Consider the following 71,949-nt stretch of genomic DNA (forward strand, 5'->3'; position numbering starts at 1 on the left):
TGAATTGCTTCCAATGGCACTGTGTCTCTCAAGGGTATGTCAGCCATCTCCGCGTGGCACTTCTTTAGCTGGGAAACGTGGAACACGTCATGAACTCCTGACAATCCTTCGGGCAATTCCAACTTGTAGGCCACTTCTCTCATACGTTCCAATACTCGGTATGGTCCTACAAATCGTGGTGCTAACTCTCCCTTAACACCAAAGCGCTTTATTCCCCGAAGTGGGGATACTTGAAGATAAACTCTGTCTCCGACTTCGTAAACTGTCTCCTTGCGTTTTGAATCTGCATAACTCTTTTGCCTGGATTGAGCTACCTTGAGCCTATCACGAATCAATTTCACCTTCTGTTCAGACTCTTTAATCAAATCAGGCCCAAACAACTGGCGGTCTCCAACTTCATCCCATGACAACGGTGTCCTGCACCTTCTTCCGTACAAGGCTTCGAAAGGGGCCATCTTTAAACTGGATTGATAGCTGTTGTTGTAAGAGAATTCTGCATATGGCAAATTGTCGTCCCAGCTAGATCTGTAATCTAGCGCACAAGCTCTTAGCATATCCTCCAAAATCTAATTGACTCTCTCGGTCTGTCCATCTGTCTATGGATGAAAAGCTGTGCTGAACTCTAGCCTGGTACCCAAAGTTTCGTGCAACTGATTCCAGAACTTTGAGGTAAACTGGGTTCCTCTATCTGATACTATACTCCTCGGAACTCCATGAAAGTATACAATCCTGGTCATGTATATCTTTGCCAACTTAGAACTGGTGTAAGTGGTCTTTATCGGGATGAAATGAGCTACTTTCATCAATCGATCAACTACAACCCAAATCGAGTCATAGCCTGAACGAGTCCTGGGTAATCCCGTGATAAAATCCATGCCTAACTTATCCCACTTCCATCCGGGTATCGGCAATGGCTGTAGCAATCCTGTTGGCTTCTGATGCTCTGCCTTTACTCTCTGACATACGTCACAAACTGCTACATACTCCGCAATATCTTTCTTCATTCCGGTCCACCAGAAGGTATCCTTCAAATCCAAATACATCTTGGTATTTCCTGGGTGAATCGAATATGGTGAATCGTGTGCCTCTTGCAGAATCAACTTCCTGATCTCCGGGTCATTGGGCACATAAACACGGTCTTCAAACCATAGGGTGTTGTGCTCATCCTCACGAAATCCTTTAGCCTTTCCTTCGCTCATTTTCTCCTTTATATAGGCAATCTCCTTGTCAGTCTTTTGAGCTTCTCTGATGATATCCATCAAAGTTGACTAAATCTCCAATGCTGCTACAAAGCCTCTCGGAACTATTTCCAAACATAGCTCACGAAGATCCTCGGCTAACACCTTTGGTATTTCTCCCGTCATTAGTGTATTGACATGGCTCTTACGGCTCAATGCGTCAGCTACTACAATAGCCTTTCCGGGATGGTAATGCAGTCTCATATCATAATCCTTGATGAGCTCCAACCATCTCCTTTGTCTGAGGTTTGACTCCTTCTGCGTGAAAATGTATTTCAAACTCTTGTGATCCGTGTACACTTCACAATGATTTCCAATGAGGAAATGTCTCCATGTTTTCAATGCATGCACTACGGCTGCTAACTCCAAATCATGCGTGGCATAATTCAATTCGTGGGGTTTCAGTTGTCGTGAGGCATATGAAACAACTCTCCCTTCCTGCATAAGCACTGCTCCAAGTCCTCGACGTGAAGCGTCGCAATACACCTCATAATCCTTGGTCTGGTCTCGTCTGGCAAAATCAACACTGGTGTAGTAACCAAGCGTTTCTTCAGCTCCTGGAAACTAGCCTCACACTCCTTAGTCCATATGAACTTGGTATCCTTCTTTAACAACTCCGTCATAGGTTTTGCAATTTTGGAGAAATTCTCAATAAATCTCTGGTAGTATCCTGTGAGTCCAAGGAAACTCCGGATCTCTCCAACCGTTGTTGGTGCCTCCCACTTGGTCACGATATCAAATTTAGTGGGATCAACTGCTATTCCTTCTCCGGATATAACATGTCCGAGGAATCCTACTTCCTTCAACCAAAACTCACATTTGCTAAACTTGGCATATAGTTGATGTTCCCTGAGCTTTCCAAGAACCAAATGCAAATGTTCCTTATGCTCCTGTTCATTCTTCGAGTAAACCAAAATATCATCAATGAACACCACGACGAACTTATCCAAGAACTCCATAAACACTTTGTTCATCATGTTCATAAAATAGGCAGGTGCGTTAGTCAGACCAAATGACATAACGGTATACTCATACAGCCCATACCTGGTGGTAAAAGCTGTCTTAGGTATATCATGTTCTCGAATCTTCAACTGGTGGTATCCTGATCGTAGATCGTTCTTGGAAAATACCTTAGCTCCTTGCAATCGATCAAACAGATCATTGATCATTGGTAGTGGGTACTTGTTCTTGATCGTTACTTCATTCAACCCACGATAGTCAATAACCATCCTTAATGACCCATCCTTTTTCTCCACTAGAAGTACTGGTGATCCCCAAGGCGACGAACTTGGGCGAATGTAACCTTTATCCAGTAACTCCTTAATCTGCTTCTTAATCTCCACCAAATCCTTTGCGGGCATCCTGTATGGTCTCTTTGATATTGGCCCTGTGCCTGGTAATAGCTCAATCAAAAACTCAATATCTCTATCTGGTGGCATGCCTGGCAACTCTTCGGGAAATACATCAGGGAAATCCCTTACCACTGGTACTTCCTCCTGCACAACTCCTGATAAGGAATTTACTTGTGTCCTATTTGGCGCATGCCGAGATACATACTTGATCCTTCTTCCTTCTGGCGTCGTAAGCAAAATTGTCTTATTGGCGCAATCGATGTTTCCCCCATACATCGACAGCCAATCCATACCGAGAATTACATCCAAACCTTGGGATTCTAGAATAATTAAATCCGTTGGGAAAATATGCCTTCCTATACTTAATGGCACTTGGAAACATCCTTGACTGGCCATATACTCCGCTCCTGGTGAGCTTACTAGCATAGGTGTTCTAAGAACCTTAGTGGGCAAGTTATACTTATCCACAAATCCCCTTGATATGTATGAATGCGATGCACCAGTATCAAAAAGAACGAGTGCAGTAAATGACTTAACCAAAAACTTACCGATTACTTGTAACATCCCAAAATTCTAAATTTTGGAATGTTATAATAAATAGATAGATTTGATTGATTGTTTGATTGATTGACTGAAAGTGAGTGAATTCGAAACTCTTTGAAAGTTAAATGAGAGGGAATAAAAGGACTTTCCCAAACTTTCATATTTGCTTTCTGATCTCCATGAATTCAAATTCTTTTCAAACACAAAACCCCGGAGAGAAGATGACATGACTTCTTCCATTTATTTAAATGACAAGGGTTGTTGAAAATATTTGAATTTCATTTGAAAATATTTTCAATTCAGAAACTTTATGCAACTCAATGATTTTCACGAGAGAAGATAAAATGACTTCTTCAAATTATGAAATATGAGTTGGGAGTTTCAAAGGATCAATTTCAATTCCTTTTGGAATTTATTTTCAGTTTGGATTTATTTGAGTTTTATTCAAATTATTTTTCTCCAAAAATAAAATATATGGAAATTAGGGTAACATGATTCCCTACATTAGAAAATTGGAGAAAAAAATTAATTTGAAATCATTTTGGTATTTTTAAAATGATTTTGTTGGATTTTAATAGACCAGTAGCACTCTTTGAATTATTAGAATTTGTGTGTATTTTATTTAATGCTAGAAAAATGTTCATGTCGTAGAAAATCTTTTTCTGAAAATTTTGATATATTATATGCCTATATAATATTTTTAGTTTTTATTATTTTTAAGTTCTCTAAAAAAGGTTTAAAAAAGAGCTCTCCGCCGAACTGGGCCGGCCCAGCGCCGCGCCGGCCCACACCGGGTCATCCCCGATCTCCAGCGGGAGACCGAACCCCGCACGACCACCGACCGCCGCCGTCTCATTCCCGGAGTCCGCCTCCGCGCCGCCTTGCCTTGCCCCCTCCCCCATGCCTTCGCCTCCCCTCCCCTCCTATAAATCCGCTCCGGGCCCCGCCTCCTCTCCTCTTTTCCCCGTCGCGCTGCAGCCGGAGATCGCCGCCACCAACCACTGCCGCCGCCGCCCTTTGCTGCTGTTTCCGCGCCGCAGCCGCTGCTGCTGTCCGCGCCACCGCCCCGCGCCGCATCTCCTAGCGCCGCCGACGTCGCCGCCTCACGTAGCCGTCGTCGCCTGCACATCGCCGGAGCCGCGCCGCCCTCGCCGGAGATCCGTCGCCGGTTCCTCACCGAAGAACCGCCCCGAACCGGTATAAAACCGCCCCGGTCCGGTTTATTTTCCTTATTCCGGTTTTCGTTTAAAAAAACGGTTTAGTTTTTTTTCTATTTAGAGAACGTTCGCTGGTTAGGTATAGAAAACGAACATTCACCTTTTAGTTTTTTTTCTGTAATTTCGGCCAGGGACCTATCTGTGATGATTTTATTTGCAGAATAGCCCCTGATCTTCAAAACACCGTAACTTTTTACGCGTTAGTCCAAATCCAACGGAACCAACGCCCACTTCTTCGTTATGATCCCCTCTATCCATTAATCCAACTCAAACATGTTTTTGAAAATTTTAAAATTTGAATTAGATCAGATTTGAATTCAAACTTCTTTTGATCATATCTTTTTATCCGTAACTCCGTTTGAGTTGATTCTTTTTGCAAATCGAAGCTCTTGACCTAAACATTCTAATAAGGCCAAATTCACATAATTTTGGTACTGTTAGAAATTGTTTTATGTTGCAAGAGTTATTTGCATGGTTTTGTTGTTTCCGAATCGTCTTCTTCGATCTTTCTGATCTTTTGAGTGATTGCTTATGTGTGGTTACTATTGCTTGCTTACGATAGATTGACCGGAGTGTGACAAGTAGATCTATCAAGAGTTTTGAGTGCAAATCATCTTCATCAACATTGCAGGCAAGTTCACACTTTGATCATACCTTTTTCTACAACCCAGTTTTATTGCATTAGATCAAATCCTCACACATTGCATGATTAGGATCTAATTAAATTGTGGGATGGGAAGTAGATGAGGTAGTACCTATTACCTGTTTATTATCAAACCTTTGGGAGTTACTTCTACGTTGCTTATTATGCCATGCTATGCTAGTAGACGTGGATTGGGTGAGTGATATCCATGACAGATGTGAGATTGATAATTAAGGGTTTATCTAAGGCAGCAACCTAACACACATCTGGGTGGATTGAGGCACCTGGTTATTCTAGGATTGCCTGTCTAGGCACCTGAGTAATCCAGGATTTGCCTGTTTTCTTTGGACCGCCACCCAGGCTCAAAGGGATCATGAGATTATTCATACTAGAAACTTCCGTGTGCAGCCACAAGCTATTATGGGCTCTGGCATAGTTGATTAAGTCGTGCGAACTCTTACGGGTAGACTAGCAGATGTAGGGGAAAGTAGGTGTACCGGTCTACCCACATGTAAGGTGCTAGCGCTTCTGAAAGACTGTGTCTCGGTCATCCGTCTTCTCAAACACCCTGCAGTGTGAGAAACCAAATGGAGGCGATCGAGTCTTGTGGGGAAAAGTGAGCAAACCTCTGCAGAGTGTATAAACTAATCATGATTAGCCGTGTCCCCGGTTATGGACATCTTGAGTATCTAGTACCTGGATTTTCATGTGAATCTCATCACGTTACTTTAAATAAATATTGTTGGGTTTAATGATGTTACTTAATTGGGATTGAGAATGCTGTCAACCATTCTCAATGTTCAACAACCACCAAGATAGTTAAATAAAATTTATTCCTTTGAAGTAGGGAAAAATTGGCTTTACGCAAAACTATAACCATAGAGCTTTTCCACCAGCCAAATATGCATGTAGTGATAGCCATTGTTCATCATTTTCTCTATGGTGTGAATTTGCCAGTACATTCAATGTACTGACCCGTTTCGGGCTGCAACGTCTCATGTTGCAGGTTTATCTTACGACGAGTAAGTGATACGTTAGGGTTACGATTTCTACACTCAACTTTGCCGTTGGTGTTTATGGGAATCCACAACCTTGTTGCTTCCGCTATTTTGGATTTGAGGTAATAGTATTTACGTTACTTTATACATGTGATTTACCTCTGTTATAAATCCTTTGAGTACTGTGTGTGTCAGCATACCGATCCAGGGATGACACTTAAGCACAAAGACTTGATCCCTTCGGGTCAGGTCGCTACAAGATGGTATCAGAGCACATGTTGACTGTAGGACGTGACCCTAGAAACTGGCAAGCCCATAGCAAAGATTTTTCTCTACAACTTTCCCTTTCAAAAAGATCTTTTACCTCTCTTCTCTTCTGAGCTTATTCAAAAATTCTCTTTAGTGAGACCATACCCCTTTCCCCGTTGACCACACAAAGATTCGACTGATGAGACCACTCCAAGAAGTACAGGATATCAGACCAGTAAGACCATTCGGAATGAAGAAGATTTTTCCATACATTATGATAATGGAAACTACGGCGGTTGAAGACTCTGAAGACTAGGAGAATTGGAGGCTCTAAAGAATCCCCAGATTTGTATGACCTAGGACTGCTACCGTGATGGAACTTGACAGACTATGGAAGTTGTCAATACCCGAGATCAAGGTGTGTTGGAGAAATACCGAAACATGGAGCATAGAACTCAAGGATTTGTCAAGGAAAACCCTAAGGCAGGAGATATCAACTATGGAGAGATAGCTCATGGAAATGACAAGAGAACAACCATGGCTATCCATAAGGTTATCGCCCGCTTATGCTGTGGTCACCAAGCTGAGCTAAGCATGCATTCCTTCGGAAGGATTGGATGGTAGAAGGCTAATGGAGCATCTATCAGCAAAGGATGCAGTTTTAAACTTAGTTGGTGTATCACCAGGATCTGGAGTAGTACATCAAGAATTTTAAAATGGAGCTCCAGGAAGTCGTATTAGACAAGGAAGTATTTCATGAGGAACTCAGGATCCTGAAGATGAGAGTAGCCAAGCTGGAGGAGCTACAACCTCAAGATACCGGAGAATTGTCAGGAACTGAAGGACAGTATGACCATGGTTCATGTGAAGGATGTTGAAACCCAGAAGTTTGGAATGCCACTCCAGAAATATTAAAGGACGTCACGAGAAACTTTTTGTCAATAGAGAGGATCTGGCAGAAGAAATTGAGAAGGACAAACACGATCGGAAGAAGCCATTGGAGGCATGAACAAGACTTGAAGAGTTTGGCGACGTTGACCTTAGAAGACCAAACCCCTGTTATACACCTACGTTAGATGCGACGATTGTGAGCTGTCATTTGTTTGTTGTTTTTCCGACAGCCACAATAAAATCTGCCTTTTCAAAACTTTTGTTTGCATTGTGTGTATCCCTCTCTATCTCTCTTATCTCACCCCAAAACCCATGGACCTAATAGAGGATGAATGGAGATGAGCTTGTATTTTCGGGACCGATGAGTCAATTGGAGACAGACCGATGGATTCAGAACATGGAGGATCATATGGAGAACAACCCTATAGTCGGAAAGGATATGGCCCAGCATGCTCTTCAATGCTTTGAAAGAGGTGTTGCTACTTGGTGGAGGATGTATCAAACCATCAATGGATGGCAAGGAGTAACCACTTGGAAAGAATTTAAGTTGACCTTGCTAAAGTCTCAGTTTGTGTCCCAGAAATTGAAGCCTTATGGAAAGGATATGAAGAAAACTTATGCATGCAAGCTTTGTGGAGAAATAGGACACAACCATAAAGAACACAAGGATGAATGCCCTAATTGTGAAGGAAGTCACCCAGCTGAAGAATGCCCAACTAGGCAGATCACTTGTTTCTTGGGTGAAGGGACTACCCACTACCCTGCACAGTGTCACATTTACACCATGGTACAAGGAACCATCCAGCAGAAAAAAAGAAGAAATGAAAGGAGCCCTAATGGGAATTTTAAAAGAACCTGCGATGAAGGACGAGGTGGAGGACACACCCAAAGAGGAACCAATTAAACCCTACACCAAGTCTTGCTATTCATGTGGAGAAGAAGGACACATCTCCCAGAATTGTATGAATGGGAATCTAGTAGAATTCCCGACAGAGGAAGTAGAATATGACCCACAGGAAATAGAAGCCATGAATGGCATGGAAAAGTCCAGAAAGAGAAGTAGATTGGATTCCAGGAAGGATCTGAGTCATGTCACCTGTTATGGGTGCAAGGAGTCAGGGCACTACCACAACAATTGCCCAAAAAGGAAGCCAAGGACCCAAGTAGGCTATATAATCACAAGGAAACCTCGAATCTTCCCAGAAGTAATATGTTTCCGTTGTAATGAAGCAGGGCACTTTGCCAGAGAATGCCCCAAGGAGAAGGAAACCTGTGCTAGATAGTTGAGTTTGCAACAGAAGAAGTGGAGTAGTAGAAGTGAGAACATTTTTCTTTTATATTGAGGTGGTGAGTTGAGACTTGTAATGGAAAAGCAAGAGATTGTAATCATTGGAGAATGGATAAAGTAGCAACGTTGGTACTGATTTGGATTTTATGAGTTGTTACTCTATGAGGAAAGATGTCGACCATTTTCGATATGAGAAATATGGTCTATGGAAAATTGGAGCCTTTTAAGGGTGGTAGTACCCTGTAAGAACCCTTGACTCTTGGAAAAGATAAGGATACTCCACTGAGTGGATTTCGGACAAAATGAATACGAGTTTTGTCTCGATATGTGTGATACCCCAAGAGTATGTGGGATGAAGTTGGAGACCGTCAGATGTTTGGACCAAATGTGATCAAGGAGTCGGAAGAGAATGTTAAGTTGATTCGAGATAGACTGAAGGTAGCTCAGTCCAGGTAGAAGAGTTATGCAGACTTAAAAAAACGCAAGGAGGTAGTCTATGAAATTGGAGGCAGAGCATGTCTTCATGTGTTCCCCCTGCGAGGAGTTAAATGAATTGGAGTTAAGGTAAAAGTTAGCCCCGAGATTTGTAGGACCATACCGAGTTTTGGAGCGTATGGGAGAAGTGGCCAACAAGCTGGAGTCACCCGAAGGACTTTCAGGAGTTCGTGATGTGTTTCACATTTCCCAGTTGAAGAAGTGCCATGCAGAGATGGCCAATATTCCCATGTAAGGACGCTTGACCCTCGAAAGGAAAATGATGTTCCACGAAGTGGAATATGGACGGCATAAGTATAAGTTTTTATCTCGGTATGAGGGATATCCCACGAGGATGAAGAGATGAAGTACTATTGGATATAAAGGAGGTATGATGTTGGTAATATGGAGCAATGGCAACCCCATGACAAGTCTTAGTACTCACGTCTTAGTTTGGTGTCAATAGAAGGAAGGAAGACAGTACAATTGGATGGATTTAAGAATACTAGGAATTTGGAAGATGGAATAATGATAAGTTGCCCAATGATAAGTTCAAGGATTTCAAGTGACGAGATGGGCCATAACCCACAGGCCCCAGGACCTGCCAAGAAGCAAGCACATTCTTGCTGAAGGAAAAACCCTGGAAATGGATATACCTTTGTCGACAGACGATTTTATAGGAGTTTACGCAAAACCTGAGAGTTTTGAAGGAACGATAGATGGTTGTTTGGCTTGCAGAATCTATGGATTTATCCGAACTTGGTTCGTCGACAAGAGAAATTCTGCAATGCTTGTGAGGATGACCGAGTGTTAGAATGCGAGATTCGCTAAACCATATACAAGGTAATGATTTGGGTGCGGGATGGATTGATCACCATACCGACTTACTCTTATTATTCGCCTTGCTATATGGGATGGTAAATCTGAGTGACTTGCCTATAGTAGAGAGACAACGATATTAAACCTTGTTAAACCTTAGAATGGTATAAGAATTTTTCCCTTGTACACGGCAGCTTTTGCCAACCGTAGGTTATACGGTGAGGATCAACCCAGACCCATTTCCTGCAGGAGAAACCATAAATTGTTGACCACCATGAGATATCGATAGTTGTTTAGTTTTGGCGCCAGACCCGTCAGCTACGAAGACCCAGTCGCGGAATAACCTTACCAAGATGAAAGGATAGAAGAATTGTGGTAAAGGTTATGCCACTACTGGAAGAGCCCAGAGAAGGAATTTGCCGAGAATCTGAGAAAACCGGCCCCGTCAAGAATAAGGATGGAGTATATGAGTATTGATGGGACCGAAACGATATTTTTAAGGGTGGTAGCACCCCAGACCCCGGAGACGATTGATGGATTTTGAGGAGACCCCCAAACCCTAACCTTTTTCTTTCTAGCCTCTCCGAATCTCGAGGACGAGATTCATTTTAAGGGTGGTAGGTTTGTAACATCCCAAAATTCTAAATTTTGGAATGTTATAATAAATAGATAGATTTGATTGATTGTTTGATTGATTGACTGAAAGTGAGTGAGTGAATTCGAAACTCTTTGAAAGTTAAATGAGAGGGAATAAAAGGACTTTCCCAAACTTTCATATTTGCTTTCTGATCTCCATGAATTCAAATTCTTTTCAAACACAAAACCCCGGAGAGAAGATGACATGACTTCTTCCATTTATTTAAATGACAAGGGTTGTTGAAAATATTTGAATTTCATTTGAAAATATTTTCAATTCAGAAACTTTATGCAACTCAATGATTTTCACGAGAGAAGATAAAATGACTTCTTCAAATTATGAAATATGAGTTGGGAGTTTCAAAGGATCAATTTCAAGTCCTTTTGGAATTTATTTTCAATTTGGATTTATTTGAGTTTTATTCAAATTATTTTTCTCCAAAAATAAAATATATGGAAATTAGGGTAACATGATTCCCTACATTAGAAAATTGGAGAAAAAAAATTAATTTGAAATCATTTTGGTATTTTTAAAATGATTTTGTTGGATTTTAATAGACCAGTAGCACTCTTTGAATTATTACAATTTGTGTGTATTTTATTTAATGCTAGAAAAATATTCATGTGGTAGAAAATCTTTTTCTGAAAATTTTGATATATTATATGCCTATATAATATTTTTAGTTTTTATTATTTTTAAGTTCTCTAAAAAAAGGTTTAAAAAAAGAGCTCTCCGCCAAACTGGGCCGGCCCAGCGCCGCGCCGGCCCACACCGGGTCATCCCCGATCTCCAGCGGGAGACCGAACCCCGCACGACCACCGACCGCCGCCGTCTCCTTCCCGGAGTCCGCCTCCGCGCCGCCTTGCCTTGCCCCCTCCCCCACGCCTTCGCCTCCCCTCCCCTCCTATAAATCCGCTCCGGGCCCCGCCTCCTCTCCTCTTTTCCCCGTCGCGCTGCAGCCGGAGATCGCCGCCACCAACCACTGCCGCCGCCGCCCTTTGCTGTTGTTGCCGCGCCGCCGCCGCTGCTGCTGTCCACGCCACCGCCCCGCGCCGCATCTCCTAGCGCCGCCGACGCCGCCGCCTCACGTAGCCGTCGTCGCCTGCACATCGCCGGAGCCGCGCCGCCCTCGCCGGAGATCCGTCGCCGGTTCCTCACCGAAGAACCGCCCCGAACCGGTATAAAACCGCCCCGGTCCGGTTTATTTTCCTTATTCCGGTTTTCGTTTAAAAAAACGGTTTAGTTTTTTTTCTATTTAGAGAACGTTCGCTGGTTAGGTATAGAAAACGAACATTCACCTTTTAGTTTTTTTTCTGTAATTTCGGCCAGGGACCTATCTGTGATGATTTTATTTGCAGAATAGCCCCTGATCTTCAAAACACCGTAACTTTTTTACTCGTTAGTCCAAATCCAACGAAACCAACGCCCACTTCTTCGTTATGATCTCCTCTATCCAGTAATCCAACTCAAACATGTTTTTGAAAATTTTAAAATTTGAATTAGATCAGATTTGAATTCAAACTTCTTTTGATCATAACTTGAGTTTCGTAGCTCCGTTTGAGTTGATTCTTTTTGCAAATCGAAGCTCTTGACCTAAACATTTCTGATAAGGCCAAATTCATATAATTTTGGTACTGTTAGAAATTGTTTTATGTTGCAAGAGTTATTTGCTTGGTTTTGATGTTTTCCGAATCGTCTTCTTTTCTTTCTGATCTTTTGAGTGATTGCTTATGTGTGGTTACTATTGCTTGCTTACGATAGATTGACCGGAGTGTGACGAGTAGATCTATCAAGAGTTTTGAGTGCGAATCATCTTCATCAACATTGCAGGCAAGTTCACACTTTGATCATACCTTTTTCTACAACCCAGTTTTATTGCATTAGATCAAATCCTCACACATTGCATGATTAGGATCTAATTAAATTGTGGGATGGGAAGTAGATGAGGTAGTACCTATTACCTGTTTATTATCAAACCTTTGGGAGTTACTTCTACGTTTGCTTATTATGCCATGCTATGCTAGTAGACGTGGATTGGGTGAGTGATATCCATGACAGATGTGAGATTGTATAATTTATAATGGTTTATACCTAAGGTGGCAACCTTGGGTATTCTGGAGGCACCTGTTTCCAGAGACTTGCCTGTTTTCTTTGGACCACCACCCAGGCCCAAAGGGACATGAATTATTCATACTAGAATCCGTGTGCCAACCATATGGCATTCTGCATGTTGAGTAAGTCTGCGAACTCTTACGGTGGTAGACTAGAGATGTAGATAGGTTACGGTCTACCCACGTAAGGTGCTCTGAAAGACTGTGTCTCGGTCATCCGTCTTCTCAAACCCTGTAGTGCGAGAAACCAAACGGAGGCGATCGAGTCTTGTGGGGAAAAGTGCGCAAACCTCTGCAGAGTGTATAAACTAATCATGATTAGCCGTGTCCCCGGTTATGGACATCTTGAGTATCTAGTACCTGGATTTTCATGTGAATCTCATCACGTTACTTTAAATAAATATTGTTGGGTTTAATGATGTTACTTAATTGGGATTGAGAATGCTGTCAACCATTCTCAATGTTCAACAACCACCAAGATAGTTAAATAAAATTTATTCCTTTGCAGTAGGGAAAAATTGGCTTTACGCAAAACTATAACCATAGAGCTTTTCCACCAGCCAAATATGCATGTAGTGATAGCCATTGTTCATCATTTTCTCTATGGTGTGAATTTGCCAGTACATTCAATGTACTGACCCGTTTCGGGCTGCAACGTCTCATGTTGCAGGTTTATCTTACGACGAGTAAGTGATACGTTAGGGTTACGATTTCTACACTCAACTTTGCCGTTGGTGTTGATGGGAATCCACAACCTTGTTGCTTCCGCTATTTTGGATTTGAGGTAATAGTATTTACGTTACTTTATACATGTGATTTACCTCTGTTATAAATCCTTCGAGTACTGTGTGTGTCAGCATACCGATCCAGGGATGACACTTAAGCACAGAAACTTGATCCCTTCGGGTCAGGTCGCTACATTACTGCATCCGGCTGCTCTTCAACCTCCTCCACATTAACGTGGTTCACCTGTCCCCTGTTGAAAGGGTTCGGCTTCTTCCCAGAGCTTCCATTGCCGTTCTGGCCTTCAGGACATTCATTGGCATAATGTCCGGTCTTCTGACACTTAAAGCAAGTGACTTGGCTCAGGTCTTTCTTGGCTGGGGTTGATGGGTTGGTACGGTTCTGGCCGTTGCTTCCTCCATTACCATTACCATTCTTGGTGCCGTTGTGATTGTGCGAGCTACCTCCTCCATGGATATGCTGAAAATGTCCTCCCGATCTAGGGGTAAATCGTGGCTTCTGTTGAGCTCCTGAATTGTACTTTCCTTGTGCATACTTCCTCTTGCGATTTTCAATTTGCTGCTGCTTCCCTTCAATCATAAGAGCACGATCTACCAACTCCTGGTAGTTGTTGAAGGTTGCTACCATCAACTGCATGCTCAACTCATCATTCAGTCCTTCCAGAAACTTCTCCTGCTTAGCTGCATCCGTAGCAACGTCATCTGGGGCAAAACGTGCTAATTTACTAAAGTCCTCCACATACTGGCCAACTGTCCGTCCTCCTTGGCGCAAGTTGCGAAACTCTCGCTTCTTCAAGGCCATAGCTCCTGCTGAAACATGGGCAGTTCGAAAAGCCTGCTGAAACTGGTCCCATGTGACAGTGTCGACAGGGAAAGTGGCTATGAAATTCTCCCACCATGATGTTGCGGGTCCTTCTAGCTGATGTGCGGTAAACTTCACCTTCTCCGCATCTGTGCATCCTGCTGTGGTCAACTCTCTAGCTGTCTTGCGGAGCCAATCATCTGCTACTATCGGCTCGATGCTACTAGAAAACACCGGCGGATTCAGCCTAAAAAAACGGGCTAAGTGATCAACAGGTGGTGGTGGTGGTGGTGGTGGGTTGTTGTTGTTGTTCCCCTGATTCTGATTCTGGACTAGCAACTGCATCAATGTGTTCTGCTGTTGGATCAACTGGGTGAGCTCCGGTGGGAAGGTAAATCCAGGGTCACGTCTCGGAGGCATCTGAGGGTTTAGAAAAGATGAGATTTAATAATAGAGGGGGTCTAAAGAGAAAACACTACCCATATGCACATGAGGCAAAAGCAAACAATTCACTTCATTCAATCAAACAAGGGCATACAATTGATCTAACTATCGCAAAAGTGCTCGGACTACTATATTTACATGGTGGACTACTACTACTGATGAGGTGGTCTACTAGAAATATTCTTCGGTTGCAGACTCCATGATATCTGCTTCGGCTTCATCAACATAGTCATCATCGCTCTCATCTGGGTCCGAGTCGGTGTCGTTGATGATGATGTAGTCTTCCGGGCGAATCTCCTTGGGTTCTTCGTCTTCATCTACTGGTGTAGGGCCTCCCATAAATATCCCGATTTTCATTGTTAGGTCAGCATTCTTATCCACTAATACTTCAATTTCTTCTTCATAATCTTCACGTGTAGCCTTGAGTTCTTCCTCCAGTTCCTTGATTCTTGTCCTTGCCTTCTTCAGGTCTATCATGTCGGCGCACATCTGGTTCTCCTGACGTCGAATGTGCTGGTTTAATTCCTGGATAAAAGCTGCAATTGATCTATCCTTTCTGGTGCTGATCATCTCCCAGTGCTCATCTCGGCGCCCACAAATCTGGTAGATAGTATCCTTGAGATCATTGCGGTAGACTTCTCCAATGCGTCCCATGGCGATGTGAGCTGCCATGCTCTTTCCTAGACTCCAAGTTGGTGCATCAAAAGAAAACTCTATGGGCTCAGTGACTGGCATGAACGTCCATTCCTGGAACTTGAACTTGAATCATCCAGCGCTCTTCTTCAGGTAAGGTGGCGTTGTAGGTTCCGGTGAAGCTTGGTACTCCTATGTTCAGGTATCTAGTGACTTCCTTCAGGTGACGTCCAAAGGGTGTATCTTCATCCAGTTGCGTGAACTTATTCCTTGCATCCGCCATCCTAAAGAGTAGAAAAGATGAGAGGTCAGAAGAGAAGAGAGTGAATAGTGATCTAGGTCTTTAGCTTAATGGTCGTGTCCTATAGTCAGCGTGTGCTCTGATACCATCTTTGTAGCGACCAGACCTCAAATAGTCTGATCTCTGTGCTCAGGTGTCATTCCTGGATCGGTAATGCTGACACCACACAGTACTTGAAGGATTTATAACAGAGTAGCAATCACACACTTATTACATCGAGTGTCTCAATAGAGAACTTATTATAATAAATATGGCTTAAGGCCATCTAGTAACGATAACAGCGGAAGGCTTGGAAGATAAGTGAGTCCATCAACTCCAACGGCATCACTGAGTATAGAACCACGACCTAAAACTCCTTAATCGTCGTCTGAAAAATCTGCAACATTAACGTTGCAGCCCGAAAATGGGTCAGCACATGGAATATGCTGGCAAGGTAACACATAGAGAGTAATGGAATGAAACAGCTATACTATATGCATATTTGGCTGGTGGAAAGCTCTATGGTTACTGTTTTGCGTAAAGCTAATTTTTCCCTACTGCAAAGGAATAAATTTTATTTAACTATCATGGTAGTTGTTAAACATTGAGAATGGTTGACATCATTCTCAATCCCAATTAAGCATCATCATTAAACAAAACCCATCAAAATTAAATTTTAGAGTAACATGATGAGATTCACATGATAATCCAAGTACTAGATACTCAAGATGTCCATAACCGAGGACACGGCTAACCATGATTAGTTTATACACTCTCCAGAGGTTTGCACACTTTTCCCCACAAGACTCGATCGCCTCCGTTTGGTTTCTTGCACTACACGGTGTTTGAGAAACGGATGACCGAGACATAGTCTTTCAGAAGCGCTAGCACCTTACGATGGATAGACCGTTACACCTACTTTCCCCTACATCTGCTAGTCTACCCTGTAAGAGTTCGCACGACTTAATCAACTATGCTAGAGCCCATAATAGCTTGTGGCTGCACACAGAAGTTTCTAGTATGAAAAATCTCATGATCCCTTTGGGCCTGGGTGGCGGTCCATAAAGAAAAACAGGCAATCCTGGAATACCCAGGTACCTCAATCCACCCAGATGTGTGTTTAAGTTTCCACCTTAGATAAACCATTAATTAACAAACTCACATCTGTCATGGATATCACTCACCAATCCACGTCTACTAGCATAGCATGGCATAATAGGCAAACATAGAAGTAACTCCCAAAGGTTTGATAATACAACAGGTAATAGGTACTACATCAACTACTTCCCGTCCCACAATTTAATTAGATCCTAATCATGCAATGTTTGAGGATTGATCTAATGCAATAAAACTGGGTAGTAGGAGGTATGATCAGAGTGTTACTTGCCTTACTGATGATCCGCGAAACCTAGAGATTCGAAGTAACAGGCGGCGCACTCCGGGTATTCTATCGCAGAAAAACAAACAAGCATACAATAAGTATTCATCTAATGCACAAGTAAAACTCAAATAAGAGATCTAACCAGAAAGTTCAACTTAAGAACTCCGGTTTGCAAAAAGAATCAAATCAAACGAAGCAACGAAAGTCAAACGGCAAAAGAAACAGGCTTCGTTTACTATTCTGGATCTAGGGCAATTTTTACAGTGGCAAAAACTTGTTTAAGTTGGTTAAACGGATAGAGGGTTTCGAGACGAAACTCCAGGCGCTTGAATCACCTGATTCTGATAAACGAGCGAAAAGTTATACTAAAACGAAAATCGGATCAGGAATCATGATCAGAAAAATCGCGGATTTAATCCGAGAAAAGAAAAACGACGAACGTTCGCTAGAACGAACGAACAAACGCTCGCTATTTAAATAAATCGGAAAAACCGATCTATTTAAAAAACCGAAACAAAAAAACGAACAAAACCGTCGGAAAAACCGAACGGTTTTTCAGAAAAAAAACGGCGTCTAAAAAAAACTACCCCGCAACTCCGGCGAGGCTCCGGCGGCGGCGGCGCTAGGGCGGCGGGGCGGCACGCTAGGGTTTGGGGAGGTCCCGGGCTGGGCTTCCCGACTTATAAAGCCTGGACGGGCCTAGTGTCCGGGTCGGACACGGCCCGTAGGTCGGTTGCATTTTTTTTAATTAATTCCGCGCAAAAAAACAAATAAAAGAAATACTAAATGGACTCCAAAAATCCCGAAATAAATTTTTCCCGGCTTCTAAAATCAAGACGCACAAGGTGGACATTTATTTGGGGCCTAAATGCAATTTTGGAAAATGCACATTTTTCCTAAATTCAAATAAAATATCGAAAAACTCCGAAATAAAATATTATTTGATTTTATTATTAAATCCTCAATATTTCTTTATTTTGGGAAAGTCATTTTATTCCCTCTCTCATATTTTTGTAATAGAAATAATTGATGATAAAATAATTAAAATCAAATGATCCTATTCTCAAAATTTGAGAAAACTCAAATATGAAAATAACGAAATCCCCAACTCTCTCCGTGGGTCCTTGAGTTGCGTAGAATTTCTAGGATCAAAACCAAAAGCAAATAAATTATGATATGCAATGATGATCTAATGTATAACATTCCAAATTGAAAATTTGGGATGTTACAGGTAGTCCCTAGAGGCATTGGTCAGTCCATTACAAAAGATATCAAGTATTTCATTTTTCTTAAGAGGGTGACCAGGAAAAGCATTAAGTAATTGGAGCAGGCTCCCCCAAGCTTGAGGGAGATTCTCTTCTTCAAATTGCACAAAATTAAATATTTCCTGTAAGGCAGCTTGTTTTTTATGAGCTGGAAAATATTTTTCAGAGAAGTAGTATATCATATACTAGGGACTACGCACAACAACCAGGAGTAAGAGTATTAAACCATGATTTAGCATCACCCTTTAATGAGAAAGGAAACAACTTAAGAATATAGTGGTAGCGAATCTTTTCCTCATGAGCAAATAGGGTGGCAATGTCATGCAATTTAGTAAGGTGTGCCACAATAGTTTCAGTTTTATAACCATGAAAATGATCGAATTCCACCAAAGTAATTAATTCAGGGTCCATGGGGAATTCATAATCCTTATCGGTAACAAAGATAGGAGAAGTAGCAAATTTAGGATTGTATTTCATTTTCTATATCATAGCTTTTTTTCTTTCAGCTTACTCGGCAATTTCTTAATGTCATCTCTATCACTACAAGCAAGAAATTCTCTAGTTATCTCCCTATCCATAACATAACCCTCGAGTATCTTAGGCATTTCAATTAACTCTAGTAGGAGAGCTAGGCATAATAGGTGAATCATAATTTTCATTAGTTTCAGCATTCTCAAGTTCTTTAGCTTTAGCAAGTTGTTCATCAAGAAATTCATCTAGTGGCACAGTTTTATCAAGTAGAATACTAGCATCATCATATGTTTCATTTATAGAAGAAGTAGCATCATGAATTACTTGCGACATATTAGATTGAATAACAGGTGGTGGTGTCGCAAGCCTACTTAAAATAGAAGGTGAATCAAGTGTAGAGTGTGATGGCAATTCCTTACCTCCCCTCATCTTAGAGGGTACGATTTTGGTCTTAGCGCCTTTCAGATTCTTAATAGTGATCAACAGATATAATTCCCAAGTGACTCAACAAATAGAGCTATGCTCCCGGCAACGGCGCTACAAAAAGGACTTGATAACCCACAAGTATAGGGAATCGTGACAGTCTTTGAGGGTAGTATTTCACCCAAATTTGTTGATTTGACATAAGGGGAGCCAAAGAATATTTATGAGCCTTAGCAGTTGAGTTGTCAATTCAACCACACCTAGGAAATTATATTTCTGCAGCAAATTCTTTAGTAGCATAGTAGTTTGATAGTTTTGATAGTAGCAGTAACAGGAACAGTAATAGAAGCAGTTTGTGATGATTGTAATAGCAGCAGCAACAGTAACTTAGCACAGATCAATATGAGAAAAACGTAGGAATTGGGTCAGTGATGGATATTTGTCTTGGATGATATTCATCATATAACAGTCACAACCTAGAGCGATACACAATAGCTCCAGTTCATCAATTCAACGTAGGCATGTATTCTGTATATAGTCATACGTGCTTATAATAAGAACTTGCATGACATCTTTTATCCAACCCTCTTGTGACAGGGGGTCCACAAGGAAACTAAGGGATATCAAGGCCTACTTTTAATAGAGAACCGGAACAAAGCATTAACACATGGTGAATACATGAACTCCTCAAATTACAGTCATCCCCGGAGAGTATCCCAATTATTGTCGTGGCCGGAGAATTAGAAGGGGGATATTAAAACCACACTGGGCTTCTAATTATCAGGATTAGAGAGGATCTAGATCTAGCTCAAATTGGGTCAACTAGAACTAAAACTAAAACTAGAGAACTAGAGGAGGCTCCAAAAACTTGTATATCCAAAGGTCAAAATCCTCTAGTATATACAGGTTGGAGGGAGGGGAGGGTGCGCCACAAGGGAGGAAGGTTTCCCTTCCCCCTTGCACCGGCCAAGGAGGGGGAACTCCGTCCAATTTAGCCTCGCCCCTTCCTTCTCCATGAAGAAAGGGGCCTCCTCCCTATTGGGCCCAATACTCTTTCCACCTCTTGGCCTTTTAAGGCCCGTTGATATTTAATTAAATGTAAAAGCCTCCTAACTATTATTAGAGCTTTTTATTATTAATTTAACATCTCCAAAAACATTTTCCACCTGTATATTATTTATCGGTAATACCCGGTATTACCCGATAAAGCCGAAAACTCTTCCAGTGACCCCGAAACGCTTCTGGTTCCTCTCGAAACTATTTTGAATATTAATGACACTATTTCATAAATATTTCCTCATTACTCATATCTCAGCAGATCATGATTACCTTAAGCTTGTGACCCTATAGGTTCGGTAAAACATAGACATGAACAAAACCCCTTTCGTCCAATGATCGATAGCGGAACCGTGGACGTCCATCGATCCCTATGAGTACACGAATGATATTCGAGTGAACCTTTGGTTATCATGTGTGTATTCCCTTTGCTTTGTGATAATTTACAAAACCCGAGGTGAGATATATCAGTATCCTCTTGAGTCATTCGCATGCTCATTATACTGGTCTCCTCGTTACCGGTTTCGTTCTTCTTTATCATTGAAATGTTCCGGCATCCCCGTGACCTAGTCGCCTGTGTCAGGATAGACGATGATGGATGTCGTCACGGCGAGCAGGCCCCAAAAATATCTCTCCATCATCGGAGGAGCAAATCCCACTCTTGAGCTATCTAGCCCCTTGTCAAACTTTTCGATGAACCTATCAGTTGTCATTATGATCACCGTGTTACAGATGATGTTTGGGCAACCCCAAAGTTCATCGTATAGTAAGAAGTGAGTACGATACTCTCATGGTCTAAGAAACTAAAGCATATGTTAACTTGTGACGAAAGCATCTCAAAGTATAACAATCGAGTTTGGGGCAATTCAATATGATCATTCTTCTAACTTCATATTCTCAAAGTTGTTTTGGGGCTATCGTTACACTTAAGATATCTCAATATCTAGAAAACATGATCACAAATAACCCTTGAGCTAGTCTTAGAGGAGAGACTAGGAATCAGATTTTACTGTTTATCATTCCACACGTGCATATGAGTTTTCCACTTAATTGCATATTCCAGGATCACAACAGCTATAGCATAGAATATAAACTCTTAATTATAAACATGGAAATATAATAATACAATATTGTTGCCTCTAGGGCATATTTTCAATAGTTCGTCACTGGGACAACTACTAAACTATCTTTTTATCCTTAGTGGTAGTCACGGGAGAATGGAGGCGCGAGAGGTGCTTGAAACAGAGCCCTGCGTCTTCCTTCCGAAGACGAGGAGGCTCTCTAAGGCCTAGCTGGCAGCACAGCCAGTCAAACCCTCATCCTTTCAGCATGAATGTGTGTCCAGCCATCTGCGGTGACTCAAGCCCATGGTATCCCATCCCTTCTCGTGCAGGGCACAACATGAGTAGAGCTCCCCTATTCAATGTTGCAGGTGACATCAATGTTGGCAAATGGGGTGGCGATGTCTGAGGAGAGGCGGGTTGGCTTTAAGCAGTGGTTGGGGGTCATGAATGCGGAGGCAAGCGAGTCAGCAACCTCGGTTTCAAGGGACGGCGCAGGGATGTACGGTGACAAAGTAGATGATGTGGCTTGGGTCTGGATCTGGCTTCCAGGCTCATGCAGAACTGTCACATTGATGAGGCTCGAAGAGGCAATAACATCGCGCTACGGAGTGAGAGGAACCAAGGGTGCATGGGGATAGGATGGTCGGCTAGAATGGTAGAGAAGGCAGATGACGTGGTGGAGGGAGAGGTCGCAGCGGTGGTGGGAGCTGGGGCGGGCGTCGCGAGAGTCATACTTGTCTCACATGCATTGGTCTTGATCTATCTTTAGGACATGTTATCTCCATGTCAGCACCCAGTCACGGTAAACCAGTCAGGGACGGTTTTTGGCTAGTATTGGATTGTTTAGGGGGTAAGGGATAGTAAAATGGAGTTTTTCTACCTCTAATTCATCGGGTATTGTTTATTCTAATATATGGAGCACAAAGAGTGGTGGCGTGTCACTATTGTCGGCCCACTGGGCCACAAGCCGGCAGACCAAGAGTGCACCGTTGACTTTGCGCACAAAACTAAGAATCCCACTCAGATTAGGCTATATCAGATTCCATTTTATATGCCTACAAGTTTCTGGTAATACTACCTTTCAGATATAGTTTTATATTATTTTTTGGCAAAGATATAGTTTGAGGGCATCTCCAAAGTGGACCCTCAAACCTTCATTATATATCTAGACCACAGTGTCCGGACCACTTTTGACATTCAACGAGGGCCCATATATGTTCGTTAGCAGTTCGGACGTACGGATTCTGGTATCCTAGCAACAAACGTGAGGGGCTTTGCGGGAGTCCGAACATGCACTTGACCAACACAAAGCCTCCCGCGTGGTCCTTGTCTTTTTTCTCTCTTCACATGCATGCTCCCCTCTCATCTCTCTTTCCTCTCATCTGGACACCACATCATAATATCTCATTACATCCATGGCCCCTATCTACTCTTTATCCCCCAACCGGACTATTTCGTGAATAGCCTTCAATGGCTCTCTCCCGTATCATGTATGTGGACCACGTCCGAACATAGAAACAGACATTTGCCATGCTCATTTGCGGGTCAGCAATGTAAATGCCCTTATATGTTTGCCCTCACATCTCGGCCAGTTTGGATTTTAAGCCATTGTGCATAACAGGGTCATCTAGTCGGCATAAGAAGAAAGAAGTTTTGAAGGCTTGTGGAGCACATCAGCGGTGGTCCATGAAGTTTTGGTTTGACTACAACGACAAAGTGGCAACTGCTTCCAACCTTCCCGTGGAATTTGTTTAAGTTGGTCACTTGGTATCACCTACACTGTCGAGTGCTAACTGGTCCCCGTCTTAGAAGAAAATTAAAAAACCAACAGGTCGGTAGCTCAAACCAGTCTCCGCCGTCGACCACAGTGAACCCCCGCGTTCAACGTCCGAGATTTATCGCCCTTCGAGGCTTCGACCGTAGCAAGTCTGTTGGCAGTAGAATTAAGTGACGTGCTGATCTGATCAGCCGCAATATACAAATCGCCACGCCGTGTTTGCTGGTCACTTGGATGCTTTGCCACGAATCCACGGTAAAAAAAATTAGGATGGACTACGGAGGTGGGGCACGCGTAGTTGCCATGAAACTCGACTGGCTGGAATCTTTGGCCGTACGGCATACATTACTGCCACTGCTGCAATATATAAGGCCAGCAAACGCGCGCTGCTCACCCATAAACCGCTCCTGGTCCATTGCTTAACACACAGTACTCAGCTGAGAATCGAGTCCGGCGACAATATGAGGGTACGGGTTCTGTTTACTTGCAATATCTTTCGAAATTTTGTGTGGATTCTGCTTCATTGGTCTATTTTTGATCGATTTCTGCTTGGTGTTGTTGCAGACGGAGATGGTGATCAGGATGCACGCGAGCTCCGACAAGGGCCAGCACTCCAAGGCCATGAAGATCGCGGCGGCAATCGACGGTACGCAGCAACCCCCGTATACAAATTCCTCTGTTCTTGACGAGACTCCTCTGCAATTGCTCAATGCGTCTGAGTTCTGACATATGTGGCGGATTCGACCAGGAGTGGAGTCGGTGACGCTGGCGGGGGAGGGGCGGAACCTGCTGCGGGTGGTCGGCGAGGGCGTCGACTCCAACCACCTCACCAGCAGGCTGCGGCGGAAGGTGGGCCACGCCGACATCGTCGAGCTGCGCACCCTGCAGGCGGGCCGCGGCTACGCGAGCGCCACCAACGCTGCCGCCGGAGCCGGCTACCACTCTTCGCAGGCCGCGGGCGCGGGCGAACGCGGGGACGCTGCCGCCTATGGGGGGTACAACAGTTACACTACGGCCGGCTACTTGCCGGTGGCCGCCGATCAGTACCACCGCCAGCAGCAGCAGCCGTCGTACGAGTACGAGTACTACCCGCCGGCGCCGTACCCTGCCACCGTCGTCCACCACGAGTACACGACCGGCGATCCGACCGGCTGCTCCATCATGTAGCGCCACCAGTGGTAGCTCTCGGTTCGGCGATTCTGTTTTTTTTTTTTGTCACTGCGTTCATTTTTCTTTGTTTTTCTTTTGTTGGGGAGTGCACTGTATCGTGTGTTCGTGTGTGTAGTGCGATCCATCGGGGCCAATTTTTGCCGGCCCTCGTTGGATCTGTAATTTCTTAGTCAAATGGGTGCCTGGACGATGTCAAAGCGAGACGTGGAGTGCGAATTGTTTTTTTTAGATGGAGGCAAAAGCTTTGCCTTATGCATTAATTAAGAAGAGAATAGAGTTTTTTCTTTACAACACACACCCTTTACGCGACATGGCAATTACTCTCGCAAAATAAAAGACCTTAACTTCTTTGCCCCGGCGGTGATCCAAAGGCTTGCTTCGGCCACAATGGAGTTGAGCAGAATTGGTGGAGGAGCGCTCTTGTGCCGAAATACTTTTGCGTTTCTCTCGTTCCAGATTACCCATGACACGAGCATGGTAATCGACGCCTTGGCCTTCCTGTCCATAGTGCCGACGTCGCATGTACTCACCCACCAGCTCTCAACTGAGTCCATCAAGTGCTATGAGGTTGTGTCCATGTCATCAATGCCAAATCTCTGAATGACCAACCTCCAGAGCCTCAGAGAGTAGCGGCACTTGAAGAGGAGATGTGGCCCACATTCCTGCACGCCCTTGCACAATGGACAAGGACCGCAATTTGGCCACCCTCGCTTGGCCAACCGGTCGGCAGTCCAAATTCTGTCCTGAATCGCAAGCCAAGCAAAAAACTTCATTTTCGGTGGCGCCCAGGCCTTCCAAACCATTTGGTCCATGGGGAAAGAACCAGGCCCAAAATGTTTTGGTTCTATGCATTGAATTGTCATATTTTATCACATAGGAGTATTTTTTTGTCAAGCTTGCATGCCTGCAGGTCGACTCTAGAGGATCCCCGGGTACCGAGCTCGAATTCGCCCTATAGTGAGTCGTATTACAATTCACTGGCCGTCGTTTTACAACGTCGTGACTGGGAAAACCAGAATGTTGTTGACGTTTTTCTATTTTTAAGAATTTTACTGTTCATGGGTAGGAGCATCTGACCACCCTTTCCCCTTGGTACTGGCTTGTTTGAGATGCACTAATTATGATCACAAGATTCAAGGTTGCATAAAGTTTACAAGGCCTATATTAAATTATCGATGATACTAGTGATGCAAGTGAAGTTAATTTAGTCGGCAACAAAGTTCTGCTATTTTTTTGAGCCACAATATCGACAGAAATCATATTCTCGGCTGTAGTTGAAAATTTCACCAGACTATAATGTAAGTGCATCTCAGCGCTAAAGCTACAGAGAAGTGGATGCCCAAATCATTCTACCAAAGATATGCCAAGAGCGACCAGCATTCCCATTGTCAGGAAAATCAACTGACACATCGAGTTGCTTGGCGTAGTTTTCTGATCGTGCATCTGTGGGAGAACTCCGGCAACAGCAATGTAAATAAAACCACCAGCAGTAAATCCCTGTAGAAGTATGAATACCAGGTACCGAATCAGCTATAATAGCACACAAAGTAAACATTACTTATATTAACTACTCCATCCGATCCAAAATAAGTGTTGCAGTTTTGAACTAAGGTTGAACTGCGACACTTATTATGGATCGGAGGGAGTAATGATGTAATATGGATGGAAGCTAATTTGGTTGTGTGTGGAACTTGGGCGTCCCAAAAGAAGGAAGATTATATCCTATCAAGATCTATGAACGAGGCATTAGATGGTTTGCGTTGTGTAGAAAGTAGAAACAGCTTTAATAGAAAACCTAGCATGGTGACCCGCACATTAGCACAGCTAAATTTCCTATCGCGGCATCTTTTTAAAAAATCTCCATACTCCAGAACAAATTTTGGCCATTATGTTTCATATGAACATGCTTGCAAAAAGTTACACATGATAGTATCAGAAATCCATGACGAATAAAATGATAGCGTCCCCTGTACATGATCCTCAAACATTCTCTCCTCGCCACGCTTATTGTAGATTGTTTTCTCTAATGATGCCCTGTACATCAGTTCTCTTACGGGTTCTCAAAGGTTTGTATTGGGTTTCATCTCTAGCCTACCCCAACTTGCTTGGGACAGAAAGCTTTGTTGTTCTGGGCATGGCCTCTCCTATGGGTTGCTAGAAAGTTATAACTATTAGTTTGTATTCATTATTAATTTATGTAACATTCTGTATTCCTATTTCACTGACACATGTCAACAGTTACTTGTACTCCTTACTAGCCAACTCCAACAACTTGTATTACATACTTTGACATAATTTATTTCCTCCAACCTTGGATGTTGCATGGGAGCAATATATAGGTTCATTCGTATGATATGCCGCTTGCACATGCATCGCATTCATCTTCCCAACTAAGCTTGGTGTGCCTTCTTAACACAATCAAGACAGAAGCCAGGCAATGGGCAATGGCTGGTGCAAGGGGCCTCGCGGCGTTGCTTCCGACAATGTCGGTGTCAAGCGTGTAGAGGCGTCATGTTCTAATCACCGCCGAGTGTTGCCCTTAGGGCTTGTACAAACTTTTCTTTCTACAATGCATTGAAAAGCAAGGCTTTTGCATTTTCTCAAGTAAAAAAAAAATCCGATTATTTGTAGATCTACACCTGGTTGTATGGCGCTGAGTGTTGGCCGACTAAAAGGCGACATGTTCAACAGTTAGGTGTGACAGAGATGCACATGTTGAGATGGATGTGTGGCCACACAAGGAAGGACCTAGTCCGGAATGATGATATACGAGATAGAGTTGGGGTAGCACCAATTGAAGAGAAGCTTGTCCAACATCGTCTGAGATGGTTTGGGCATATTCAGTGCAGGCCTCCAGAAGCGCCTAGCGGATGGCTAAAGCGTGCCGGTTGCTACACCTAGTTGTACACGCACATACTACTTGATTCTTACAAATTTGCGATTCCACCCATACCTTTACCTCAATGGCGTAGCTTCGACTGTGCCAGACACCCCCCCCCCCCCCCCCCCCCCCCCCCCCCCCCCCCCCCCCCCCCCCCCCCCCCCCCCCCCCCCCCCCACACACACACACACAACACATGACGATATGGCCCAAGCTCCAGCACTGCCTTAGCTCGACTCTTTTCTTTTGTACTCATGTTGACATCATCCCCATCATATTTGAATCTATGTATATGTCGATACATCTACCTATTTCATGCCGCCTATTGATACATCTGAGGCATGATGTATTGATATCCACTGTCTCTACATACTTAAATAGTACTGAATGGAAATAAAAAGAATACTTGACACTTCAGTTTTAGATTAAATTAATGTACAATTGTTTACTCTTAAATTTACTTATTTGTGACCTTAATATGGAGTACATATGGAAATAAATTTGCTATATATATTTAAATTCAAATTTTCATGTGTAAGAGAGTTGTATTTTCAACCTGCCTAATAAATTTTTATCTACTATTCCCTGATCTGAAATAATGCAACAGTATCATTCTTGCATACTAAATCAACTTTTTTACGCATTACTGATCAAACTTTAAAACATTGACTACACGCTCAGTTATGCACCTTGCATTTTCAAACCAAGGGACTGTTTTAGTAGATTTATACTTTTATCTATTTAATTAATACAATATGACCAGATCTAGTACAACTAAAATACTACCTCCGTTCCTAAATATAAGTCTTTTTAGAGATTCCACTACGGACTACTACGAAGTAAAATGGGTGAATCTATACTCTAAACATGTCCGTAGTGGAATCTCTAAAAGGACCTATATTTAGGAACGGAGGGAATACATATGATTTGCCTGATTCACATTCTATAGGAAGTACTTTCTCTGTAACTTTTTAGAGTCCATGACAGTGTCAAAAAACATCTTATATTAAGTTACAGAGGGAATAGATACTAAGCAAATAAGTGAAATCATTTGTTGATCAGCGGTGATGTCACTGCTTGCATATGTTATGGACTGATTTGGATGGACTTCGGTCACTGCCAATTCGGATACAAATACTGGTGTATTACATAGTGGGTTTAAGCTCATATGTAGGTACATTGATTTCTAAATCTAAGCCATTCAAATTGATGATCGATGGACTTAGATAATTCAGTCCATGTGGAAGCACATGCTGACTCGTTTGCCTTCCGTTTTAATAATAAAATAATAATATATAGATAACTTACCTCAATCAAAGAGGAATGTCCTGGATCCGTTCCCAACGACAGTGCCTATACATGAGGTAGAAAATTAGGGACTCAATCCAGAATGATAATTTTATTTCGGGAGAGGATAGAACAAGAACTTACCAGTGCTGTCCCACCCAGAGCAACCAGCGCAGAGAGAAAGTTGAAAAACAGGGCTTTAGTTACGGTGAATCCTGAGCGAACCAGAATCCCAAAATCCCCAATCTAAACAAAGAGATGAGAAGTTTATCATCAACCAGCAGTATCATTTTTCGTGTAATTCAATAAAACTGTTCAGCTCAGAAAAAAGGTTAATTCAAATAAAGTAGGACGCGTTTATCTGGGGAATGTTCGCTAGGGGCGAATTGCCAGCGAACACCCCACTTGCCATGCCGGAATAAATAAAATTGAAATGCGTTTTTTAGGGAAATGCCATGTACGGAAGGTGAAATTGACATGTATAGGAAAGAATTGCCGGCGATTTAAAAAAAAATTGCCATCCACGTGATCTGGATCCAATGGCTGTGGGGGCGTTCGCTGGGACTGCCTTCCCAGTGAACGTTCGCCCATTAGCATTTCCAATAAAGTATCCGACATGCTACACGTAAGCAAACAACAAGCATCACTGAAGATAATCTAACTAATCCGGTTGTAACAAACCAAGATTCATTTCCCAACTATGGAGAGCTTACAGAATAGAGATCCAAAGTTACAAGCATAGCATAATAATACTATAATAATATATGAAAATCTAAATTCCACGTGACACATTAGCTATTCATTCATATATCATGACCAATATTTTCACTCCAGCAGAACTTCCTGAGCGACCAGCATGCAAAAAGAGTTCATATATTTATGTGATCTCCAATTTTCACATGATACCACGGCAAAGTATATTCTAAAAAGATAAAAATCATTATTAGTCACAGATAAGAAAGATTAGATGTGATACTGGATTCTTATCTTCTGGATCAGATGCACTTGGATAGAGAATATCACAAAATTGCTAGAACAGCAGAACATGAACTGCCTCATGATCTTAGGGCACAAAGCCACAAACTACTTGTGGTCCCGGAACCGGTAACCAGATTGACACATCAGTACATCACACCATGTCTAAGCTAGCATTTCCAAACAGTCTTGGTCACGCTTGACATTTTGTGTCAATGTGAGGTTCCATTTTGTGTCAATGTGAGGTTCCAAGACTTCCCTCTCCTCTTGGTACCAGTGAAAGTAGCAGCTGCTCATGGTCTAACATACTGAACCAATGCCAAATATGTGTTTTAACTAATACCACGTAACAATGCAAAAAAAAAAAAGTAACACTGGTAGGAGGCAAGAGGAGAGAATACTGTAAGTTAGATCTGAAATCAGTTACTTGAGGAGGAAGGTAACCTCTTGAGGAAGTTCATGAGCGAGCAGAAATAAAGTTCTAGACCATCCTCCAACAGAACCATGTAGCAGAAAAGCACTTCCAAGAGCCATCCCATCAGTGAAGTTATGCTGCATTAATCACATACTTATTTTCTGAAATTCCATCAAATCAAACCTAGTAAAGCTGAAAAATCTAATATACAATCAGACTGCACGCGCAAGACAAAAACATAAAAATAGCTGTGAGTATTCAGATCATAGACTTACAACACCATCTGAGAAAAGATTGAGGTAGCCAAACACGAGGTTGGAGTTTGAAACAGAGGGATCTTCACTCGATAATGTTTTGCCAGGGGCAGGATTAGTTTCAGAATTGATAGGCTCTCTGTCGGTGGCACCAGGCACCACGTCCAAACCTGATCTCTGTGATCCTAAAACGGCTTCCTGTGAATAATACAAAAAGTTTTCACTAAAACAGTAGGGATGACAGACTAGTTACAGTAGAAATTACCAAAATATTAATTTAGTTTCACTGCTACATTTGCTATTTTATCTCTTTTATTTATTGATGTGGTCAGTATGTAGATTGTTACCACAGCTGTGGCACACCACAGTTTTGTGTGTCATGGTGCACCTTTCACAAATATATCATTTGGCATGCTTTCAGGGCGACTTGACAGCCACAAAAGGTTATTGTTGTGTTCGCACAAACATACTTGTCTTTAGCAGAACCTAGTGTCCTTCAATTTTTGGAATGCACTAATTTTATTTCCCAGCTAACCAAGTTTCCACACTTTACAGGCATGTTTTCCATCCAAGGCCATTTTTTTTCACAAATTTCGACAACTATTGTACTTCGTAAATGTAAATGAACTATACAAGGAAAAAAGCAGATGTTGCACACCTGGGTGGGGGCACTATATTTGAGATATGTTTTGCCATATTCAAGTTGTACCAAAAAATTTAAAACAAATCATGCATGTCCATCAGGTGCTAAGGGTGTGTTTGATTCCAATCACCAAGTGGAATGGCATGGGTCGGACCCGTGACCGGCCTCGCTCCCGAACGCACCAATACCTCCAAATCAGAGGAATCACACGGAACCGGTTGCTCTCTTTCCTCACACTCCACCAAAACCATGCCGCGTCTCCTCTCTCAGGTCACCTCCCCCTCGTCTCTCCCTTCCCTCCCTCTGCTCTCTCACAGCCGCAACGCTCCCATCTGGGTAGCGGACCGGGCAGCAACCGACGGGGGCCGGTGGTTGCTGGCGGCGGCCTGGCCTGCAGAGGGGCGGCTGCAGTTTTCTGGCGACGACCAGATCTTCCAGGGAGCGGCGACGGCCTGATCTGCTGGTGGGCGGCGGCTTGATCTGCTGGCGCGGCGGCTTGATCTGCTGGTGGGCGACGGCGGACTGACTTGCCGGTGAGTGGGCGGCCGATTTGTTTGGGGCGGTGGCTGACCTGCTGCCCTGCTGGTGGCAACAACCTGGCTGGTAGCGACACGCATGGACCTGGGAAGAGGAGCCAGGTGTGCTGTTGTTCGTCAGAGACTAGCAGGCGAGCAACTTCTGGTCCTTCCTCCGATCTGAAGCTTTACTTCAGTAGACTAATGGAGGCAGAGGAGCAGTGGCAGATGGCTAATGGCAACCAGCCAACGAGTTCATTAGCTCTTAATCATTAATCATTGAGGAGTTTGACCGTGGCTTTGGTGCAAGAGGAAATAACAACAACAACAACAACAACAACAACAACAACAAAGCCTTTAGTCCCAAACAAGTTGGGGTAGGCTAGAGGTGAAACCCATAAGATCTCGCAATCAACTCATGGCTCTGGTACATGGATAGCAAGCTTCCACGCACCCCTGTCCATAGCTAGCTCTTTGGTGATACTCCAATCCTTCAGGTCTCTCTTAACGGACTCTTCACATGTCAAATTCGGTCTACCCCGCCCTCTCTTGACATTCTCCGCACGCTTTAGCCGTCCGCTATGCACTGGAGCTTCTGGAGGCCTGCGCTGAATATGCCCAAACCATCTCAGACGATGTTGGACAAGCTTCTCTTCAATTGGTGCCACCCCAACTCTATCTCGTATATCATCATTCCGGACTCGATCCTTCCTCATGTGGCCACACATCCATCTCAACATACGCATCTCCGCCACACCTAACTGTTGAACATGTCGCCTTTTAGTCAGCCAACACTTAGCACCATACAACATTGCGGGTCGAACCGCCGTCCTGTAGAACTTGCCTTTTAGCTTTTGTGGCACTCTCTTGTCACAGAGAATGCCAGAAGCTTGGTGCCACTTCATCCATCCGGCTTTGATTCGATGGTTCACATCTTCATCAATACCCCCATCCTCCTGTAGCATTGACCCCAAATACCGAAAGGTGTCCTTCCGAGGTACCACCTGGCCATCAAGGCTAACCTCCTCCTCACACCTAGTAGCACTGAAACCGCATATCATGTACTCGGTTTTAGTTCTACTAAGCCTAAACCCTTTCGATTCCAAGGTTTGTCTCCATAACTCTAACTTCCTATTTACCCCATGTCGTCAACTAGCACCACATCATCCGCAAAGAGCATACACCATGGGATATCTCCTTGTATATCCCTTGTGACCTCATCCATCACCAATGCAAAAAGATAAGGGCTCAAAGCTGACCCCTGATGCAGTCCTATCTTAATCGGGAAGTCATCGGTGTCGACATCACTTGTTCGAACACTTGTCACAACATTATCGTACATGTCCTTGATGAGGGTAATGTACTTTGCTGGGACCTTGTGTTTCTCCAAGGCCCACCACATGACATACCGCGGTATCTTATCATAGGCCTTCTCCAAGTCAATGAACACCATATGCAAGTCCTTCTTTTGCTCCCTATATATCTCCATAAGTTATCGTACCAAGAAAATGGCTTCCATGGTCGACCTCCCAGGCATGAAACCAAACTGATTTTTGGTCACGCTTGTCATTCTTCTTAAGCGGTGCTCAATGACTCTCTCCCATAGCTTCATTGTATGGCTCATCAGCTTAATTCCACGGTAATTACTACAACTCTGAACATCCCCCTTGTTCTTGAAGATTGGTACTAATATACTCCGTCTCCATTCTCCTGGCATCTTGTTTGCCCGAAAAATGAGGTTGAAAAGCTTGGTTAGCCATACTATCGCTATGTCCCCGAGACCTTTCCACACCTCAATGGGGATACAATCAAGGCCCATCGCCTTGCCTCCTTTCATCCTTTTTAAAGCCACCTTGACCTCAGACTCCTGGATTCGCCGCACAAAACGCATGCTGGTCTCATCAAAGGAGTCGTCGAGTTCAATGGTAGAACTCTCATTCTCCCCATTGAACAGCTTGTCGAAGTACTCCCGCCATCTATGCTTAATCTCCTCGTCCTTCACCAAGAGGAGATAGTTGTAGATATTTCTGATGTCATTTTTATTATGCTTTGTTAATGTACCTTGTCAAAATGAACCAATGCCATTATGTTCCATCCCTCCAACCAAACAGTGAAATGTAACCATTCCATTCCATGTATTGTCTCCAAACAAACACAGGAACGGAACCGACCCATTCCAGTGGAATGGAATCATGACATTCCATTCCACTTCGTTCCGCAACCAAACACACCCTAACATGTCCACATGAAAATTTTGGTACCAAAACATGAATGCATGTGCCCTTAAAAAATTGGTGCAGCTTGCATAGTAAATAGTATGATATGCAAGGTGCATCAATTTGTTTGTTTCTCACATGATGCATATGATTCAAATTTTGCAAGTGTGTATGTCATCTCATAATGTCCATTCAAGATTTTTTTTCCATCCTTTTTCATAACATTTTGAATTGGAAAACACATACGCGGAATATAGGGTGCAACGCTGCACAGGTGGAGATCAGCATTTCCACACACAGGTACCCATGTAATGATAAGACTTGAAGGCTTAGGAGAACATATTGCATACCTTCAGAATTTATATCAACTAGAATTAGGTATACCTTAGTAGCATTTGACTCTTGCTCATTTTCAGCATCTATCATTTTTCCAGTTGCGCCATCATGCAAAGAATTTTGTTGCACTTGATCTGTGTCTTTACCCTCATCGTCACTTTTTATGTGACCCGACTTGGCCTTATCACTAATGTCTTGTCGCTTATGATGGTGATGATGGTGCCCATGGCTATGACCCCCCCTTTGAGAATTGTCCTCAACGTACCTCACAATCTTCTCGACAATAAAGAACAATACAATTCCAACTGCATGAAATGGTTGGATGTTTCGAGGAATATTGCATAGAAGCATGGAAAAAGAAAAGAGATTAGCAATTGAGTTATAAAATGATTAACAATGTCATCACTATATTTACATTTGTTCAGTAACATGCAGCAATGATTAATTCCTAACAAAACTGAGCAATCACATACTAAGAAATAATAAGATAAAATTGGTAGGCCTTATGGCATGTCAACATTGATTATCCTGAAAACAAAATTCCGACTTCTATAAATAATTGGTAGGCCTTTTGGCATGTTAACCTTAAGGGAAAACACTGTTTGATATAGGTATGTAAAAGGTAATACTCACATAAAATAGACAAGCCAACAGAAAGATCTTTCAGGGAGTGTGCATGTGACTGCTCATGAGCATGATCATGATCCTCATGATTGTGTGAATGAGAGTGCCCTCCACCTGTATACCCAATGAAACATAAAATGAGGAACAAATAAGAGTGCGGCTGAGACAGATTAGCACCACAAATGGTGTAAGAGTACTGCAGGTACAAAGGTCAGAAACATGCCAAAAAAAAAGGTTCAAGAAAAATGCATTACTTCGGGCATGTCTGAAACACTAGAGTTTCTCCGGATTTCTCAGGAAATGATATAATTCAAGCAGAAATGTCCTATAACATTCAAGGTTCCAAACAAGACCGCTGCTAGGTGTACAGTTTTTGTCCAAACTTTAATATCAGCATGACAAACAAATGATGCTATTACATGTTAGCTGAAGTGCAATACTTCAGTCCCGTATAAACTCTTAACAATCAGGGGAAAGGGTTAAAAAAATGTTAATCATGCCCTAGATCCTACAAATAAAAGATATCGATATCAAGTAGATGGTTCAGTTTTAGTTTCCTAACAGAGTGCACACATCGGATAATTTGTTTGCGAGCTACTATGCTTCTATTTGGCATACAAACAAAATATCTTTAGCGAGCAAACCATTTATCAACATTGCGCATCTACCCACCTGCTATACAGCACGATACCTCCTTTACCAGCATACATACAGGGAACAATATATAACAGCCATTAAAAACTGATAGGGAGGCTGACATGCAGCTACAGTTATCATGGAAACAATATGCTAAGTTACCTCCGTAGAGTTTTTGAGCTCTTTGTTTTTGGGGCTTTTCTTCTCCCTTTGCTTTTTGTTTCGGCTAGGCTGCTCTTTGCTTTAGTTTTTGTTCTGGTTTGAGTTTGTTCTGTAAACCTCACATCATTTCAACGCTTTCTTCTTCTAATACAAAATAACATGCTGTGCGGTGTGCGGTCGAGAAAATGTTAAGTTGCTAACTGGTGGCAATTGATATTGATAATGAGTAGATCAACTATTAGTGCACACAAATTCTGACTTTCTGAGATGCATGACAACGAAGGCATGAAACAAAAACATAAGAACAAAAGACATAAAATGCATCAATACCAAAAGCATGAGGCAGTTGATGAAGGAATGAATCTCCAAGCATTGCGCCTGCCTACAAAACATCATAAACAAAACGACAAAAATTCTGTTATTGATTATTCAACAGCAGCTCAGTGAGGAACCTAGAGAAAATTATAAAAGCAAAACAAATACTTGATATGATAAACAAAGAAATTCAATAAGTGTGATGCATAATGTCATCTCAGATTCTTTGTTAGATTAATTTTTGTTGAGGCGAAGTGGTTTTACAGTATTCCTGTGGCGCACACAGTACGTTGTGGGCTGTATTTGCCCGTACATGTGCGGTTCGAGGGGACCATACCTGAGCAGCCAGTTCCCTTAGACGCGTCACCCCTGGTTTCCTTAAAGGGAACTGTGCAACTACCAAAGAAGGAGTCCAAGGCTTGCACGTCAAGGTCAAGATGAAGGATGGCGGCCACCGACCAAGACCCTTATATAAGGGTATACCCACAAGACGATTAGGAGGGGTCTTCGACCACTCCAAAAACCCTAGAATAGTAAGATAGGGCTTTCGTAGATCCGATCTTTGGCATTCTGCCTAGATCGTCCACCTCCGTCTTATTCGGCGACTCGATCCTCAACTCGCCAGATACACCACTGTGCACCTCCACTGTAATCCCTCTGATATAATCTCATGTAAGCAGGAGTAGGGTTATTACTCGCCACGCGAGGACCCAAACCTAGGTAAACTTGTCCCCCGTGTCCATCTGGTAACCTAAGGTGATGTCCCTCTGTCATACAAATCTATGTACATCCACCGCATTGCTGTTAGGTACATCACGGAACACCATCAACAGCTAGCGCCGACCGGTGGGAGCCTCAAACTACTAGATCGGATCTACGGACCTATCCTATCTTCAAACTTCCTCTCCATCATCTCCACCAACGCAATCATCTTTTCGACCTTCATCGATATCATCGGCTCCGTCGGGCTGGTGCGTCAACCCAACCATGCCGTTTTACCAGCCAACACATCTAATCTTCCCAATGTGGTCATCACAGTCCACTTTGACCAAGCCATCGCCCATCTATTAGCTAGCTTAATATTAGTCTTTAAGAAAGTTCTAACAACTGCAAGTTCTGCACCTACCCCAAACACTGCAAGTGCATCCACAACGGCCTTCGACGGTTTCCCCTGAACTGCAAAATTCAAATAAAAAACAGTCAAAATGCGAACACTTACTCAGAAGAATGGTTGCCATGGATCAGAGCAGGGAACTCACACAAGATTACTGGGAGGAGGATGAGGCAGACGAGCGACGCCATGCTAACCAGCAGCGAGCACCCCATCGCTCTCAGCCACACGCCTGCCAAATCCCCGAAATTATCAGTGGTGTCGTGGCGTAGCACGCCTAGAAATCACACATTCCGCAGAAAGTATACAGAGCAGGTGAAAATCCTGACCCATGGGTGTTGACTCTGGCTGGAAATCGCGGTGGATGTGGTCGTGGTGGTGATCATGGTGGTGATGGTGGTCGTGGTCGAAGCCCTCGAGCTCGAGATCCGCCTCCTCGGCCAGTTCCTCGGGAAGCAGCCGCTGGATCTCGTCGCGGTGATGGTGGCTGTGGTGGTGGTGGTGCTCGTGATTGGAATCGTCGAGGGCGCCCCCGCAGCTGTGCCCGTGGTCATGGTGCTCGTGGGGCTCCTCGTCGTGGCCGCCGTGGAAGGGGCATGAGGACGCGGAGGAATCCCCGTGCCCAGCCGCGGCGGCGAGGAGGGCGGCCAGGAGCAGCAGGGAGAGGAGACGGCAGAGCATTGCGACCAGAGAGAGCGTTGGGGCCTCGCGGAGGCTTCTCTTTTGCCGCTGCTTGGGCCTTTGCTGGGCATGTACGCGGGATAACGTATCCAGTGCACCATGATCCTAAAAAAAAACATATCCAGTGCACCATGATTATCAAAAACAAAAAACATATACAGTGTATCGGCCCAACTGGTGCAGATACAGAACGGAACATAGAGTTGGTTGAAAGTATGCACGTAGATGGATTGCTAGAACAATCGCAATAAATCTCTCATTACTATATATAAAAATGTTCGCGAATATGCAAAAAAACGCCGACTCAGAAAATGTTCACGAATTCAAAATATTCATGAATTAAGAAAAGTGTTCCTCAAATTTTAAAAGATGTTCAAGAATTGAAAAAACGTTCCCCAAATTTCAACATAGTTCATGAATTTGATAAAAAAAAATCCCATATTTCAAAAATATGTGATATGCTTCAATCTAATTCACCCTTTTTATTTTAAGAAACAAGCAATTATGTGATATGTTCACGGATCACACCTTTCAATCATTTCAGTAATCGAGAGCATTAAAAGTGATATGGACATGATAAAATTTACAATCAGACAGATAAATGTGAAACTGAAATATGTGTTTCACATATTTCCCAATCATGCGGATCAAAGAAATGCTCCTTTTGAACGTAATTCGCGTCTGAGTCCAGGCTCATATACACCCGATGAACATTAAATTCAAAACAAATAGTAAAAAATTTAAAAAATATATGGATTTTTTTGGCATCGAAGATGCTCCAACTAATTTTAAAAATATATTAAATTTGCCACCCTCGCGCCAACATAAATTGCCATAAAAAGATTTGATTTGCCATGCTTAAAAAATTTGACGTCAAATTTTTAACATTATCGTAAAAAAACATGCATGAGAAACTAAAGTTTTTGAAATTATAGCAATTTTTTGTGGAAAAAATGTCATGGCAAATATACACACTATTCAGCTGGACCACATCAGTGTCTCTAACTCCAGCAAAATCAACATCCTTGGCAAGCATGTCATCCCTAGTTATTGACATTCAATCTGTACTCCACAGCAAACAATATGGATGCTACATAACCAATGAAAATCCTCCACTCAACAACAAACAACACCGCAAAAAACCCCACTCTACATCAAACAACATGCACTGAGAGGAAAATTTGCGAAATGTCCACGAAACTATCAAAACATGGATGCTACATACTACTCCCTCAGTCTCAAAATTTGTGTCTTAGATTTGTCTAGATACGGACTAAAACATGACTTGATACGTCCATATTTAGATAAATTTGATACGTCTCCAACGTATCTATAATTTTTGATTGTTTCATGCTATTATATTATCTGTTTTGGATGTTTAATGGGCTTTAATATACACTTTTATATTATTTTGGGGACTAACCTATTAACCAAAGCCCAGTGCAAATTGCTGTTTTTTGCCTATTTCAGTGTTTCGCAGAAAAAGAATATCAAATGGAATGAAACCTTCGCGAGGATCTTTTATGTAACAAAAGCAATCCAGGAGACTTGGAGTGGAGGTCAATGAAGCCACGAGGCGGCCACGAGACAGGAGGGCGCGCCCCCACCCTCATGGGCCCCTCGTAGCTCCACCGACCCACTTCTTTCGCCTATATATACTCTTATACCCTGAAAACATCCAGGGGATCCACGAAACCACTTTTCCACCGCCGCAGCCTTCTGTACCCGTGAGATCCCATCTGGGGACCTTTTTCAGCGATCTACCGGAGGAGGATTCGATCACGGAGGGCTTCTACATCAACACCATAGCCTCTCCGATGATGTATGAGTATTTTACCACAGACATTCGGGTCCATAGTTATTAGCTAGATGGCTTCTTCTCTCTCTTTGGTTCTCAATACAAAGTTCTCCTCGATGTTCTTGGAGATTTATTCGATGTAATACTTTTTGCGGTGTGTTTGCCGAGATCCGATGAATTGTGGGTTTATGATCAAGTTTATCTATGAAAAATATTTGATTCTTCTCTGAATTCTTATATGCATGATTTGATATCTTTGCAAGTCTCTTCGAATTATCAGTTTGGTTTGTCCTACTAGATTGATCTTCCTTTCAATGGGAGAAGTGCTTAGCTTTGGGTTCAATCTTCCGGTGTCCTTTCCCAGTAACAGCAGGGGCAGCAAGGCACGTATTGTATTGTTGCCATCGAGGATAAAAAGATGGGGTTTATATCATATTGCTTGAGTTTATCCCTCTACATAATGTCATCTTGCCTAATGCGTTACTCTGTTCTTATAAACTTAATACTCTAGATGCATGCTGGATAGCGGTCGATGTGTGGAGTAATAGTAGTAGATGCAGAATCGTTTCGGTCTACTTGACACGGACATGATGCCTACGTTCACGATCATGCCTAGATATTCTCATAACTATGCACTTTTCTATCAATTGCTTGGCAATAATTTGTTCACCCACCATAATATATGCTATCTTGAGAAAAGCCACTAGTGAAACATATGGCCCCCAGATCTACTTTACATCATATAAGTTTCCAATCTGCAATTCTAGTTTACTATTTATTTTGCAATCTTTACCTTGCAATCTATACAAAAATACCAAAAATATTTATTTTATTATCTTTATCAGATCTCGCTTTTTCAAGTGGCCGTGAAGCGACTGACAACCAATTTATCGCGTTGGTTGCAAGGTTCTTATTTGTTTGTGCAGGTACTAGGCGATTTGCGTGTAGTCTCCTACTGGATTGATACCTTGGTTCCCAAAAAAATTGAGGAAAATACTTACGCTACTTTGCTGCATCACCCTTTCCTCTTCAAGGAAAAATCAACGCATGCTCAAGAGGTAGCAAGAAGGATTTTTGGCGCCGTTGCCGGGGAGATTTGCACCAAGTCAAGTCCAGATTTGATCTCACGTCAACTAGCCATTTCTGGCGCCGTTGCCGGGGAGATCTACACTCAAGTCAAGACACACCAAGTACCCATCACAAACTCTTATCCCTAGCATTACATTATTTTCCATTTGCCTCTCGTTTTCCTCTCCCCCACTTCACCCTTGCCGTTTTCTTCGCCCCTCTTCCGTTTGTCCTTCTGTTTGCTCGTGTTACCATGTGGCTTCTATTTGATTGCATCTTCGCTTGCTAAAAATCTATTGATATGGATCCTCATCCTCTTGCTAATCTTTTTAGAAGATTCAATTATGATGAACCAATTGCTAGTATTTGAGTGCACTAGATTATCTTTATGAGGTTTTGCTTGAAATTCGTGAATCTGAAAATTGTGATGAAGTGTTTTATGAAGTGATTCACGATAGATCTTTGAATAAAAAGCATGATTGCAATGATGTTATTATAAATTCTATGAATTTCAATTGTGCTAATAATATGCAAAACCCTAAGCTTGAGGATGCTAGTTTTGCTATGTCTACTATTTGTTGCAATGATCATGATTGGGGTGATTCTTCTTGTGTTCTTGAAAATTTATTTAAGCCCCATGATGAATATAAGATTGATAATGATGTTTGCAATATTGAAAGTGGGTTTGGAAGAGTGTCAACTTTAGATCCCACGTATTTGGAGAATGTTCGATCTTATGCAATTTTCGATAAAAAATGGGTTTGGAGAGGTCATGACTTTAGTTAATGTTAATCCCACTATTTTGGAAGAGTGTCAACTTTGCATGCATGTGGATCGTGTTGAAAATGTTTTATGTGAATTTGCTTATGATCCCACATGCAATTATTATGAGAGAGGAAAATATGATTGTAGAAATTTTCATGTTACTAAATTACCTCTCGTTATGTTGAGATTGCTATTGTTTCTTTTCGCTTCCTTGTGTATGCTAGTTTTTGCTTGCTATGATAATTTGTTTGCCTATAAGATGCCTATGCATAGGAAGTATGTTAGACTTAGATGTGTTTGTCACGTGTTTCATGATGCTCTTTTTGTGCTTCAATTCTTGTCTTTTATGTGAGCATTATTGAAATTATCAATCCCTATAGCTAGGGGCGTTAAACGATAGCGCTTGTTGGGAGGCAACCCAATTTTATTTTTGTTCCTTGCTTTTTTTTGCTATTTAGTAATAAATAAATCGTCTATCCTCTGTTATGATTGTGTTTTTTATGTTTTAATTAGTGTTTGTGCCAAGTAAAGCCTTTAGGATCTTCTTGAGTGATTGTTGTTTGATCTTGCTGGAAAAAAACAGAAAGTATGCGCTCACGAGAATAATTTTCTTTTTTTACCAGAGAGCGATAAAATACCAATTCCAACTTAATTAGATCAATATACAAATTGTTTAGGATGTCCTAATTTCTCAGGGTTTTTGGAATTACAGAAGTATTCGGAACCTACAGATTACTACAGACTGTTCTATTTTTGACATATTCTGTTTTTCGCGTGTTGTTTACTTATTTTGATGAATCTATGGCTAGTATCGGGGGGTATGAACCATAGAAAAGTTGGAATACAGTAGGTTTAACACCAATATAAATAAATAATGAGTTCATTACATATCTTAAAGTGGTGGTTTGTTTTTTTATACTAACGGAGCTCATGAGATTTTCTGTTGAGTTTTGTGTTGTGAAGTTTTCAAGTTTTTGGGTAAAGATTTGATGTATTTAGGAACAAGGAGTGGCAAGAGCCTAAGCTTGGGGATGCCCAAGGAACCCCAAGGTAAAATTTAAGGACAGCCAAAAGCCTAAGCTTGGGGATGCCCCGGAAGGCATCCCCTCTTTTGCCTTCGTCTATCGGTAACTTTACTTGAGGCTATATTTTTATTCACCATGTGATATGTGTTTCGCTTGGAGCGTCTTGTATGATTTGAGTCTTTGCTTTTTAGTTTACCATAATCATCCTTGCTGTACACACCTTTTGGAGAGACACACATGAATCAGGATTTATTAGAATACTTTATGTGCTTCACTTATATCTTTTGAGCTAGATAATTTTGCTCTAGTGCTTCACTTATATCTTTTTAGAGCACGGTGGTGGTTTATTTTATAGAAATTATTGATCTCTCATGCTTCACTTATATTATTTTGAGAATCTTTTAGAACAACATGGTAATTTGCTTTGGTTAAGAAACTAGTCCTAATATGATAGGCATCCAAGATGGGTATAATAAAAACTTTCATATAAAGTGCATTGAATACTATAAGAAGTTTGATACTTGATGATTGCTTTGAGATATGAATATGGTGATATTAGAGTCATGCTAGTTGAGTAGTTGTGAATTTGAGAGATACTTGTGTTAAAGTTTGTGATTCTCGTAGCATGCACGTATGGTGAACCGTTATGTGATGAAGTCAGAGCATGCTTTATTTTTTGATTGTCTTCCTTATGAGTGGCGGTCGGGGACGAGCGATGGTCTTTTCCTACCAATCTATCCCCCTAGGAGCATGCGCATAATACTTCATTTTGATAACTAATAGATTTTTTGCAATAAGTATGTGAGTTCTTTATGACTAATGTTGAGTCCATGGATTATACGCACTCTCACCCTTCCACCATTGCTAGCCTCTCTAGTACCGCGCAACTTTTGGCGGTACCATAAACCCACCATTTACCTTCCTCAAAACAGCCACCATACCTACCTATTATGGCATTTCCATAGCCATTCCGAGTTATATTACCATGCAACTTCCCACCGTTTCGTTTATTATGACACGCTCCATCATTGTCATATTGCTTTGCATGATCATGTAGTTGACATCGTATTTGTGGCAAAGCCACCGTTCATAATTTTTCATACATGTCACTCTTAATTCATTGCACATCCCGGTACACCGCCGGAGGCATCCACATAGAGTCATATTTTGTTCTAAGTATCGAGTTGTAATTCTTGAGTTGTAAGAAAATAAAAGTGTGATGGTCATCATTATTAGAGCATTGTCCCAGTGAGGAAATGATGATGGAGACTATGATTCCCCACAAGTCGGGATGAGACTCCGGACGAAAAAAAAGAAAAAAAAAGAGGCAATGAAAAAAAAGAGAAAAGGCCCAAATAAAATAAAAAATGAGAGAAAAAGAGAGAAGGGGCAATGCTACTATCCTTTTTCCGCACTTGTGCTTCAAAGTAGCACCATGATCTTCATGATAGAGAGTCTCTTATGTTGGCCATTTCATATACTAGTGGAAACTTTTCATTATAGAACTTGGCTTGTATATTCCAATGATGGGCTTCCTCAAAATCCCCTAGGTCTTCGTGAGTAAGCAAGTTGGATGCACACCCACTTAGTTTCTTTTGTTGAGCTTTCATATACTTATAGCTCTAGTGCATCTGTTGCATGGAAATCCCTACTCACTCACATTAATATCTATCGATGGGCATCTCCATAGACCGTTGATACGCCTAGTTGATGTGACACTATCTCCTTTTGTCTTCTCCACAACCACCATTCTATTCCACCTATAATGCTATATCCATGGCTCACGCTCATTTATTGCGTGAAGATTGAAAAAATTTGAGAACATTAAAAGTATGAAACAATTGCTTGGCTTGTCATCGGGGTTGTGCATGATTTAAATATTTTGTGTGATCAAGATAAAGCATAGCCAGACTATATGATTTTGTAGGGACAACTTTCTTTGGCCATGTTATTTTGAGAAGACACAATGGCTTGGTTAGTATGATTGAAGTATTATTGTTTTTGTGTCAATATTAAACTTTTGTCCTAAAAAGCCAAGCAATTCAGGAGATTTGGAGTGGAGGTCAAGGAAGCCACGAGGCAGGAGGGCGCGCCCAGGGGGTAGGCGTTCCCCCACCCTCGTGGGCTCCTCGTAGCTCCACCGACCTACTTCTTTCACATATATTGGAGGTCAAGGAAGCCACGAGGCAGGAGGGCGCGCCCAGGGGGTAGGCGTTCCCCCACCCTCGTGGGCTCCTCGTAGCTCCACCGACCTACTTCTTTCGCATATATATATATACTCTTATGCCCTAAAAACATCCAGGGGAGCCACGAAACCACTTTTCCACCGCCACAACCTTCTGTACCCGTGAGATCCCATCTGGGGACGTTTTCCGATGATCTGCCGGAGGGGGATTCAATCACGGAGGGCTTCTACATCAACACCATAGCCTCTTCGATGATCTGTGGCTAGTTTACCACAGACCTTTGGGTCCATAGTTATTAGCTAGGTGGCTTCTTCTCTCTCTTTGGTTCTCAATACAAAGTTCTCCTCGATGTTCTTGGAGATCTATTCGATGTAATACTTTTTGCAGTGTGTTTGCCAAGATCCGGTGAATTGTGGGTTTATGATCAAGTTTATCTATGAACAATATTTGATTCTTCTCTGAATTCTTATATGCATGATTTGATATCTCTGCAAGTCTCTTCGAATTATCAATTTGGTTTGGCCTACTAGATTGATCTTTCTTGCAATGGGAGAAGTGCTTAACTTTGAGTTCAATCTTGCGGTGTCCTTTCCCAGTGACAGCAGGGGCAGCAAGGCACGTATTGTATTGTTGCCATCGAGGATAAAAAGATGGGGTTTATATCATATTGCTTGAGTTTATCCCTCTACATCATGTCATCTTGCCTAATGTGTTACTCTGTCCTTATGAACTTAATACTCTAGATGCATGCTGGATAGCGGCCGATGTGTGGAGTAATAGTAGTAGATGCAGAATCGTTTCGGTCTACTTGACACGGACGTGATGCCTATGTTCATGATAATGCCTAGATATTCTCATAACTATGCGCTTTTCTATCAATTGCTTGGCAGTAATTTGTTCACCCACCGTAATATATGCTATCTTGAGAGAAGCCACTAGTGAAACCTATGGCCCCGGGTCTACTTTACATCATATAAGTTTCCAATCTACAATTCTAGTTTACTATTTATTTTGCAATCTTTACCTTGCAATCTATACAAAAAATACCAAAAATATTTATTTTATTATATTTATCAGATCTCACTTTTGCAAGTGGTCGTGAAGGGACTAACAACCCCTTTATCGCGTTGGTTGCAAGGTTCTTATTTGTTTGTGCAGGTACTAGGCGATTTGCGTGTAGTCTCCTACTGGATTGATACCTTGGTTCTCAAAAAAAACAGAAGGGAAATACTTACGCTACTTTGCTGCATCACCCTTTCCTCTTCAAAGGAAAGCCAACGCATGCTCAAGAGGTAGCAAAATCTAAGACAAGAATTTTGGGATGAAGGGAGTACAATGGTGCACGAATTACACAGTTGCTCCCTGATTCCTACAAGAGATTAATTCGTGACATTAGAGACAATTACCGCAAATTTCAAGGAGCAGACCGACAAGCAAATAGTCATAGGAGGTGCTTGCCGGGCCTACGGCGAACACCTTCATGCTTGGTCTCCGGACACCGCACTCGGGCGCGATAGTGGTCTTCCCCACACCGCCCTCTGTTGGGGAACACAGTAATTTCAAAAAAATTCCTACGCACATGCAAGATCATGATGATGCATAGCAACGAGAGGGAAGATTGTCGTCCACGTACCCTCGTAGACCGTAAGCGGAAGCGTTATGACAACGCGGTTGATGTAGTCATACGTCTTCACGATCGACCAATCCCTAGTACCGAACGTACGACACCTCCGCGATCTACACACGTTCAACTCGGTGATGTCCCACGAACTCACGATCCAGTAGAGCTTCGAGGGAGAGTTTCGTTAGCACGACGGCGTGATGACGGTGATGATGATGCTACCGGAACAGGGCTTCGCCCAAGCACTGCTACGATATAACCGAGGTGGATTATGGTGGAGGGGGGCACCGCACACGGCTAAAAGATCAATGATCAACTTGTGTGTCTATGGGGTGCCCCCCTCCCCGTATATAAATGAGTGGAGGAGGGGGAGGGCCGGCCCTCTCTATGGCGCGCCCTAGGGAAGTTCTACTCCCTTCGGGAGTAGGATTCCCTCCCTTCCAAGTAGGAGTAGGAGAGGAATGAAGGAGGAGATAGGGAGGAAGGAAAGGGGGGCTGGCCCCCCTCCCAATTAGGATTGGGCTTGGGGGGCGCGTCTCCCTCCTTTCCTTTCCCTCTCCTCTATTACACTAAGGCCCAATAAGGCCCATATACTCTCCGGGGGGTTCCGGTAACCTCCCGGTACTCCGGAAAAAATGCCCGAACCACTCGGAACCATTCCGATGTGCAAACATAGGCTTCCAATATATCGATCTTTACGTCTCTACCATTCCGAGACTCCACGTCATGTCCGTGATCAAATCTGGGACTCCGAACTACCTTCGGTACATCAAAACACAAAAACTCATAATACCGATCGTCACCGAACGTTAAGCGTGCGGACCCTACGGGTTCGAGAACTATGTAGACATGATCGAGACATGTCTCCGGTCAATAACCAATAGAGGAACCTGGATGCTCATATTGGCTCCTACATATTCTACGAAGATCTTTATCGGTCAAACCGCATAACGGTATACGTTGTTCCCTTTGTCATCGGTATGTTACTTGCCCGAGATTCGATCGTCGGTATCTCAATACCTAGTTCAATCTCGTTACCGGCAAGTCTCTTTACTCATTCCTACATCCCATAACTAACTCATTAGCTACATTTCTTGCAAGGCTTATTGTGATGTACATTACCGAGAGGGCCCAGAGATACCTCTCCGACAATCGGAGTGACAAATCCTAATCTTGATCCATGCCAACTCAACAAACACCATCGGAGACACCTGTAGAGCACCTTTATAATCACCTAGTTACATTGTGACGTTTGGTAGCACACAAAGTGTTCCTCTGGTATTCGGGAGTTGCATGATCTCATAGTCATAGGAACATGTATAGTTATGGAGAAAGCATAACAACAAACTAAACGATCATCGTGCTAAGCTAACAGATGGGTCAAGTCAATCACATCATTCTCTAATGATGTGATCCCGTTAATCAAATGGCAACTCATGTCCATGGTTAGGAAACTTAACCATCATTGATTCAACGAGCTAGTTAAGTAGAGGGAAACTAGTGACACTCTGTTTGTCTATGTATTCACACATGTACTAAGTTTCCGGTTAATACAATTCTAGCATGAATAATAAACATTTATCATGATATAAGGAAATATAAATAACAACTTTATTATTGCCTCTAGGGAATATTTCTTTCAGTCTCCCACTTGCACTAGAGTCAATAATCTAGATTACATTGTAATGATTCTAACACCCAAGGAGTCTTGGTGCTGATCATGTTTTGCTCGTGAGAGAGGTTTAGTCAACGAGTCTGCAACATTCAGATCCGTATGTATCTTGCAAATCTCTATGTCTCCCTCCTTGACTTGGTCGTGGATGGAATTGAAGCGTCTCTTGATGTGCTTGGTTCTTTTGTGAAATCTGGGTTCCTTTGCCAAGGCAATTGCACCAGTATTGTCGCAAAAGATTTTCATTAGACCCGATGCACTAGGTATGACACCTAGATCGGATATCAACTCCTTCATCCAGACTCCTTCATTTGCTGCTTCCGAAGCAGCTATGTATTCCGCTTCACATGTAGATCCCGCCACAACGCTTTGCTTGGAACTGCACCAACTGACAGCTCCTCCATTTAATAAAAACATGTATCCAGTTTGTGACTTAGAGTCATCCGGATCAGTGTCAAAGCTTGCATCGACGTAACCGTTTACGATGAGCTCTTTGTCACCTCCACATACGAGAAACATATCCTTAGTCCTTTTCAGGTATTTCAGGATGTTCTTGACCGCTCTCCAGTGATCCACTTCTGGATTACTTTGGTACCTCCCTGCTAAACTTATAGCAAGGCACACATCAGGTCTGGTACACAACATTGCATACATGATAGAGCCTATGGCTAAAGCATAGGGAACACCTTTCATTTTCTCTCTATCTTCTGCAGTGGTCGGGCATTGAGTCTGACTCAACTTCACATCTTGTAATACAGTCAAGAACCCTTTCTTTGCCTGATCCATTTTAAACTTCTTTAAAACTTTATCAAGGTATGTGCTTTGTGAATGTCCAATTAGGCGTCTTGATCTATCTCTATAGATCTTGATGCCCAATATATAAGCAGCTTCACTGAGGTCTTTCATTGAAAAAATCTTATTCAAGTATCCTTTTATGCTATTCAGAAATTCAGTATCATTTCCGATTAACAATATGTCATCTACATATAATATTAGAAATGCTACGGAGCTCCCACTCACTTTCTTGTAAATACAGGCTTCTCCGAAAGTCTGTATAAAACCATATGCTTTGATCACGCTATCAAAGCATATATTCCAACTCCAAGAGGCTTGCACCAGTCCATAAATGGATCGCTGGAGCTTGCACACTTTGTTAGCACCTTTTGGATCGACAAAATCTTCGGGTTGCATCATATACAACTCTTCTTTAAGATATCCATTAAGGAATGCAGTTTTGACATCCATTTGCCAAATTTCATAATCATAAAATGCGGCAATTGCTAACATGACTCGGACGGACTTAAGCATCGCTACGGGTGAGAAGGTCTCATCGTAGTCAACTCCTTGAACTTGTCGAAAACCTTTCGCAACAAGCGAGCTTTGTAGACAGTAACATTTCCGTCAGCGTCAGTCTTCTTCTTGAATATCCATTTATTCTCTATGGCCTGCCGATCATCGGACAAGTCAACCAAAGTCCATACTTTGTTCTCATACATGGATCCCATCTTAGATTTCATGGCTTCAAGCCATTTTGCAGAATCTGGGCTCATCATCGCTTCCTCATAGTTCGTAGGTTCGTCATGGTCAAGTAACACGACTTCCAGAACAGGATTACCGTACCACTCTGGTGCGGATCTTACTCTGGTTGACCTACGAGGTTCGGTAGTAACTTGATTAGAAGTTTCATGATCATCATCATTAGCTTCCTCACTTGCTAGTGTAGGAGTCATAGGAACAGATTTCTGTGATGAACTACTTTCCAATAAGGGAGCAGGTACAGTTACCTCATCAAGTTCTACTTTCCTCCAACTCACTTCTTTCGAGAGAAACTCCTTCTCTAGAAAGGATACATTCCTAGCAACGAATGTCTTGCCTTCGGATATGTGATAGAAGGTGTACCCAACAGTCTCCTTTGGGTATCCTATGAAGACACATTTCTCCGATTTGGGTTCGAGCTTACCAGGTGATGACCCACAAGTATAGGGGATCTATCGTAGTCCTTTCAATAAGTAAGAGTGTCGAACCCAACGAGGAGCAGAAGGAAATGATAAATGGTTTTCAGCAAGGTATTCTCTGCAAGTACTGAAATAAGTGGTAACAGATAGTTTTGTGATGAGATAATTTGTAACGAGCAACAAGTAACAAAAGTAAATAAAGTGCAGCAAGGTGGCCCAATCCTTTTTGTAGCAAAGGACAAGCCTGGACAAACTCTTATATAAGGAAAAGCGCTCCCGAGGACACATGGGAATATCGTCAAGCTAGTTTTCATCACATTCATATGATTCACGTTCGGTACTTTGATAATTTGACATGTGGGTGGACCGGTGCTTGGGTGTTGTTCTTACTTGAACAAGCATCCCACTTATGATTAACCTATATTGCAAGCATCCGCAACTACACCAAAAGTATTAAGGTAAACCTAACCATAGCATGAAACATATGGATCCAAATCAGCCCCTTACGAAGCAACGCATAAACTAGGGCTTAAGCTTCTGTCACTCTAGCAACCCATCATCTACTTATTACTTCCCAATGCCTTCCTCTAGGCCCAAATAATGGTGAAGTGTTATGTAGTCGACGTTCACATAACACCACTAGAGGCTAGACAACATACATCTCATCAAAATATAGAACGAATACCAAATTCACATGACTACTAATAGCAAGACTTCTCCCTTGTCCTCAGGAACAAACGTAACTACTCACAAAGCATAAACATATTCATAATCAGAGGGGTATTAATATGCATAAAGGATCTGAACATATTATCTTCCACCAATTAAACCAACTAGCATCAACTACAAGGAGTAATTAACACTACTAGCAACCTACTAGCACCAATCCCGGACTTGGAGACAAGAATTGGATACAAGAGATGAACTAGGGTTTTGAGATGAGATGGTGCTGATGAAGATGTTGATGGAGATTGCCCTCTCCCGATGAGAGGAGCGTTGGTGATGACGATGGCGATGATTTCCCCCTCCGGGAGGGAAGTTTCCCTGACAGAACAGCTCTGTCGGAGCTCTAGATTGGATCCACCAAGGTTCCGCCTCGTGGCGGCGGAGTTTCGTCCCAAAAGGTTGCTTCCTATTTTTTCTCGACGAAAGACTTCATATAGGAGAAGATGGTCATCGGAGAGCCACCAGGGGCCCACGAGGTAGGGGGCGCGCCCTAGGGGGGGGCGCCCCCACCCTCGTGAGCAGGGTGTGGGCCCCCTGGTCTTCATCTTTGGCGAGGATTTTTCATTATTTATTATAAGGTGTTCTGTGGAGTTTTAGGACTTCTGGAGTTGTGCAGAACAAGTCTCTAATATTTGCTCCTTTTCTAGCCCAGAATTCCAGCTGCCGGCATTCTCCCTCCTTATGTAAACCTTGTAAAATAAGAGAGAATAGCCATAAGTATTGTGACATAATGTGAAATAACAGCCCATAATGCAATAAATATCGATATAAAAACATGATGCAAAATGGACGTATCACCAAGTTGAAGCTTTTTCACATAAGCATCGCAGCCCCAAACTTTATGAAACTACATTTTTGGTTTCTTGCCAAACCATAGTTCATAAGGCGTCGTCTCAACGGATTTAGATGGTGCCCTATTTAACATGAATGTAGCCGTCTCTAAAGCATAACCCCAAAATGATAGCGGTAAATCAGTGAGAGACATCATAGATCGCACCATATCTAGTAAAGTACGATTACGACGTTCGGACACACCATTACGCTGTGGTGTGCCAGGTGGTGTGAGTTGCGAAACTATTCCGCATTGTTTCAAATGAAGTCCAAACTCATAACTCAAATATTTGCCTCCACGATCAGATCATAGAAACTTTATTTTCTTGTTACGATGATTTTCCACTTCACTCTGAAATTCTTTGAACTTTTCAAATGTTTCATACTTATGTTTCATCAAGTAGATATACCCATATCTGCTCAAATCATCTGTGAAGGTGAGAAAATAACGATACTGCCGCGAGCCTCTATATTCATTGGACCACATACATCGGTATGTATGATTTCCAACAAATCTGTTGCTCGCTCCATTGTTCTGGAGAACAGAGTTTTAGTCATCTTGCCCATGAGGCATGGTTCGCAAGTACCAAGTGATTCATAATCAAGTGATTCATAATCAAGTGATTCCAGAAGTCCATCAGAATGGAGTTTCTTCATGCGCTTTACACCAATATGACCTAAACGGCAGTGCCACAAATAAGTTGCACTATCATTGTCAACTCTGCATCTTTTGGCTTCAATACTATGAACATGTGTATCACTACTATCAAGATTTAGTAAAAGTAGACCACTCATCAGGGGTGCATGACCATAAAAGATATTACTCATATAAATAGAGCAACCATTATTCTCTGATTTAAATGAATAACCGCCTCGCATCAAACAAGATCCAGATATAATGTTCATGCTCAATGTTGGCACCAAATAACAATTATTTAGGTCTAATACTAATCCCGAAGGTAGATGTAGAGGTAGCGTGCCGACGGCGACCATATCGACTTTGGAACCATTTCCTACGTGCATCGTCACCTCGTCATTATCCAATCTTCGCTTAATCCGTAGCCCCTATTTCGAGTTGCAAATGTTAGTAACTGAACCAATATCAAATACCCAGGCACTACTGCGAGCATTAGTAAGTTACACATCAATAACATGTATATCAAATATACCTTTCACTTTGCCATCCTTCTTCTCCGCCAAATACTTGGGGCAGTTCCGCTTCCAGTGACTAGTTCCTTTGTAGTAGAAACACTCAGTCTCAGGCTTAGGTCCAGACTTGGGTTTCTTCACTTGAGCAGCAACTGGCTTGTTGTTCTTCTTGAAGTTCCCCTTCTTCCCTTTGCTCTTTTTCTTGAAACGGGTGGTCTTGTTGACCATCAACACTTGATGTTCCTTCTTGATTTCTACCTTCGCAACTTTTAGATTGCGAAGAGCTCGGGAATCGTCTTATCCATCCCTTGCATATTATAGTTCATCACGAAGCTCTTGTAGCTTGGTGGCAGTGATTGGAGAACTCTTTCAATGATACTATCACCAGGAAGATTAACTCCCAATTGAGTCAAGTGGTTGTGGTACCCAGACATTCTGAGTATATGTTCACTGACAGAAGTATCCTCCTCCATCTTGCAGTTGTAGAACTTATTGGAGACTTCATATCTCTCAATCCGGGCATTTGCTTGAAATATTAACTTCAACTCCTAGAACTTATCATATGCTCCATGACATTAAAAACGTCGTTGAAGTCCCGGTTCTAAGCCGTAAAGCATGGCACACTGAACGATCGAGTAGTCATCAGCTTTGCTCTGCCAGGTGTTCATAACATCTGGCGTTGCTCCTGCAGCAGGTTTGTCACCTAACGGTGCTTCCAGGACGTAATTCTTCTGTGCAGCAACGAGGATAATCCTCAAGTTACGGACCCAGTCCATATAGTTGCTACCATCATCTTTCAACTTAGCTTTCTCTAGGAACGCATTAAAATTCAACGGAACAACAGCACGGTCCATCTATCTACAACAACATAGACATGCAAAAATACTATCAAGTACTAAGTTCATGATAAATTAAAGTTCAATTAATCAAATTACTTAAGAACTCCCACTTAGATAGACATCTCTCTAATCATCTAAGTGATCATGTGATCCATATCAACTAAACCATGTCTGATCATCACGTGAGATGGAGTAATTTTCAATGGTGAACATCACTATGTTGATCATATCTTGATGCGGAGCATCCCAAGGTCATCCCCATGGACCTACCACCGTCTCACCAAGTGACTAGCGGACCAATGACACGAGCACGTGCAAGAGCTCTCGAAACTAAGGTGAACTCACTCCTCTCTGAACTACCACTTTCCATGCATGAGAATTGGCTACTACCTCAAGCGGAAACCCTATGTGTGATCAGGTGCTTGGAGGAGGGCCGCGGACCAACTACATTCAACGGACAAGACGGTGAGGACGCCAAGTTCACAGGACAAGAAGAAGAACTGCTCGAAGTCCCCAGGCTTCGGACGACCGACGAACCCCGGACGTCCGACGACCTCCAGGCTCCGGATGTCCGACCCTCTCCAGACGACCGACACTTCCATACCCGAGCCAAAACTACAAACTTCCGAAGCGCTATGTGATACGTCCATTTTGCATCATGCTTTCATATCGATATTTATTGCATTATGGGCTGTTATTACACATTATGACACAATACTTATGCCCATTCTCTCTTATTTTACAAGGTTTACATGAAGAGGGGGAATGTCAGCAGCTGGAATTCTGGGCTGGAAAAGGAGCAAATATTAGGGACCTATTCTGCACATCTCCAAAAGTCCTGAAACTCCACGGGAGCACTTTTCAGAATATATAAAAAATACCGAGCGCAAGAAGTACCAAAGGAGGGCCACACCCTGGCCACGAGGGTGGGGGCGCGCCCTACCCCCCTGGGCGCCCCCCGCTGCCTCGTGGTCCCCCTGGTGGCCCTCCGATGCCCATCTTCTATATGAGGTCTTTCGTCGAGGAAAAAATCATAAGAAAGCTTTTGGGGCGAAACTCCGCCGCCACGAGGCGGAACCTTGGCGGAACCAATCTAGGGCTCTGGCGGAGCTGTTCTGCCGGGGAAACTTCCCTCAGGGAGGGGAAAATCATCACCATCGTCATCACCAACGATCCTCTCATTGGGAGGGGGTCAATCTCCATCAACATCTTCACCAGCACCATCTCGTATCAAACCCTAGTTCATCTCTTGTATCCAATATTTGTATCCAAACCTCAGATTGGTACCTGTGGGTTGCTAGTAGTGTTGATTACTCCTTGTAGTTGATGCTAGTTGGTTTACTTGGTGGAAGATCATATGTTCAGATCCATTATGCATATTAATACCCCTCTGATTATGAACATTAATATGCTTTGTGATTAGTTACGTTTGTTCCTGAGGACATGGAGAAGTCTTGCTATTAGTAGTCATGTGAATTTGGTATTCGTTCGATATTTTGATGAGATGTATGTTTGTCATCCCTCTAGTGGTGTCATGTGAACGTCGACTACATGACACTTCACCATTGTTTGGGCCTAGAGGGAGGCATTGGGAAGTAATAAGTAGATGATGGGTTGCTAGAGTGACAGAAGCTTAAACCCTAGTTTATGCGTTGCTTCGTAAGGGGCTGATTTGGATCCATATGTTTCATGCTATGGTTAGGTTTACCTTAATACTTCTGTTGTAGTTGCGGATGCTTGTAATGGGGGTTAATCATAAGTGGGATGCTTGTCCAAGTAAGGGCAGTACCCAAGCACCGGTCCACCCACATATGAACTTATCAAAGTACCGAACACGAATCATATGATCGTGATGAAAACTAGCTTGACGATAATTCCCATGTGTCTTCGGGAGCGCTTTCCTTCATATAAGAGTTTGTACAGGCTTGTCCTTTGCTACCAAAAGGATTGGTCCATCTTGCTGCACCTTATTTACTTTTATTACTTGCTACTCGTTACAAATTACCTTATCACAAAACTATCTGTTACCGATAATTTCAGTGCTTGCAGAGAATACCTTACTAAAAACTGCTTATCATTTCCTTCTGCTCCTCGTTGGGTTCGACACTCTTACTTATCGAAAGGACTACGATAGACCCCCTATACTTGTGGGTCATCAAGACTATTTTCTGGCGCCGTTGCCGGGGAGTGAAGCGCCTTTGGTAGGTGGAATTTGGTAAGGAAAAATTTATATAGTGTGCTGAAATTTACTGTCACTTATTACTATGGAACATAATCCTTTGAGGGGTTTGTTCGGGGTATCTTCACCTCGTCCGGAACCACAATTAGTTACTCCTCAACCTACTGAACCTACTAAAAATGTTTACTTTGAAATTCCTTCGGGTATGATAGAGAAACTGCTAGCTAATCCTTTTGCAGGAGATGGAACATTACATCCCGACTTACACTTAATCTATGTGGATGAAGTTTGTGGATTATTTAAGCTTGCAGGTATGCCCGATGATGTTATCAAGAAGAAGTTCCTCCCTTTATCTTTGAAGGGAGATGCATTGACATGGTATAGGTTATGTGATGATATGGGATCATGGGACTATAAATGATTGAAATTGGAATTCCATCAGAAGTTTTATCCTATGCATCTTGTTCATCATGATCGTAATTATATATATAATTTTTGGCCTCGCGAAGGAGAAAGAATCACTCAAGCTTGGGGGAGGCTTAAGTCAATGTTATATTCATGCCCCAATCATGAGCTCTCAAGAGAAATGATTATTCAAAATTTTTATGCTCGGCTTTCTGACAACAATCGCTCCATGCTCGATACTTCTTGTACTGGTTCCTTTATGATGAAGACTATTGAATTCAAATGGAATTTATTGGAGAGAATTAAACGCAACTCTGAAGATTGGGATCTCGACGAAGGTAAGGAGTCAGGTATAACACCTAAGTTTGATTGTGTTAAATCTTTTATGGATACCGATGTTTTTCGTAAATTTAGCACTAAGTATGGAGTTGACTCTGAGATAGTAGCTTCTTTCTGTGAATCCTTTGCTACTCATGTTGATCTCCCTAAGGAGAAGTGGTTTAAATATAATCCTCCCATTGAAACAAAAGTAGTTGCACCTATTAAAGTTGAAGAAAAGACTATCACTTATAATGATCCTGTTGTTCCTACTGCTTATGTTGAGAAACCACCTTTCCCTGTTAGAATAAAGAATCATGCTAAAGCTTCAACTGTGGTCAACAAAAGTAATATTAAGACACCTAAACCCCCTAAGCAAGTTAAAGTTGAACCTAATATTGCTATGGTTAAAGATCTCTTGGCTGATAATATTGATGGGCAGGTTATTTATTTCTGTGAAGAAACTGCTAGAATTGCTAAACCTGGTGCTAAAGATAAACATAGACCTGTGGCAGGCATGCCTATTATTTCTGTTAAAATAGGAGATCACTGTTGTCATGGCTTATGTGATATGGGTGCTAGTGCTAGTGCAATACGTATTTCCTTATACAAAGAAATTATGCATGATATTGCACCAGCTGAGATAGAAGGTATTGATGTTATCATTAAGCTTGCCAATAGAGATACTATTTCACCAGTTGGGATTGTTAGAGATGTTGAAGTCTTGTGTGGGAAGGTTAAATATCCTGCTGATTTTCTTGTTCTTGCTTCCCCACAAGATAACTTTTGTCCCATTATATTTGGTAGACCCTTCTTGAATACTGTTAATGCTAAGATAGACTGCAATAAGGATATTGTTTCTGTTTGTTTAGGGGATATGTCTCATGAGTTTAATTTTGCTAAATTTTGTAGACAACCCCATGATAAAGAATTGCCTAGTAAAGATGAAATTATTGGTCTTGCTTCTATTGCCGTGCCTCCTACTGATCCCTTAGAACAATATTTGCTAGACCATGAAAATGATATGTTCATGAATGAAAGAAGGGAAATAGACGAAGTATTCTTTAAACAGGGACCTATTTTGAAACACAACTTGCCTGTTGAAATCCTCGGGGATCCTCCTCCACCCAAGGGTGATCCCGTGTTTGAGCTTAAACCATTACCCGATACTCTTAAATATGCTTATCTTGATGAAAAGAAAATATATCATGTTACTATTAGTGCTAACCTTTGAGAGAAGGAGAAAGAGAAATTATTGAAAACTCTGAAGAAGCACCGCGCTGCTATTGGATATACCCTTGATGATCTTAAGGGCATTAGTCCCACTCTATGTCAACACAAAGTAAATTTTGAGGAAGATGCCAAACCAGTTATTGATCACCAACGACGGCTGAATCCTAAGATGAAAGAAGTGGTAAGAAAGGAAATATTAAAGCTCCTTGAGGCAGGTATAATTTATCCCGTTGCTGATAGTAAGTGGGTAAGTCCTGTCCATTGTGTCCCTAAGAAGGGAGGTATTACTATTGTTCCTAACGATAAAGATGAATTGATCCCTCAAAGAATTATTACAGGTTATAGGATGGTAATTGATTTCCGCAAATTAAATAAGGCTACTAAAAAAGATCATTACCCTTTGCCTTTTATTGATCAAATGCTAGAAAGATTATCCAAACATACACATTTTTGCTTTCTAGATGGTTACTCTGGCTTCTCTCAAATACATGTGCCAGCTGATGATCAATCAAAGACCACTTTTACTTGCCCTTTCGGTACTTTTGTTTATAGACGTATGCCTTTTGGTTTATGTAATGCACCTGCTACCTTTCAAAGATGCATGATGGCTATATTCTCTGACTTTTGTGAAAAGATTTGTGAGGTGTTCGTGGATGATTTCTCTATTTATGGATCCTCTTTTGATGATTGCTTAAGCAAACTTGATCGAGTTTTGCAGAGATGTGAAGAAACTAATCTTGTCTTGAATTGGGAGAGGTGCCACTTTATGGTTAATGAAGGTATTGTCTTGGGGCATACAATTTCTGAAAGAGGTATTGAAGTTGACAAAGCTAAAGTTGATGTTATTGAAAAGATGCCATGTCCCAAGGACATTAAAGGTATAAGAAGCTTCCTCGGTCATGCCGGTTTTTATAGGAGGTTCATTAAGGACTTCTCAAAAAATTTCTCGGCCTCTGACAAACCTATTACAAAAAGATATTCCTTTTATCTTTGATGATGATTGTGTAGAAGCATTTGAAATACTCAAGAAAGCATTAATTTCTGCACCCATTGTTCAGCCACCTGATTGGAATTTACCCTTTGAAATTATGTGTGATGCTAGTGATTATGCTGTAGGGGCTGTTCTAGGGCAAAGAGTTGATAAGAAATTAAATGTTATTCAATATGCTAGTAAAACCCTAGACAATGCCCAGAGAAATTATGCTACTACTGAAAAGGAATTTTGAGCAGTTGTTTTTGCTTGTGATAAGTTCAGACCTTATATTGTTGATTCTAAAGTAACTATTCACACTGATCATGCTGCTATTAAATATCTTATGGAAAACAAAGATGCTAAACCTAGACTTATTAGATGGGTTCTCTTGCTACAAGAATTTGATTTGCATATTATTGATAGAAAGGGAGCTGAGAACACCGTTGCAGACAACTTGTCTAGGTTAGAAAATGTTCTTGATAACCCACTACCTATTGATGATAGCTTTCCTGATGAACAATTAAATGTCATAAATGCTTCTCGTACTGCTCCGTGGTATGCTGATTATGCTAATTACATTGTTGCTAAATTTATACCACCTAGTTTCACCTACCAACAAAAGAAAAAAGTTCTTCTATGATTTAAGGCATTACTTTTGGGATGACCCACATCTTTATAAAGAAGGACTAGATGGTATTATTAGACGTTGTGTACCTGAGCATGAACATGAACAGATCCTACGCAAGTGTCACTCCGAGGCTTATGGAGGACACCATGCTGGAGATAGAACTGCACATAAGGTATTGCAATCCGGTTTTTATTGGCCTACTCTCTTCAAGGATGCCCGTAAGTTTGTCTTGACTTGTGATGAATGTCAAAGAATTGGCAATATTAGTAGACGTCAAGAAATGCCTATGAATTATTCACTTGTCATTGAACCATTTGATGTTTGGGGCTTCGATTATATGGGACCTTTTCCTTCCTCTAATGGGTATACACATACTTTAGTTGCTCTTGATTACATTACTAAGTGGGTAGAAGCTATTCCAACTAGTAGTGCTGATCATAACACCTCTATTAAGATGCTTAAAGAAGTTATTTTCCCAAGGTTTGGAGTCCCTAGATATTTAATGACTGATGGTGGTCACACTCCATTCATGGTGCCTTTCGTAAAATGCTTGCTAAGTATGATGTTAATCATAGAATTGCATCTCCTTATCACCCACAGTATAGTGGTCAAGTAGAATTAAGTAACAGAGAGCTCAAATTAATTTTGCAAAAGACTGTTAACAGATCTAGAAAGAATTGGTCCAAGAAACTTGATGATGCATTATGGGCTTATAGAACTGCATATAAAAATCCCATTGGTATGTCTCTGTATAAAATGGTTTATGGTAAAGCATGTCACTTACCTCTTGAATTAGAACATAAGGCATATTGGGCCATCAAAGAGCTCAATTATGACTTTAAACTTGCCGGTGAGAAGAGGTTATTTGACATTAGCCCACTGGATGAATGGAGAACCCAAGCTTATGAAAATGCCAAGCTGTTTAAAGAAAAAGTTAAAAGATGGCATGATAAAAGGAAACAAAAGCTTGAGTTCAATGTAGGTGATTATGTATTGCTATACAACTCTCGTTTAAGATTTTTTGTAGGAAAACTTCTCTCTAAATGGGAAGGTCCCTACGTTATCGAGGAGGTCTATCGTTCCGGTGCCATAAAAATCAACAACTCCGAAGGCACAAATCCGAAGGTGGTCAACGGTAAAAGAATCAAGCATTATATCTCAGGTAATCCCATAAATGTTGAAACTAATACTATTGAAACCGTAACCCTGGAGGAACACATAAGAGATACTTTCCAGAACGTTTCAGACTCCGAAAAGGAATAGGTACGTGGTACGGTAAGTGTTGGGGATATTACTACTGGACGTAAACCGGCTAGGAGTAGCCGGATTAACTTTATGAAGATTAGAAGCCCATGAAGATGTAAGAATGATGGCGCTTTACGAAGGCCCAAGGCCCAAAGGCGAGTTAAGGCCTGTAGATGTAAGCCAACCTTATTATGTAACTTGCATTGTAAGATAGGAAGGATAGAGACCGAGCCGGACACGTTTATGATCCGGCCTCAGGACTCTGTAAACCGGCGGGCATCAACCTATGTATATAAAGGGATGACCCGGCAACGGTTTAGGGACAACACACAACAACTCGAAAGCCGGGCAAAGCGGATTCGCTCCCTAGTCATCGAAACCCTAGCAATACCAACGCAAACTAGACGTAGGCTTTTACCTTCATCGAAGGGGCCGAACTAGTATAAAAATCCTCGTGTCCCTTGTCCGGTCTAACCCCTTTAAGCCAACCCGTAGCGATGGCTCCACGACTAAGTCCTTTCATGAGGACATCTGCCATGACAAACCCACGACAGCTGGCGCCCATCGTGGGGCTATCGCATGATGGTTTCGAGTTCTTGAAGGGTAGCTTCAAAGGACTCAAGGGATACGCTGTGGGTCGGATGACGAAGAGTCGTCGCGGCAAGCTCTACATTGACGACGCATGATGGACTCCCGAGGCCGGTTCAATTGAATACGGGTACCGGGTCCCCTTTGGCGGGATTCACGTCTTCATCGGCAAGATCGACGAACCGGGCCCTGAGCCTGACACCTGCGCCAACATCATCGAGACGGCTCAGCGTGCAAGCCCTGCCCAGGTTCAGCCCACAGCAAGGCATGTCTTCATAGGTGTCATCCATGGAGCGGAATATGAGGATGGACCGGCATCTAATGGGGAAACCGTTGTCTGTTCTGATGACGAGTCTTCAACCGGAGAGACCGAGTCGCTATATCAGCTGCAGGACGGCCGGATTAGTGGAGGTTCCGATGGCAACAGTATTCCGGACCCCCTCGATCTGCCAAACCGGGTCGTTGTCTTCATGGCCGGTACACAACTAGCGCATCACTCTTCTACCACCGCGGCAATGCTCTTCAATTCAGCAATCGCAACGCCAGCGGGAGCAGGGGCTCTGCGCCGCCACCGACTCAGGTTTTGTCTGATTTGTTTGACGCTTTGGCAACATTGATGGCGACAGAAGTGGACGCCGCAGCCCGAGATCAGCACAATGCGGAGATTGCATAGGTGAAGGATCAGATAACTCAGGCTAAAGCGGACCTGGCAGCAGAGAACGCTAGGATGGCTACAGAACGGGCCGAGTTGGAAGCTCAGGCCTACCGGCTTAGGCTGGATCAGAGTGCCTCAGATGATGTCATGACAAGGAGATATCGGTCGCACCTCCCGCCGGGTTATGAGCCAAGAAATCTCTTCAACATGCCAGGAGCAGGAACCAGTAACCAGCCAGTCGGAAACCAGACTGAGGCACCGGGAACAGGAGCGCCGGTTCAGCCGTACACGATGGACCCCTTGTCAGAACAACATTGTGCCACAGTACGTTCCGATGCCTCCGGGGCATTACCCCAACCCATTGGATAACATTGTGGCCGCTGCTTCATGATTGGTAGCCCTCCCAATGGACGACGAGTCACCAGTGGCAATTGAGACACGACGGGCCAGAGAGCTCCTTCAAACAACTTTAAACCAGCAGCAGGCTTATTCGCATAGTCGCGAGAGGATTCATTCCACACCCTGCCCGAGTCGGAGCTACAGCAGGCACGTTGAGGATGAGCCGGCCGTGTCAAGCAGTGCACGTCACCGTAACTCGCCACGAGGGCATAACCCGGCAGCTGGTGGTGCTAATGCACAGGATGTGGTGGATCATGGTCGTGCACGTCGAGAAGCCGAGTTAGCAGCTCAGCACGCAGCTCGTCAACCTACTCCGGTTCTTCCTACCGCTTCAGTAGAGCCAGGCGTGGTCTTCAGTTCTTTAGGGGTGCCGTGTCTTACCCCCGTGTTGCGTAATGTACGACTGCCCAAGGATTTTAAAGGCCCTCGTAAGGTGCCCAACTACACCGCCGATTTGCAACCAGAGTCATGGGTTGAAAGTTATGAGATGGCAGTGGAGATGCTGGATGTGGATGAAGCGGTGTGTGCTAAATACTTCACCATGATGTTGGAGGGGACAACTCGTACTTGGTTAAAGAGCTTACCGGCTAACTCTGTCGGGTCATGGGCCGAGTTAAAACACCGGTTTATCCAGAATTTTAAAGATACTTGTAAGCAGCCTATGTCGATTGTGGACTTGGCCGCTTGTGTTCAAGAAGATGGGGAGTCTACAACCCATTGGGTGAAGCGGGGTCAGCTATTCTGCATTCGTCGGATCGCATCAACGCAGATACAACAGTTTTGACGTTGGACGGCAACTGTCGGTTTCTACCGTTAAAACTGAAGCTAGGAAGGCTCAAACGTCACTGCAATGACATGTCGACGCTTATAGCCGCTTTGGTTAAATATGCCGATTCAGATAATACCAAGGACCCTGACTCAAGGGAGGACAAACCGGGGAAAGGGAAGAAGAACGGCAACACCAAGGGACAACAGCATAACCCGGCAGGTCATGGGAACAATGGTAAGCACAAGGCACACAATAGTTTGGACTTTGTGGCTAACACCAATGCTCAGGATAACGGTCAGCGTCGTAAGGGCAAACAGCCCCAGAGGGGCGGAGGGTCAGGACTCAATCTGGAGCGCCTGTTAAATCAACCTTGTCCAAAGCATGGATCAAAGGAGAGGCCAGCTTCACATCTATGGAAGGATTGTTTCATCATGCGAGAGTTCAAGAACTCCAATATGTTTCAATAAGACAATGGCCCTCCCGGCGGTTCAGGAGATGGTTTTCATGGGCCGGGTTATGGAGGCAGGAGCTCCGGTTCGGGATTTCAAGGCAATCAAACCGGACATGGCAATCAAGGGAACCAGGGCAATCAGGGAGGTTATAACCATCAGGGGAATCAACAGCAGCAGTCGGGTTATCAGAGCAATCCGAAGCAGTTGAATAGTGGGCAGTATCATGTCTTCACCACTAGCTTGTGCAAGCGTGATCAGAAGCTTCACAAGAGGGCCGTGAACTCTGTTGAACTGGTAGTGCCTCAGTATTTATGCTGGTCTGAGCAACCAATTTTATGGAGTCGAGAGGATCACCCACCCCAGGTTGATAATCCGAGCCATCTGGCCTTAGTGGTGGCACCTCAAGTTGGGGGGTATAAGTTCACCAAGGTGCTCATGGATGGTGGAAGTAGCATCAACATCCTTTACTATGATACCTTCCGCTGGATGGGATTGACAGATAAGAATCTTAAACCGTCGAACATCATTTTTCACGGTGTGGTGCCTGGTAAGTCTGCGTATCTAGTAGGCAAGATAGCCCTAGAGGTGGCTTTTGGAGATGATCATGATTCAAGGTCAAAAACGTTGACTTTTGAGGTGGTGAAAATCAAGAGTCCATATCACGCCCTGTTTGGACGACCGACTTATGCCAAGTTCATGGCAAGGCCGTGTTATGTTTATCTACAGCTTAAAATGCTGGGTCATAAAGGGACCATCACAGTACATGGGAGCAGGAAGATTGCTTTGGAATGTGAAGAGGGTGATGCGGCTTATGCTGAGTCGGTTTGTGCCACAAAGGAGCTGAAGTTTTATAAAGACAAGGTTGACCCGGCCGACATGACTTCTTTGAAAAAACCAACTACAGAGCATGATCCGATGTTGAAGTTTAAATCGGCTACAGACACTAAGATGGTTGATTTTGTTCTTGGCGATTCATCCAAGCAGTTCAACATCAGCGCTAACCTGGATCCCAAATAGGAAAGCGCGCTCATCGAGTTCATCCGTGAGAACCGGGACATCTTTGCATGGAAGCCTTCTGACATGCCAGGTGTACCGAGGGAACTCAATGAGCACACACTTAATATTGATCCTAAGTTTAAACCGGTCAGGCAGTTTCTCCGCCGCTTCAACGAAGAACGACGTAAGGCTATTGATGAGGAGGTAGCTCGACTGTTGGCCGCAGGGTTTATCGTGGAGGTCTTTCACCCGGAGTGGTTGGCTAATCCGGTGCTGGTTCTTAAGAAAAACGGCACTTGGCGGATGTGTGTGGACTACACAGATTTGAACAAGGCTTGCCCAACAGATCCCTTTGCCCTCCCTCGTATTGATCAGATTATTGACGCTACAACGGGTTGTGACTGTTTGTGTTTTATGGATGCTTACTCTGGTTATCATCAGATCAAAATGGCAGTTAAGGACCAGGAGAAGACAACTTTTATAACTCCCTTTGGAGCCTTCTGCTATGTCTCCATGCCCTTTGGGCTCAAGAGTGCCCATGCAACTTATCAGCGTTGTGTTCAGAACTGTCTTCAGAAACAGATTGGGTGCAATGTTCATGCATATGTGGATGATATTGTGGTAAAGTCCAGGAAGGAGGAAACATGGATAGATGACTTGAGAGAAACTTTTGACAACCTCCGGGTTTATAAGATGATGCTTAATCCGGACAAATGTGTATTTGGTGTTCAGGCAGGCAAGCTCCTGGGTTTTCTGGTGTCTAACAGGGGCATTGAGGCTAACCCGGAGAAGATCACAGCTATCACCTCTCTAGCTAAACCGGCATGTATCAATGACGTTCAACGTCTGGCGGGCCGGATTGGAGCTTTGAGCCGGTTTATCAGTCATCTCGGGGAGAAGGCTATCCCTTTATATCAGATGCTAAAGAAAACGGGATGACTTTGTCTGGAGCGATGCGGTTGATAAAGCATTTGAGGATTTGAAGAGGCAGTTAGCTGAACCGCCTGTCCTTGCGGCTCCAGTCGATAAAGAGCCTCTACTGCTATATATGGCTGCTAATGCCCGGGCTGTTAGTGTGGCTATTGTTGTGGAGCGCACGGAGGCTGGAAAGGAGTATCCGGTTCAACGGCCGGTTTATTATATCAGTGAGGTGCTTATCGAATCAAAGCAGAGGTATCCGCATTGGCAGAAGCTGGTGTATGGGGTGTTTATGGCAAGACGGAAGCTCAAGCATTATTTTCAGGGTCATCCTATCACAGTGGTCAGTTCAGCCCCTCTGGGAGATATCATTCAAAACAGAGAAGCAACTGGCCGGGTTGCTAAGTGGGCTATTGAGCTTGGACCTTAGGGACTCAAATATACACCTTGCACAGCGATCAAGTCTCAAGCACTCGTGGACTTCATTAATGATTGGACCGAGTTGCAGGCGCCAGAGGAAAATCCAGACAACACTTATTGGACTATTCACTTTGATGGATCCAGACAATTGGAGGGCTCGGGGGCTGGAGTCATATTAACTTCCCCACGAGGTGACAAGTTTTGTTATGTTCTTCGCTTAATGTTCCCTCGCACTAAAAATGCAGCTGAGTATGAGGCCTTACTCCATGATCTTCGAATGGCTAAGGAGATGAACTTAAGCCGCGTTAAGTGCTTCGGTGACTCGGACCTGGTGGCTCAACAGGTATCTGGCACTTGGGATTCTAAGGACCCACTCATGGCTGCATATCGATGAGAGGTGGACATAGTGGCTGGTCATTTCAAGGGCTATCAAGTTGACCATATAGACCAGCGAAAGAATGAAGCGGCGGACGCTTTAAGTCATCGAGGCTCTCAGCGCAAACCGGTGCCACCTAATGTCTTCCTTGACATACTACATAATCCGTCAGTCAAGATACCCACAAAAGGGGAGTTGGCTATTCATGACCCGGAGGCCCAGTTGGTGGCAGCTTTGCATATTATACCGGATTGGACAGTCCCGTACCTGCCTTACATGAACCGGGGCGAGTTACCGGAGGATGAAACCTTGGCCCGACAGATAATCTGGCAATCCAAGTCAATGCCCATTATCAATGGGTAGTTACAGCGTCACAGGAGCAATTCAGCGTTGTGTGTCTCCTCAAGAGGGTTGTGAGATTTTGCGAGAAATCCACGAAGGAGATTGTGGTCACCACGCCGGCTCAAAGTCCTTGGTGGCTAAGGCTTTTCATCACGACTTTTCTATTGGTTGACGGCTCATGCTGATGCTGAGGATTTAGTCAAAAGGTGTGACGGTTGTCAGAAATTTGCACGCCGTGCTCATGTTCCGGCTCAGGAGTTGAGAATTATTCCAATTACTTGGTTGTTTGCAACTTGGGGGCTCGATATGGTTGGACCCTTTAAGAGATCCAAGGACAAAAAGACCCACCTATTAGTGGCGGTTGACAAGTTTACCAAGTGGGTAGAGGCAGAGCCAGTCAGTAAGTGTGATGCAGCCATGGCGGTTCAATTCATTAAAAAGGTGATATTCCGGTTTGGTTTTCCACATAGCATTATCACTGACAATGGTACCAATCTGTCCGAAGGAGATATGGAGGAATTTTGTCAACGCGAGCACATTCGGCTTGATGTAGCATCAGTGGCTCACCCCCAGTCTAATGGTCAAGCAAAGAGGGCAAATCAAGAAATTTTGAGAGGTATCAAACCCTGGCTTATGGTTCCTTTAAAGCGGACGCCGGGTTGTTGGGTGGAGGAGTTACCTTCCGTTTTATGGAGTATCAACACCACACCAAACAGGTCTACGGGTTACACGCCTTTCTTCATGGTCTACGGAGCAGAGGCGGTTCTCCCTAGTGACATCCGTCATGACTCACCCCGTGTTGCAGCTTACGTTGAAGCTGAGAATGAGAAAGCACGTCAGGACTCACTGGACCTGTTAGATGAGGAGCATGATTTAGCAACAGCACGTTCGACGATTTATCAGCAAGATCTCCAATGTTATCACAGCCGCCGGGTTAAGACCAGAACTTTTCAAGAAGGCGATCTGGTGCTCCGGCTCATCCAGGATCAGACTGATATGCACAAGTTATCCCCACCTTGGGAAGGACCTTTTGTGGTCAGCAAAAATCTGCATAACGGGTCATACTACCTCATCGATGTTCGAGAGCACAAAGACTCACGCAAATCAGAGGAGGAGACCCAGCGGCCGTCGAATATAGCTCTTGTTCGGCCTTACTATACTTGAGCCACATGCTCTTCTTATGTACATACCTATGACAATGTATATATTATATAATAAACCGGAGCCTAAGCTAAAGCGGGGTCTTTGTTCTTTTTTACATCATGTGTGGTTCCATGGGGGCTTCTACTTACAAAGCGGAGTTCTATTAACCCGGCTTATAAAGCCACATAAATATAAAGGAAATCACTAGGGGGCTTGGTCGTATCCGAACCATAGCTACACCTCTTGATCGGTTTAAGACCGAAAAGGGAAATCACTAGGGGGCTTGGTTGTATTTACACCATAGCTACACCTTTTGATAGGCTTAAAGCCAAAAGGAAATTATGTGGAACCAAAGAGAGTCTGTTGCATAAAGCGCAGCTCAAACATAGGTAACCACCGAGCATAGCTCAAATATTACTTGGGGGCTCCTTGCTTCTCAAAGAACAACGCGTTTGCACCTTTGTAATAGGCTATCAAGCCAGGCTTGGAAGCCAGGTGTATTCACCTAAAACCCCGGTTTATCCTGCCTCTTTAAGTAAGCCACTCCGTCCAGGTAAACCTGGTATGACCCATCGAACGTTTGACAAGTCAATCTCATAGACCCTGAACTTGTCAAAGTTAAAACGGTGATTGGTTAAAGATTGAGGTCCATCTTAAAAGGCTTTGCAAAATGGTTTAACTCAGTGGCCTGGCAGCCCATAAAAAGCCTCGATTTAGGGCCTGGCAGCCCATGAAAAACCTTGCATATTTCTTTTGTATTTGCTGATTTAGAATCTTTTGATAAGGGATCTATGAATATTTTCTGATAAACCGGTGTTTATTACAACCCAGCGTGGCTTTCAACGCTCAGTTGTCAGTACATGATCAATTTTAAACCGGCAGTACGTTGCTCCGGTCTGGTTTTGACTAAATGTCACCAACATTATACGAACAACCCCGTGGCTATTATAGCCCGGTATGGTCTTTCTATGAACCGGCAAGAGGGCAAGAAGTCCTTAACACTCCAAATTGGTGTTTTTTCACCCTTACTATACAAACAGTTGGTCAGCCAACAGAGTATATCGCAGGTATCATCTATTTTTATCTCTGTTTATTACAATCTTGGTTATCAATCCAAGTTACGTCTATATTTTTGGGCATTATGACCCGTCCAGTGGTAAACCACTAGGACATCTTCAAGTTTTTATATGCAGGAACAAAAGCCATAATGGACTCTGCATATTATAACTCCCAAAGGCATGGCCAAGTTTTAAGTCACAAGCAAAACAAACATGCTCGATGGCATGGCAGTTAAAGGTGTTCATGCTATCCTATTACAAGGCGCTTTAAACAGCCCACATTGAATAATTGTTTTAAAGAGTGGAAGACTGCAACTGGTAGACCGGCCTCCGGTTTATGATTCCTCATCTAGACGGCTTGACGATTGAGGGTCATCTTGAGTGGTCACATTCTCCTCATCTCTACCCAATCGCTGGAAGTCAATCGTTGACCAATCGATTCCAGTTAAGGTTTGAAAAACAACTTCTTCATGTATAAGGGTGGAAGGGTCGATGTCAGGAGCGTAAGTGTGCTTACGGATTGGCGGCACAAGATCTTCCACATTGTGGATCAATGCGGGTTGTCTTTTTCCTTCAGCATCGTAAACCAGTTGAAAATGTGACAGATTTGTGTCCTCCGCCAGTTTGCTTGCTATAGGCCGCATCTCCTTTGTCAGCCTTCAGAGATCGTCATTATTGAAGTATGAGCCGTCTTCTTTCACACCAGGATAGCCTTTGATGATATCTGTCGGTTCAAGATCTGGAATCCATGCCTTGGCCCGGATTAGCGCGGTTAGCACACCTGACCTTGCGGCTGATCTCTTTAGTTCATCCAACCGGGCAGGTAGCATGGCCAGCTTTTTGATGATTTCTTTGATCAGCGTTGGCGGAGGTTTGTTATAAGCGGCAGTGCAAATGGCTCGCTGGGATCCAGAATACAACTGTTCTATCAAAGTATAGGCTGCTTTAAGCTTCATCCGCATATCGGAGCCCAGATGAGTAATGCAGGTCCCTGTTATGGTAAAGCATCGGTAAACCGGTTTTTTGATAAGATGTTATGGATTGGAAAAACTTCATAAGAGAGAACTTACCAAACACAGCAGAAGTCATGGCATTAATCTGCCGCTTTAAGCTGGTCAGTTCTTCAACCACTGGTTTCAGGGCTGCCTCTGCGTCCTCGACCTTCTTTGTTAAACCGGCCTTTTCCGTCTCCTAGTCTGCACGCTCTTTATTAAAGGTCTCTTTTAGCCTTTCCATGGCTGATAAGGCATTTGTCAACTCCTCCTTGGCTTTAGAAGCCTCTGCTTGCTGAGGTTTGATGTTCTCCTGAAGGTCAGCGGTTTGAGCATCCCTTTTACTCAGCTCGGCCTGCAAAGGCAAGATATATCAACAATGAGATATGTATATTCGAAGTACCAAGCGTATAACAAGTTATGCACTTTGTACTTGGGGGCTAATGCCTATTTGCTCTATCATCAAAATTTTATTTGCAAGTCTCAAGTACAATGCAAGCATTATCCTTGACACTTGGGGGCTAATGTACATCTGTTCAAATGGATGCATGGATTAAAGACCCGGTTCACCTTGGAAAGGTAAACCGGCCCTTGGGGGCTACACAGGCGAAAACTACAGGAATACAATGATCACGTATGGTTTACTTCAAAAGATCAGTTGGTATATGGAGGACAAGCTTGCAAGAGTTAAGGTATTATAAAGTCCCGGTTGATGATTGCCATCATAAACCGGCCCTTGGGGGCTACTTGGGTTGGTACTTGTATTTTGGATTTAAGAAAGGAAAAGTGATGAAAATACCTCATAGCGCTCCTTCATCAGGTTCGCCAAACTGGCTTCATAATCACGGTTTGAGTGCCGACGGTTTAGAAAACTAGAGTGGAGTTCTTGAGTGCTGAGATGGGCGTAGCTTGACAAGTCGGTGCTCCATTTGCCTTTTTCCATGGAAGCACGCTCTTCCTTGGCACTATGTTTCGCCAATATCACAGGATGGCCAGGAAAGGTGTGGCTCATACCAGTAATGATAACCTCGCCTTCTTTGTCTCCAGCAGCCTTTTTTGGAGTTGATGGAATGTCAGTAGCCTTTTCTGGACTTGAAGGTCTGTCAGCAGCCCGGATTGGACTTGCCGGTTCACCATCTGGTACGGCAGTTTCAACTTCTGCTGGTTCATCAACATTATGATCTGGAGGGGGCGGTTCGTCAAATGTGGCTTCAGTATTTGGATCCTCCGGTTCTGCAGTCTGCTCCAGTTCAACAACCACATGATCTTCGGGCGGTTTATTCACCCGAGCCTTCTTACTAGGTCTAGCTTTGGCTCTAAACAAAACAAGGTACAAAGGTTAGCACAACATATAAAGTATGAAACATCAAAAGAAAGGGGTGAAGTACTTACCCAGCTACGGTTTTGAGAGGAGGGAGTTGGGTCGCTGTTGACTCGCCAGAGGATGAAGGAGGTGTCACCTGATAATTCGAATCGGACGGATTAAGAGGTTGTCGAAAATAGCCTGCCTTGGGATAAGAAGTGTCAGAAGTGGGTAAGACCTCAGATCGGCGCTTTCGAACCGGGGTGTCTGGTAAACCGGTTGAAGTGACCTTTTGGCCGCTGTGCCGGGTTGTGCGGCGAGCCTCATGCTGCTGCTTCTTCAAAATAAATTTTGGATCCAAGTGAGCAAGAGGATGTGAAAAGCTTACTTTCCGGACCGCTTGACGGATTTTTTGTGTTGGCAGAGAGTCTGAACCGGAGGAAAGGATAATTAGCTCTACATCGTCAGCTTGGCTGCCCTCCACGTCCTCCTGATAAGTATCATTGTCAATGATATGTATGAAAAGGGAACCAGGTGAATCAAGTTCTACCTCAACTTCCGGTTCATCCGGGTCGTCATCCAGTTCCATACTGATGCGTTCAGGTGCCTTCCGCTTTGTGGTTTTCTTGACGGCTTTGGTTTTAGGGCGGGAAGGTTTTGCCGCTTTCTCTTGAGGTTTCTTCTTCCAGAACGGATCATCACCCTGTTTAAAAGTAAGGAGAAGGGTATTCAAGGATTGTACAGTCTAAAGATATCAAGTGTAAAGCGGAAGAACAATACTTACGACAGGCGGTTTGTTTTGCGTGGAAAAAGGGTCTAGTCCGGTTTGGCGACAGACAGCTTCCGATTCGTTCAATATCTTCTTAACAGCCTCAGTGACTTCATCTGTTAGCTGAATATTGATATGACGTTGGGAGTCTTCTACTTCACCAGTGTACTCGCACATTAAGCGGGAGCTGCGACTTAGCGGTAAGATACTCCAGGATATCCAGCAACGGACAAAGTCTACACCTGTTAAACCATTGGCCAAGAAGGCTCTCAGCTTGGCGAGTTGAGGAGCATACGGGGCCTATTCCTGGGCACTTAGTCGTTGTGGAAGCGGATGAGTATTGGCAAGCCGGTGGGCACGGTAACCTAGCAAAGGATTCTCATCTTCAGGGGAGGTGTCTTTACAGTAGAACTAGGTTTGATTCCACTCTTTGGGGTGACTGTGCAGCTTGGCATGAGGAAATTCAACCTCTTTTCTTTTCTGAATGGAGACGCCACCAAGTTTAGTATTGGGTCCGTCTACAAATTCAGTGCGTCGGTTCAGATGGAAGAAATCCCGGAACAACTCAACAGTTGGCTCTTCTTGTAAATACGCTTCACAGAAAACTTGAAAGTTGCATATATTGGATACCGAGTTGGGTCCAATATATTGAGGGTGGAGTTGAAAGTTGGCAAGCACATCCCGGAAAAAATTTGATCCGGGCGGTTTGAAACCATGACCTATGTGATCAACAAACACCACTACCTCACCCTGCTTAGGGGTGGGAGGATTTTCCGGCCCAGGAACTCGCCACCGGATCTCATTCTTCTTTGGTAAGGTTTCGATCTTGACCATTCTGTTCAGTTGCTCCTCTGTAACCCGGGAGGAAGCCCAGTTGCAGGAATAAAACTGCTTGGCAATTGCAAGTGAAAAGTTGGAAAGAGATGCCGGTTTACAATTCATTTATAGTGATGCATAAGGTACAACAGGACAAAGGAATTCAAGTATGTGAAATTGGTAAACCGGAGGCTGATACAATTATGAATGACAAAGCGATAAGCAGAAACAAAGGTATACACATACTATTAAACCGGAGTATAACAACGGGGATAAAGGGATTGCCGGTTTACAAGGGGACTAATGGTGTATAATAG

General features: G+C 43.1%; 2 protein-coding genes across 2 annotated transcripts; one reads left to right on the forward strand and one right to left on the reverse strand.

Annotated features, from left to right (window-relative positions):
• The first annotated feature begins 23,193 nt into the window (after window positions 1–23,193).
• Window positions 23,194–24,159, forward strand: LOC125548040. Its single transcript, XM_048711739.1, has 3 exons — window positions 23,194–23,266; window positions 23,364–23,445; window positions 23,548–24,159. Exons 1-3 carry the CDS (start codon window positions 23,261–23,263, stop codon window positions 23,964–23,966), a joined length of 507 nt encoding a protein of 168 aa, XP_048567696.1. The 5' UTR covers window positions 23,194–23,260; the 3' UTR covers window positions 23,967–24,159.
• Window positions 24,160–25,113: 954 nt separating this feature from the next.
• On the reverse strand, window positions 25,114–37,082 carry LOC125543035 (IAA-alanine resistance protein 1). The gene is made up of 11 exons (XM_048706278.1): window positions 36,669–37,082; window positions 36,488–36,571; window positions 36,355–36,404; window positions 35,244–35,295; window positions 34,125–34,229; window positions 33,540–33,796; window positions 29,803–29,979; window positions 29,557–29,664; window positions 28,282–28,383; window positions 28,159–28,203; window positions 25,114–25,466 (listed from the first exon to the last, which is right to left on the reverse strand). The coding sequence occupies exons 1-11, from the start codon at window positions 37,018–37,020 to the stop codon at window positions 25,314–25,316; spliced, it is 1,485 nt and encodes a 494-aa protein (XP_048562235.1). The 5' UTR covers window positions 37,021–37,082; the 3' UTR covers window positions 25,114–25,313.
• Between the last annotated feature and the right edge of the window lie 34,867 nt (window positions 37,083–71,949).

Source organism: Triticum urartu, chromosome 3 (genome assembly GCF_003073215.2).
Source record: "Triticum urartu cultivar G1812 chromosome 3, Tu2.1, whole genome shotgun sequence".
In the NCBI taxonomy this organism is placed as follows: Eukaryota; Viridiplantae; Streptophyta; class Magnoliopsida; order Poales; family Poaceae; genus Triticum; species Triticum urartu.

Bases quoted from the DNA above. Each gene is read 5' to 3' on its own strand.
- LOC125548040 (XM_048711739.1), top strand. The intron at 23,446-23,547 runs GTACGCAGCAAC...GGATTCGACCAG, and splicing joins GATCGCGGCGGCAATCGACG to GAGTGGAGTCGGTGACGCTG.
- LOC125543035 (XM_048706278.1), bottom strand. From the start codon at position 37,020: ATGCTCTGCCGTCTCCTCTCCCTGCTGCTCCTGGCCGCCCTCCTCGCC. The intron at 35,296-36,354 runs GTAGGTGCAGAA...GATGTTTTGTAG, and splicing joins ATGCACTTGCAGTGTTTGGG to GCAGGCGCAATGCTTGGAGA. The intron at 33,797-34,124 runs GTGAGTATTACC...CATTTCATGCAG, and splicing joins TGTTGGCTTGTCTATTTTAT to TTGGAATTGTATTGTTCTTT.